This window comes from Thalassophryne amazonica, chromosome 11 (assembly GCF_902500255.1).
Source record: "Thalassophryne amazonica chromosome 11, fThaAma1.1, whole genome shotgun sequence".
NCBI classification, from domain to species: Eukaryota; Metazoa; Chordata; class Actinopteri; order Batrachoidiformes; family Batrachoididae; genus Thalassophryne; species Thalassophryne amazonica.
In genome coordinates this window covers 93776770-93848858 of record NC_047113.1, presented here as the reverse complement: position 1 = coordinate 93848858, position 72089 = coordinate 93776770, and the positions used below count along the sequence as shown (strand labels likewise).

Genomic DNA, 72089 nt, shown 5'->3' with positions numbered 1-72089 from the left:
ACCGAAGAATAACCAATAAGGGAATCGTTAAGCAAAAAAGGCTATTGATGTCGGTGTATCAAATCATTTCTTATCAGTTCTTAACAGGGATGGGGTTTTGATACCCATTCCTAGTCTGGACTGGATCTGATCACATTCTACATGGTCATCCAGGAGTCGCACATGGCTGTCCGACTGTCTGTCGCTCCTGACTGTGCCTTGAGTTTGTGTCCCACCCCATTCTGGCTGATTCTGCTTGGTTCTTGCTCATTCTTGCCATGTGTGATGGGGGTCTTAGTAACAAAATTCTGAAGGAGTGGAAAAAAATGTTTTCCACTCTATATTAGTAGTACACTTGTATGTTAGTCATATGAAAGGGAAAACACATGGGTCTTTAATCTGGACTTGAGTGTCTCTAGAAAATCAAACTATCTTACTTCAGCAATAGCCAGTGAAGGGAGGCCAAAATTGGCATAATTTGGTCAAATCAGAACTCTAACAGCAGCATTTTAAACCAGTTTGAGAATACTGATGTTGGGCTGTTAAAAGCTAGAGAACAGGACAATATGATAATCCAGTCTGGAAGTGACAAAGGCATGAATCAAAGTCTGTGTGTCAGCCATGAACAGGATATGTTGAATCTTTGCAATATAACAGAGGTAACAGAAGGCAGATGCGGGTATTTCTCTATTGTGTAGGTCCAAGGACAGTGGTTTTTCACTTTATCACTGCGGCGAATACAAAACAACAAAAAAGAACCAAAAACAAAGCCTTACTGCATGTTACAGTAGTGTTCAGAATAATAGTAGTGCGATATGACTAAAAGAGATAATCCAGGTTTTGAGTATATTTCTTATTGTTACATGGGAAACAAGGTACCAGTAGATTCAGTAGATTCTCACAAATCCAACAAGACCAAGCATTCATGATATGCACACTCTTAAGGCTATGAAATTGGGCTATTAGTAAAAAAAAACAAAAAGTAGAAAAGGGGGTGTTCAAAACTAGTATGTTCAAACTGCTTTTTTTAGCAATCCTGGGAATCACTAAACTACTATTTAGTTGTATAACCACAGTTTTTCATGATTTCTTCACATCTGCGAGGCATTAATTTTGTTGGTTTGGAACCAAGATTTTGCTAGTTTACTAGTGTGCTTGGGGTCACTGTCTTGTTGAAACACCCATTTCAATGGCATGTCCTCTTCAGCATAAGAAACATGACCTCTTCAAGTATTTTGACATATCCAAACTGATCCATGATACCTGGTATGCGATATATAGGCCCAACACCATAGTAGGAGAAACATGCCCATATCATGATGCTTGCACCACCATGCTTCACTGTCTTCACTGTGAACTGTGGCTTGAATTCAGAGTTTGGGGGTCGTCTCACAAACTGTCTGCAGCCGTTGGACCCAAAAACAACAATTTTACTCTCATCAGTCCACAAAATATTCCTCCATTTCTCTTTAGGCCAGTTGATATGTTCTTTGGCAAATTGTAACCTCTTCTGCACATGTCTTTTATTTAACAGAGGGACTTTGCGGGGGATTCTTGCAGATAAATCACAGGCATCCTCTAACTGTCACAGGACTTACAGGTAACTCTACTTGTTTTCCATTTTCTTCCATGCATCTCTGTTTTTTTTTGGTTTTTTTTTGTCCATTTTAAAGCATTGGAGCATTGTAGATGAACAGCCTATAATTTTTTGCACCTGCGTATAAGTTTTCCCCTCTCCAATCAACTTTTTAATCAAACTACGCTGTTCTTCTGAACAATGTCTTGAACGTCCCATTTTCTTCAGGCTTTCAAAGAGAAAAGCATGTGCCGTGCTGGCTTCATCCTTAAATAGGGGACACCTGATTCACACCTGTTTGTTCCACAAAACCGACGAACTCACTGACTGAATGCCACACTATTATTGTGGACACCCCCTTTTCTACTTTTTTTTACTAATAGCCCAATTTCATAGCCTTAAGAGAGTGCATATCATGAACGCTTGGTCTTGTTGGATTTGTGAGAATCTACTGAATCTACTGGTACCTTGTTTCCCATGTAGCCAGGGGCGTAGGTTTGCATATGGACCATAGGGACAAGTCACAACCAATATTTTGGGATGGCAAAATAGTCCCTACCAATATTTAGCATTTTTGTTTATATAACAAAATCATTCACTATTTTTTTGCGAACTCGATACTATAATTTTAGTCGTCATGTTTTGTGTTTTCGACGTGCCAGAGTGACAGGGTTACCCATGTTGCAATTTCATTAGCTCACGTTCTTCTCACATGGACGTAAACAAAGTGCATCTCGTGGCAGGCAGTGCTTAATTTGTAAAGTGGGAGGTCCCGGAGCAGAGAGGATGGGTGGCTCCAGTGCAGTGTTGCCAGATGTACTATAATTATCGTATTTGTATGATAGTTGTGCCCTCTGTACGATGTACGATCAATAATGGGAAAAAATCCAATATGTACGATAATTTCAGTTGGTTGGCCAAACACACATCTCTCTCTGACACCCAAGAATCATTTTGCAGGCGTTGCACTCAGTCGGCATCAAAGACACACCACACACAGGGCTGCTACTGGCTTTCGGCGACCGTCATTTGAAAGCCCGCCCCCTCTCATACAGAGTAATGAGTTCCCATCCAATCTGTGCCGTGACAGGAAGATTCCCCAACCATCTTTTTTTTTCGAAACTTTATTTCAACAAATGCAATAACAAACGAACAAAACACAAGAGCAAAGAGATATACAAGAAAAATAAAAAAAAGTTCAAGTTCCTTATGGAGGTGTCAACATTTTTTCTGTGTTCAACAAAATCTGCACAAGTGGCCATGGCATCGGATGACAACAGCGACCTCGAGGTTGAATTCGACTATTTCTAGTCTGGTAATTAACACGTTTGTGTCCCTTCACAGAAAAAAAAATGTTTCTAGTCTGGTAGTGCATTTGCATTGTTTTTGTGCCATAGTTTCCCCATTACTATAATTACTGTTTAAAAATGTGACATAAAATTCTTTGTAAATTAAAAAAAAAAAACGCTAAAATAGCTACGTTGTATGCGTTTTGTTTGTGTACGATAATTTCTCCCAAAATATGATCATTTTGAGGTTTTGGTACGATAGTTTCATATTTCATATCTGGCAACACTGCTCCGGTGCAGAAAAACAAGAAGGGCGGGGTGGGGGGCTTGCGAACAATGCTGTGCGCCACACTTACAATAAACTGCACACCCACACAAACACGCACACACACCTTCACAAATGACACTAACATCCTGCCTTTTCCTCAAAAATTACTACATTTATATTTGCTGTCTGTCTCTGTACTTTTCTGTCACTTTTGCGCTCTTTTTCATACTTTCCCTTGTTTCAAAAGTCACCGAACGCACTGTTGGAAAGAACGGGTTCTCGGCTTGCTGTCAAATTTTTCAGAGTGAGGGCTTATATGAGAACTTACGGTAATGAGAATCAGCGGCGCACTAGTTTTTTTTTTTTTTGTTTTTTTTTTCAGCGGCGCACTAGTGTGAAACTTCCGTGTTTTTCCTCTGCGTTATGACATCACAGGCTTACGTTTACCGTAATACACCATATATATAATTGGAAATCTTTTTTTTTTTTTTTTTGGCAAATTAGGTTGCCAGATACCTACAACTGCATTATTGATGAAGAGAATAGATTATACATCTTGGTTGCAAAAACTTTTTTTTTTTTTGTGTTAGCTCCACAAGTATTTTTTTGTTGTCTTGTTCTCTCAGGTGTAGGCCTATAGAATAGATTAGTGATTTTGGGTGCAATTTTGTTATTTAAGCTATTTGTTTGTTTGCCTACACACTTAATAATGTAAATAAAGTGTTAAATTATTCAGCATTATGTCGTCATATGTTATGTATTATGCTGTACTTGTGCGTCTAATGGTATGAGTGGGTTAGGGGGTGGTGGTGGTGGGCAGGGGGGCCGGGGGGGGGGGTATTATCCCTACCAAAGCTGAGACCAAACCTACGCCCTTGCATGTAGCAATAAGAAATATACTCAAAACCTGGATTAATCTTTTTAGTCACATAGCACTACTATTATTCTGAACACTACTGTACGTAGTCTCATAGTTGCATGCACAGAAGCAGTATCATAGTTCCTGATCACTTCTCTGCAACTTTTTGCCATGTAGCCTGTATGTCTTGAAGCACTGTATTGTTTGATGAATTATAATGCTGCCCAGATCGAGTTATCACTCAGTGTATTGGCATTCCTGAGCAATAGCTCACTCACTCTTTGTGCACCTCTTGTGCAAACATGCAGTTCTGTTCACAGGGCTGTTTCAACAAGCTGACGTGTTAAAATCATTGGTCCACTGGTAGTTAATTGTGATGCATTAATTTCCCTCAGTGTTGGTGGAAGTACAATGACATTATGACCAGGAGCCTCATGTACAAAGAATTGCGTGGATTTTCTACTAAAAACACGCCGCACATGTTGTCAGAGTTCACTTAGGCAGCGGTACAATGCTGTGAGCCTGAAATTAGTTAAATAAGTACCAAAATAAGGAGACGCCCTTTTGTGCTTGTTCATGCCATAATCACCCGCAATCTGTATCAGCTGCGGTGTCAGGCTTTTTATTGTAAACACACAACACACACCAGGCCTGTCAAACAATAATCACTAATGCAAACAAACAGTAAACAAAAAGACATTAGGTTTGCCCATCATAGATAAACATAAAACATTTAATAATTAAGATCATAAAGTCAACACCCCCACTTGCTCTCACATTATTACATGTAACAACAAAAATACATTAGCTATTTCCAAACATAAATTTGGCAAACCTATTTAACTTATATTTTGTTCCAGGTTTGGTCCTCAAATCTGCAACCATCTGGTCAGTAGGACAATACTCCAAGAACAATTTCCCATCATTCAAAGTGAACCGTATAAAATGGTACTATAAGTCCACGTTTACATCTCTGTCTACTGACAGGATATTTGGCTAAGGCCACAGTTAGTGCAGCAGATAACAGAATATTTACAGAGGAATCTGTCAAGTGGTGATACAAGCACCAAATTTCGCAAAAGTACACCTTAGATATTACTCTTTTGAAAAAAAAAACAAAACTGATGGGCCACTTGAATTTTCAATAGACGGCTACGTAGGGGTCAATTGAAGAATTACATAGGGGTCAAAATATAAAAATGCTCCAGTCATATTGAAAATTATACCACATTATTTGTCTGAATGTAAAGATTCCAAAAAGGTATCGTTTGAACTATATATGACTGAATTCTATAGAGTTATGGGGTAAAAACAAGAATCGTGACAAAGTTCAGTTTCAGTTTGTACAGGGGTCAAAAGTTAGAGTTGCTCCAATTTTGTTCAAAGGTGATGCAAATTATTGGTTGAGTTAATAGGGTTTCAAAAAGGAACAGTTTGCACCATGTATCATGCTTAGTTATCATGTTACGGGGTAACATATGTCACATGTCATAGAATTCAATGGACGTCAACATTATTTGACCTTTACTTTAGAGACCAAGCATTCAACACAGTCAAAATTATTCCATTTATTAATCCAAGTAGCTCAATCAATAATTTGCACTATTTTTTACTAAAATTGGAGCAACTTTAGCTTTTGACCCCTGTACAAACTGAAACTGACCTTTGTCACCATTCTTAAGGATTTTACCCCATAACTTCATAACGTTCAGTCATAGATAGTCCAAAAAATACCTTTTTGGAATCTTTATGATCAGACAAATAATGTGGTATAGTTTTCAATATGGTTGGAGCATTTTTAGATTTTAACCTCTCTGTAATTCTTCAATTGACCCCTATGTGGCCGCCTATTGAAAATTCAAGTGGGCCGTCATTTTTTTTTTTTTCCAAAAGAGCAATGTTTAAGGAGAATTTGTGCTGAATTTGGTGCTTGTATCACCATGTGAAGTATTGTTTCAGTCACTTGCTGCACTAAGTACCTTGGTTATCCTCATACACCTTAGGTAATCAAAACTGAATTTTATCCATGCCTCCTAAAAGTTCAGGTTTAAACACTCTTGGATGGTGGCACCAAGTGCAATATACTCTGACTCACAAGTGGGGAGTGCTGCGGTTGGCTGCTTTTTAGTTTTCCATGATACTAGGGGGCCTCCCTTGGTTAGGCTTATACAATAACCAGATGTACTACATCTGTCGTGAACATCAGCAGCCCAATCTGTTTCACTGTATGCTTGAATCTCCAACTTTTCATCACTTTTCCTGTAACACAACTCCTTGTTACTTGTGCCTTTGAGATACCTCAGTACATGCTTAACCATACCGCATTGCTGTTCGGTAGGTTTGGAAAAGTACTGTGACAATTTGCTTACAACAAAGCTTAAGTCAGGTCTGGTACAGACTGTCAAATAGATGAGGCTTCGCACTGCCTCCCTGTATCTTTTTACACCAACCATCACTGTTGCATTGTCTGTGTGATTTAATTTCTGTTCACAGGGTGTGGACCTGGGCTTACAGTCCTGCCTGTTGAACCGCTCCACAATCTTCTCCACATACTTTGCCTGAGTCATCATTATACAATTGTCACTCTGGTTAAAATCAATTCTGAGAAAATGTCCAAGTTTTCCTAAGTCCTTCATCTTAAACTTTGCTGTAAGCATGTTTTTCACAACATCTAATGCATCTTTATCACTTGCTGCAATGATTAAGTCATCAATCCAAATAACGAAGATCACCTTATCATATTTTGTTTCTTTTATGTAGACACAGTGGTCGGCCTGGTTCTGTACAGTTGTTCTGGATCAAATACTCATGTAAAATCTTGTTCCAATTCCTGCCTGATTGTTTAGCCCATACAGTGACTTCTCTAACCTACATACCAACTTGTCATTTGTGTGAAATTTCACCTCATACCACTCTGGCTGTTTCATATAGATCTCACAGTCTATTGGTGCATTCAGGTAGGCCGTTTTTACATCCATTTGGTGCAAAATCAAATTTTCCTGGGCTGCTTTTTGCATCAGCACTCTGATACTTGTTAGGTTGGCTGTAGGAGAAAAACTCTCTTCATAATCAACACCAATCTTCTGGCTATATCCCTTTGCTACATACCGGGCCTTATACCTCACAGATCCATTCATATCATTTTTAATAATACCCATCTACCCCCCCTCCCCACTGCTTTCTTGCCCTCAGGCAAACTGGTTAGGTTAGCCCACATCTTCTCGGTGTCCTCGTAGCTGCGTAACTTTGTTCTGAACTCAGCAAAGGACATGGTCTCATCAAGCTGTGTGACGTGGATCACAAATGGTTTATAGACTTTGGGCAGCCCTTTCATAACCATTGCCATCAATAGACCGTCACTTAATGTCTCACCGGCATTTCTCAATGCTGTGATTGCCGTCTCTGCATGAATCACATATTCTGTCACACTTTCACTGACCGACTTTTGGAGTGACGTCAGTTCTGTATACAGGCTGACGTGGCTTTCCTTTGCCTTAGCAATAGTCTCTCAAAATTGCAAGCGCTCTCCGCCCGTCATCGACTGCCTCCCGCATAAACAATGATAGACTTTTATCATCCAAGAATTGAATGAGTTCTGCGTAAGCCTCCGCATTCCTGGCATCATCAGCCAGCAGCTCCTCTGCGTCTTTCGTGTCGGGTTCTCTTATGCCGCGTTCACACCAGGCGCGACGTGAGCGTCAGCAACGACAGGTTGCCATGTAATCCCTATGGAAGGATGTGTTTTGGCGCCAAGCCACGCAGCGTGATGCGATGGACGCAAATGAAGTGATGCGAGTGAAGCGATATTGAGCAATTGTCGCATTTGTGGCGCGATATTGCCTTGTGTCACATCGCGTTGCCCTCCTCCCCAAGTTGAAAAATCTGAACTTTTTCGTCTTGTCGCGCCGCGATGACCAATCAAGGACTGAATATGTAGTGACGTGGAGATGTCTGGAGTTTGACTGAGGATGTGAACATGTCCTGTCTCTGGTAGCCAGCCTGTGAGCAGGACTTATGTCTCTTTTGTCCTTTATTTCACAATTATGAGAGTTTTTGGAGAGAGCGGCTTTAAGTAGGATGTTGTAAGCTGATTGGGAAGGGCGGATGGGGGTCACACACACACCACATTCACTCATGCACTACATACCTTCTGTCTTGCAAGAATAAATTGCATATATGCGTATTAATGTTCATAAATGGTTCTGCCAGTGTGGCATTTACCATTACTATATATGCAGACGGGGGGAAAAAAAAAAAAAAAAAAAAAAAAAACACAATTATGTTTTATGGGGAAGAGCGAGGAGCAGCCCCACAGCACGGGCAGTGGAGTTTCATTTTTTTTACGTGCGCGCGTGAGCGAATCGTCCGTGGACATTATTTTACTTGTTAACTACACAGATGTATAATAAAACAAATGGTGACTGGTTTCTAAACACAATTATGACAGAGGTTTTGGGGGAAGAGTGAGCAGCAGCCCCGCAGGGGGGGAGCGGAGTTTTTTTTTTTTTAATTGTTTACATGTGCACGCATGAATGGGACAGGAGGTCCTCAAACTGGGTCCTGCAGAGGTGGAAGGACTGCTGAAAGTGGCCATCATCCAGATGCAGCTCCTGCAACAAATGATGATACTCCCCGAACTGGGAGCTTTCCACAACAACTCACGCTGTGTGATCAAGGTCTGTCATGTTACCTTGACTGACAACCGGAGCCGGCAAGTGGAATGGAAGCTCCTCCTATTTGATGACGCACTGGGGCGAATTTTCGCAGCGAAAGCACAGCGACCCACCAGGAGATGGTGGCGCATCTGTCGCCACATGACCGAAGTGAATTTGTGGCGTCTGGTCGCGCCTGGTGTGAACGCGGCATTAGAATAGTGTCTTTTATGCCCTGTAAATGAAGGTGGCTCAAAAATTTCATCTCCCATGACTCGTAGTTCTTTTCATCCCCGTCAAACAACAGTCTGGACCAGCGGCTTGAATCTCAGAGCCGTTTACTCATGGTGCTCTGGTGTTACGCATGCCAAATGCCACGGCCCATGAAACACGCCAAACTTTCTTTGGGCTACTCTGGGCCCATAACCTGTTGTCAGAGTTCACTTAGGCAGCAGTATAATGCTGTGAGCCTGAAATTAGTTAAATAAGCACTGAAATAAGGGAAGAACGGAGACGCGCTTTTGTGCTTGTTCATGCCATAATCACCCGCAATCTGTATCATATGCAGTGTCAGGCTTTTTATTGTAAGCACGCTCATAACACACACCAGGCCTGTCAAACAGTAATCACTATGCAAACAAACAGTAAACAAAAACACATTAGGTTTGCCCATCATAAATAAAGATAAACATTTAATAATTGAGAGCATAAAGTCAACAGTATACCTGGCGTGACCAACCGGTTGATCGTGGGCTGACTTCCATTCGATCGCATGGGGGGTGGAATCTCACACGGTTCTTTGTATCTGCACATGTGCAGGGCCAAGAGGTTGTGAGGAGCTACAGTGGAGAGCAAGGTGAACGTACAATGGTGGTGGCGAAAAAATCCAAAATTGATCATTTTCATCCAGAGTGGGAGGAAGATTACTTTTTCTGTTTATTCAAATGGCAAATCCATCTGCCTTATCTGCAGTGCAGATGTGGCTTTACTGAAGAAAGGGAATTTGGAGTGGCATTTTAAGATGATCCACAAGAGCTACGATGCTAGCTTGCCGACTAAATCACCTCTTTGTGCCTGAAAAGTGCAGGAATTGAAAAGCCAGCTTGCAGCTCAACAGGCCGTTTTTACCCAGCACAAATACCACAAGTAAGGCTGCAACCACAGCTGTATTCTAGCAAAAGGAAAGAAATTGTTCAAGGATAGTGAGATTGTGAAAGAAGCATTCATGGAAGCTCCAGATGTGGTCTTTGCCGATTTTGAAGGGGAACAGAAACGCCTTTTGAGAATTTGTTTGTGCATTCCTTGGTAAAAATTAAGTGTTATTCATACACTTGTAGAATGTTTTAGCGCAGTGTAAATAAAATTATTTGAATCAAATTTGCCGCTAAATTGACATGTAAATCGCCATTGGCTGAAGTCAGTGGAGGGCACTTCCGGTTGATGTCACTGGTTGGGGTCTCCTCTGCTGGGGACGAATGCAGTTTACTGAGCTCGATCATTAAAGGCCTATTAGCCTCGTCAAGAAACAGGTGGAATACACAAATGGAGGAACAAGGGAGACAATATTTCCTTCCATAAGTAAGTGGTTTTGGTTATTCTTGTCACTTTGTCCGTGACATTTGGTTGATAAACAGGTGTATGTTTCCTGCCCGTGCCTGTGCCTGTGTCCAAGGACACGGATGACACTTAAACATACCATTCACACACAGAGATGTGCACACACACCTCTGACATCATGAATGAAACTCGGTCAATAAAGGATAATTTTGTAAAACTTATATATATATATACAGTTGTGTTCAGAATAATAGTAGTGCTATGTGACTAAAAAGATTAATCCATGTTTTGAGTATATTTCTTATTGTTACATGGGAAACAAGGTACCAGTAGATTCAGTAGATTCTCACAAATCCAACAAGACCAAGCATTCATGATATGCACACTCTTAAGGCTATGAAATTGGGCTATTAGTAAAAAAAAGTAGAAAAGGGGGTGTTCACAATAATAGTAGTGTGGCATTCAGTCCGTGAGTTCGTCAATTTTGTGGAACAAACAGGTATGAATCAGGTGTCCCCTATTTAAGGATGAAGCACCTGTTGAACATGCTTTTCTCTTTGAAAGCAACTAAAGCCGGGTTCACACGGCAGGATAATTAGGCCGATATCGGACCCGATCTTCCCCTTCAGACAATCGTAAGGACGCCCCGACAATCGTGATGACGTCAAAGATAATCTTATCAGATATTCCTGTCGTGTGTGGTGGGTTAAGAGCGCTCTGATCTGTTGGAAGGGTGTCAGGAGCACTCCGATTGCAAATCGGGGATATTCAACATGTTTTTTTTTGGCCCAATATCGCAGCGTGTGTTGTGTCCTCCGACCACAAACGAGCTCACAGCCTGCTGAACATGACGTGCAGCCAATTAGAAAGCGAGGTGACAGACGTACGGAGCGGAAAATAAAATCAAAACAGCTGTTCTGACTTACCAGAAAGTCCGGTGGTCGCGCTGTCTCCACTTCTTTAAAGAACGCCTTTCCTTTTCCTTTTTAAAATCATTTTCCCCTCTGTTTTAAATAGTCCACAAAGTACCTCCGTTTGTTTACTCTGAAGTCACGTTTAATCTCGAGAGATTTTGGCGAGATTTCCTGTCTGAACTGTAAATGTTCGTGTGTTAAATCTGTTCGTGTGTGGTGGTGTTGTTATTACCGTGTGGCTGAACACCACACACTGTACGACCAAACCTGTTAGATCCATGATTTTTTATCTTCACGTGTGTGGTCTCTCAGGTTTTGGAAACCTAAAGATAATTTTAAAATCCTGTCATGTGAACCAGGCTTAAGTACTGGTTTACTGATTCACAGGATTGCTAAAAAAGCAGTTTGAACATAATAGTTTTGAGTTTGTAGCGTCAACAGCAGATGCTACTAGTATTGTGAACACCCCATTTTCTACTTTTTTTTTACTAATAGCCCAGTTTCATAGCCTTAAGAGTGTGCATATCATGAATGCTTGGTCTTGTTGGATTTGTGAGAATCTACTGAATCTACTGGTACCTTGTTTCCCATGTAACAATAAGAAATATACTCAAAACCTGGATTAATCTTTTTAGTCACATAGCACTACTATTATTCTGAACACTACTGTATATGGGCAGCACAGTGGCTTAGTGGTTAGCACTGTTTCATCACAGTGAGAAGTTAGTGGGTTCACTTCCCGTGGCCTTTCTGTGTGGAGTTTGCATGTTCTGTGTGTGGGTTTCCTCCGGGTGCTCCGGTTTCCTCCCACATCCAAAAACATGCGGGTTAGGTGAATTGGAATCTTTAAAATTATCCTTAGGTGTGTGTGTGTGGGTGTGTCTGTGTTTGTTTGTCTGTTTGTGGCCCTGCGACAGACTGGCGTCCTGTCCTGGGTATACCCCGCCTTGCGCCTTATGACTGCTGGGATAGGATCCAGCCCCCCGTGACCCTTAATTGGACTAAGCGGTAGAAGATGAATGAATGAATGAATATATATGTATATATATATATATATATATTATATATTATATATTTTGTAATTCTTTTAGGAGCTGAAAAAATAACAGCAGCAGCAGCAGCTGCTGGTTCAGCCCAGCAGCATTTTAACACGTACTTTGCGAGTGTTTTTCTGAATGTGTTCAGTTGCAAATCCCCATTGAAAATGCATTAACATCCGGGAACTTCATCAACATTTTGCCCGGTTAGGAGACGTCATGTCGCTGTCCATGAAGAGACGCTCGTGTTTAGTGGGCAGCATTGGGAGTGCGGACTCAAGTAGTCATATATAACCTCTTTGTTGGTGCCTCTGGCAGGGAATCTCAGAATGAGGCTCATCTTCCCCCCAACCGGTGACATCACCCATCTGACCTGCATAAACGGCGGCAGCCGGTCGATGTCAAAGCATCTCAGACCATGACTAAAACGAGGTTTTCTGTAGATGTTTTATGGTCGTTAGTGTTTCTTGAACTATCAAAAGAAAACATTTTTTGTGTTTATTCATGCTATAAATAATCCATGGGCTTTTCTGTTCCCCTTTAAAAATCGAAAGGAGATTGTGTCTGCTATTCAGGATGTGCAGCCCTCAACAAATTCTGTTATATGACGATGCAAGAGAATGGAGGAGGATGTTGAATGGCAACTGAGGAATGACACCGAGGCATGTGAGTGTTTTTCTCTGCAATTCAATGAATCCACTGATGCTGTGCACGTGGCTCAACTATGTGTTTTTATTAGAATGGTTTTTGATGACATGAAAGTAAAAGAAGTGCTACTGACCATTTTACCTTTGAAAGGGCACACGAGAGACACAGATAATAAGAGCCAGCTGCCCCTCTTTAAACTCATTTCCATTACCTGTTCTCATTTTTCTCTGTTTTCCATTGAGAGGAAAATATTGATGTGGACTGTATAACATCCAAAATAGCATCACTCTTCAACCTGGATAGCTATATTGTTGAGAATGAGATCCTCACACTGAAAAATGACACTGAGGTGAAGTTCAGAGCAAACACCTGGCATAAACATCCAATTTTAGAATCTAATGCCGAAAGACAAATACCCCAACCTCAAACAAACTGCATAGAATTTGGCAGCGCTTCTTGAATCTACTTTTCTGTGTGAATCTGCCTTTTCACACATGAACATCATCAAGTCAAAATACAGATCCACCATGACGGATGACCACCTTGCAGCCTGCTTACGGCTGGCACTCAGCTCCTACTGTCCGAATTACGAGAGACTTGCTGCTTCCTCTCAGTGCCAGAAGTCCCACTAAGGTAGGGAACAACTTTTCCAACTTGAATTAAGGATTGTATTATTTGAGTTGTTTGTTGTGTTGTTACAGGCCAGTCCTTGGCCTATTTGTGCTTATTCTTTGCACCATGCACATTTCCTGCAATAATGTATTATTACTGTTAAAACTTAATATTTGTGCCAGAAAATTGTGTTATTATATTGGTGCACAATAAATTGTGGCTATGCTATGGAGTTCAATATGGCTTGGTAGATCTCGATACACTGTCAACTTTAAAAGTTGATCTTGGTTCAAAAAAGGTCGGGCACAAAAGGACACGGACAAAAATATTCAGATGTATCAAAGTGTGCGTAGGCACGGATCCACACATGTTCTGTTTGCATATCCCTCTGAACGTGGAAATGAGCGTTGAACCAAACTCCTCCCTGGCCATACCCCATTTAAATATGCAATTTCATGTAAATAGGCCCTTTGAGCAGGGAATCGCCATAACATCACATCAGACAACATGAACACAGAAAACAAATTATACTATAGATGACTGGGAATTACGTGGAGACATAGAGGGAGTTTATTTGGTACACTGTTAAACAGATTAATCATGAAAATGGAAAAATGTGTGTGGGAGGCTAACACGCAGAACAGCGCACACACACTGGTGTTAAAAAGGTGAGTTGCGCCTCCGCTGATTGCAACATTCACAATTTACACACGCGTTTATTGACAAATACGGAACACAAAAACCCTGCTAAGAAGCTCTACACCTGTTACCTGTCACCTGTTAGGGCCAAAGGTTACGGCCTGGTGTGTGGAACCCAGAGGTAGTAAGGTTTGTCCCATTAAATTAGTCCTTGGCTGTGCTGAATTAAGGACAGTGATCCATATTATCACCTTGGTAATACAGAGTGATGACAAGTCTTAGATTTCTTTGGAGTTGTGGGTGATATTCAATTTGTTTGGTACAAAGTATTGGACATATTTGTACAAATTTGCATCACCCTATCAACTGACTTTGTTTCAGCAAAATTCTTTTGTATTATCAGTGTATTATGTTGTTGCCTGTACAATTGTGATTTGTAAGTACTGTCATACACGGTCACCACAGGGGGCACTGACAAAATTGTTGCATTTCAAGAAATCTTCACAGTGGTTACATGCGTAGGGCAGCATGGTGGGTTGGTGGTTATCACTGTTGCCTCACAGCGAGAATGTTGTGGGATTGCTTCCCAACTGGGGCCTTTCTGTGTGGAGTTTGCATGTTCTCCCCATGTTTGTGAGGGGTCCCTCTAGCTGCTCCAGCTTCCTCCCATATTCCAAAGACATGCATGTTAGGTGAATTGGACACTCTATATGTGTATATGTCTGTCAATATGTGAACCTACGATAGCCCGGTGTCCGGTCCAGGGTGTTCCCTGTCTCACACCCTTTGACTGCTGGGATAAGCTACAGCCCCCCCACCAGGACCCTGAATTGTAGTACGCAGGTATACAAAATGGATGGACTACATACATAAATAATTGGGCTCAATACCTGTTGTGTTTCCAAAGGTGCACAGACATTGCAATCCTATCTCTTGTATTTTTTTTGCAAAAGACAGGATTCCAACAAACACTTTAAGATACCTTATAATATGATCACTGTTTACATTTGCCAGCAAACATACTAACATAGACACACAGGTGAAAATGTTAGTCTTTCAAGGAAGTTTAGTTCTCATATGTAGCTGTTTAGAAAAAATGCCAAAACTTTGGTTGTATTAAATTGGAAAATGTGGACTGAAATTTATATGTCCATATTTACTTTCACACATTTTTAAATGTTTCCCAAAGGCAATGCCAGTGATAATCAACAAAGTCAAGTCATGATGTGAGTTATGGGAGTGACAGTCAGCCAACAGTTATTTTCTGTTCCATCTGGAAACCAAACTTGAAGATCTCAGCACCCTGTTTGTCTCACACTATTACATATTAACAGCATTTTGCTAAATGTGATTATTCTACATGAGCCCACAAGTCAGTGAAACAAATACCTGGGCATCAGTTATTATGATTCAAAAATCATGTCAACATCAGTAGTTCTCTGAAACCAAACTTTTTGCACATGGGAAATTCTCAGAATTAGAAGCATGAAGTTGTGCTGAGTGCTTTGAGTTCTGAGGTTTATTGGATGACATTTATCACTTTTTTATTCTTATTCTTGCCTCCAGTTGGCAAAGGGACTAGGTAAATCCATTTACAGGTAAAATTGAAATGTTGGTCTAAAACTGAGGTGTCAGGTGCAGCACTAGTGTATTGATATTGTGTGGAACATGAAAGTATTTGCACCATAGACCAACAAAAAACTGATCTAAAGTTAAGTGCAATGTATGTGTGGTATTTAAATAGTGCAACACTCAGACACACCTCACATAACCAGGTTGAGGAAACATCTTACACTCTGCTTGCCACCGAAACCCATCTGAATTTTCCAAATGGTTTCCACTTGGCTGTCTCTCACACTTTCTGAAAAAATTTTGATGAAGCAAAGCGGCAGTCGATCAGCCAATTTCCTGACAATGAAAATCCGATGAGGGGGCTGGACCACTCCTCCCACAAGGCGTGCTCACAGGCGAATGTCGCAACCGACAGGCGTGAAAAAACTCATGCATACGCACGAAGGTTCAAGCTTGGCTGATGCAGTCACACGATTCAAATCCATATAGTTTTTGCAAAAAATAAAAAGGTCCGTTACTTTTCTAACAGACCTCGTATCACATAATTTGCGAGATTCTGACTTGTGTGATCACTGTGTCCATGACTCCAAGGGTTTAGTTCAAAGTACCTACCTGGACCATTCACAAAACTTGGAAGCCAGAATCAGCACATTGTGATTTGGGTTTCATTCACTACTTGTGTGAGTTATGAAAAGTGCTGATTACACTGAGCTTGTATTCCACAAAATAATTGCCTTTGGTGATTTTATGATCAGAGGGAAATGCCCTGTCAAAGCTTGTTTAAGAAGTAAAAGGGGGGAGACACTGGTACCCGCCATTGGGTTTAAAGTGTGTTGTGAGGTGTTATTGAAGGACCGCTGGGTCCTCCATCTTATGTTTTAGAGTGCTGTTGAGAGGTGTTATTGAGGGACCACTGCGTCTGACATCTTGAGAGGAGTGAGCGCATTTGAAGAAGTCAATGTTGTTAAAGTGGAAAGTTTGGGAAGAGGCGGTGCCCTTCAAACTACCCTCTGTTTGCCTTCCACAGTATGACGCGCTGATGTCACGACATGTCAGCATCAAGATGTGTTGACATCAAGTCATGCTACATCATACAATAAACATAAACAATTCCCATCTTGAATAACCCCTTCAAAAGCCTTGTGTTGAGTCAGAAGCTGTGTTGAAAATCATTAAGATTTGTTTTATTTGGTGAACCAAGCTGCCTTTCTCTGTCATTAACTGCATGTATCCTGCATGTTAATCATTCTGTTTCATTCCGTTCAATTAATTTCAGCTATTGTAGCTGTGCCCATTAGTGCTAGCATGCTAATATAGCACTAACAAACACTAGCTTCTACAGCCGTGATAATGGACTTTAACCCATATCTTGAATGCTAATCAGCTATAGGAGAGCCAGCTGCGATAGTTTGCAAAAGCCCATTAGCTGCTTTTAACCGCTGAAGCCCCAACAACAGAATTAATCCAGGCGCTATTCACCACAGCCAATGCACCTAGTTAGTTAGCCTAGCTTCCGCTAACAACCTAATAGCATGCTGCAGTAACCGGATAGCCTGCCAACTGCTGGCCGCTAGTCCACATTGCATGCAAATGATTTTTTTCATGTGACTTCCAAAAATAGTTTTCTAATACTTGAATTATAGCTAGTATTAATCAAAACATTTATTATCAAGCATTATCTTGCTTAATAACTTTTAAACAATTTAATCTATCTCTCCAATTCTAATTGGAAATATTACTCTTGTATTCTACAGTTTATTTTGAACACTAATCAAGTTAAATGCATACATTTTATTCCTAGTGGAATGAAGTTTATAATTTTGATCCGTTTTACCCTAAATTATTGTTGTCAGAACTAGCTAGTTAACGTTACCTAGTCTTAACCCTCATTAATCAGGATTAATCAATAAATCATTAAATCAAACCTTTTCACTATTTAAAGGCCCCTTCATATATAACACGATGTTGAGTGAAAGAAACAGAAACCAGAAGAAAATCTGCGAACAAAAAATTAAATGGGGAACCGCAAAACATTCCACCTGCTGTGGGGAGGGACACACAGTCAGACAGTCAATCACGATACAGCGGTGGCGGTTTTTTACACACTCATGCATGTGCACAAACACAGTGTGAGCAGCTGGAACGTGTTGCACCACATCGCACCACTGCTGTGCAAATAAATAAATAAAAACCACTCACCATAAAAACACAGCAATTTCTAATATTTTATCCCTCTTATTGAGTGGCCAATACAAGTATGAACCTTCTGTTCTTCTGTAGATGACCCACGGTCATAGACATCTAGTCATGAAATGATATGAACAAAGTAGCACTTATTATGTCCACATGTGCTAGCGTGGCCTGTCCAGCCAGCCCCGCGCGTGTTCAACACTGTGTCATGTAACAGTCAGATCACCAGCTGAGTGTACACATGATCAGATGGTCCTTTTCACATGGGACAGCCTGCCGATGTGCCTGCTGTGCGGTCGCTCCAGCCCGTGGCAAAGGCGATATATGTTTTTATGTAACTCCACGTGAGGACAACAAACACATGCATGTGCCACGCTGTGTAGAGTTGTAATGTCATGTCCTTCAAACCACGGTTTGTGTTCTCCAGCTGTGAAAAAAAAGATGCCACAATGAGGTGACCGGTTTAATTATATACACCTGCACGTGTGTGGATTCCCCCCCCCAAAAAAACAAAACTCTTACATGGCTTACAGTCATTTTGACACTGGTGAGCCAACTCATCACATTGTGTTCGTCCATTATTGTCAGCAAAATCGCTCTTTTGCGCACACGCGTTCTGCATAAATGCTCGTCCTGGGTGCAAGTGACTGTGTCAGCGTGCACACAGTGTACTTCATCTGATCCATTATAATAAGATGTTATTCTATCATAAAGATACCTTTAGGGCCCCTTCACACATAGTACGAATAATCCAATCCACTTTATTTCTATAGCACATTTTACAAACAGAATGTTACCAAAGTGCTGCACAAAATTTGAGTAAAACAGTGCTCCTACCATAAAAAAAATATTATAAATACATTAAAACCACAAATAAATAAATTACTATATCATTAGAAAAGTACAAAATCAACCATAAATAGAATCCATAATAAAATATCATAAAAGTACAAGTTAAAACACTGAAAGACAACAGAGGACCATGCAACTCACACGGAGCTAAAAGCCAAGGAATAAAAGTGGGCCTTTAGGCGAGACTTAAAACACTCCACTGTGGGAGCAGTCCACACACATATTGTGTGAGAGCTGCTGACACGCCGAGCAGCACACACTTGAAAGTCGAGCCACAATGGTGTGGCAGATGAAGGTGCAAAAATTTGAGCATCACTGGTGTAGTTGAAATAATGACACATTTGTGCACACAGTGCTCAAGATGGCTGTGAACTATTATATTGTTATTGTGTGAAAGAGGCTGTGAAAAGTACAGTGACTTTAGGCAGGAAAAAAGACTGTAAATAGTAGTAAAATAAAACTTGTCTTTAAATAATAGTAAATTAATTATTTGTAATAAATATTAATTTATAAAAAAGAACACAGACACACAAGAACAAAATTTTGGACAGCCACTCACAAACTTGTAGAATGATGTCCAGGAGCTATGTATCTCAACTTCCACTGACCTCCTCATAATCAATGTATGAGGTCTGTGAGAAAACTATCCGACCTTTTTATTTTTTTCAAAAACTATATGGATTTGAATCATGTGCGCTTGCATCAGACAAGCTTGAACCTTTGTGCGCATGCGTGAGTTTTTTCACGCCTGTCGGTTGCGTCATTCGCCTGTGGGCAGGCTTTGAGTGCGCACTGGTCCACCCCCCTCGTCGGATTTTTATTGTCAGTGAAATGGCTGAGAGGCTGCCACTTTGCTCCATGAATTCTTTTTCAGAAACTGTTAGAGACAACCAGTTGGAAACCATTCCAAACATTCAGATGGATTTCGGTGAAGATTCTGTCGGCGTCACACGGATTAAGGAGTGTTAAAACCTTTTTAAAATGGCGGAGGGCACGCGGCGCACCAAGTGGCCATCGACAGGCTGGAACGAACAGATAATTTCTAAACTGAACGCTGTGTTGATCCGGGACATCGTGTGACTACCACAGAAATGGCAAGAGAGCTGGACATAGCACTTTTGCAGCACATTCCACTGTTACAGGAGATTTTGTAATGAAAGACGTGCGGAGGATTTCGCGCGTCGGCACGGAGCCGCTCATTGCACACAACAAAAAAAAAACACCTCCGTGTTGGAAACCATTCAGAAGATTCAGACGGCTTTTGATGGCTTTTCAGTCGAGTGAGTATCCGAGAAATTGTTTAACAGCTGGGCATGTTCCAACTTGTCCTGTGAGACTTCCAACATGGAAGTGTTGCTTGTCCAGCGGCTATGAGCGGCTCCGTCCCGACGCGTGAATCCGTCCGCACGTCTTTCATTACAAAATCTCCTTTAACAGTGGAATGTGCTGATAAAGTGCTGATCCCAACCTCTCTGAAACTTCTGCTAGTCACACGATGTCCTGCATCAACAGAGCCTTAAATTTGGAAGTGATCTGCTCGTTCCAGCCTGTTGATGGCTGCTCAGGGCGCGGTGCGCCCTCCGCTGCCGTGGGCCGTTTTTAATCCAGTTTTAATGGTCCTTAATCTGTGTGATACAGACAGAATCTTCACCGAAATCCATCTGAATCTTTCGAATGGTTTCCAACTGGCTGTCTCTAACAGTTTCTGAAAAAAAAATTCATGGAGCAAAGCGGCAGCCTCTCAGCCATTTCACTGACAATAAAAATCTGACAAGGGGGGTGGACCAGTGCACACTCAAAGCCTGCCCACAGGCGAATGACACAACCGACAGACATGAAAAAACTCATGCATGCGCACAAAGGTTCAAGCTTGTCTGATGCAAGCGCACATGCTTCAAATCCATATAGTGTTTGAAAAAAATAAAAAGGTCAGATACTTTTCTCACAGACCTCGTAAAATTAAAAAAAAAAATCTGCATCGTCTCATACACATCCTTCACATAAATGTAACCCGGTGTCTCTGCATTTATCGGCGTTGACGCCATCCTGGCAGCATTAAACTCCACTGCTGTCCTCAGAAAAATAAATAAATGAATAAAAACAGAAAAAAAAAAACAGAATAAATCCTGTTCGTGCAGCTCCTCTGTGGCCAGACAGGATTCGTCTGACCCACTCACAGGCAGACTATGCATTTACCGCCAGGCCACACATGAAACTTAAATCCATTGGATGGAGCTGTTCCTCCATAGCCAAACAGGATGTATCCAGCAGGCTGATGCATGTGTCTAGCCAGACTGTGCATTCATAGCCGAGCCACACATAATTTAATTTAATTTAATTTAATTAGCTTATAATGCGCAAAATCACAGCAAAAGCCATCTCAAGGTGCCTTACATAAAACAAGTCAACATAAAATTGAATAAATAATTAAAAATGAATAAAAATTCAAATACATAAATAAAACATAAAACACATGGCACAGCTCCCCCGTGGCCACATCCAGTCCATACTGAAAACTTAGTTCAATTGGATCGCGTGGCTCCACCGTGGCTGGACAGAACGTGTCCAGCAGATTGACTGGCATGCACATCCAAACTGTGCATGGAAAGCTAGGCCATGCAATATGGCAGAGCTCCTCTGTGGCTGGACAGGATGTGTCCAGCAGGCCGATGCATGTGCACAATTGGATTGTGCGTGCATAGCTGGGCCATGTGTAAAATGTATGGCAGGGCTCCTCTGTTGCCATGTCAAGCCCGGTAACATGCATACATGGAGGGAGGGTGCCCGCCCAGCTGCAAAGCCAAATGGCTGGAGGCTGCTGGGCTTGCTTGGTTGCTTCCAGAAGCACTGTTCCTCTACAATGATATAAAAGGAAAGTATGTGTCCACCCATCACAAGTTGTTTCACATGTTGCACACATTCTAACTTGCCAAGACAAGGTGAAGAGGGGTACAATATTAATACAATATTCCTCATCAAATATGACTATTTGGAGAGGAAGTTTATCTAGCAAAGATTTTGGTCTAGTTCAAAAATAAAGTGAAAAGCAGGCACCACCCTGCGAGTCAGGAGAGGGGATGGTGAATGGTTGTGAATGTTGTGAGAAACTGTGCAAATTCCCGTGTAGATGCTGTTCGCAAGCTGTCACAGCTCAGTGACTTACGACCCGAACCTGCCTTTATTTGGAAGTAGGAGGAAGCCGACGTCCCCAGAGGAAGCCCATGGGATGAACAAACACACACACACACACACACACACACACACACACACACACACTAGGGATGTGAATTTCATCACTGACAACGATTCCATACGCATCTTGATACACTACCAGCGATACGATACGTTTTGCGAAACGACGATACTGATGATACAATTAAATGGTAAATAGACTGCATTTATATAGCACTTTTCTATCTATATCAGACGCTCAAAGCGCTTCACAAATAAGGCCTCACATTCACCCCAATGTGAGGGTGCTGCCATACAAGGCGCTCACTACACACCGGGAGCAACTAGGGGATTAAGGACTTTGCCCAAGGGTCCTTAGTGGTTTTCCGGTCAGGCTGGGATTTGAACAGAGGATCCTCTGGTCTCAAGCCCAATGCCTAACCACTCCCTATGATGCAATACGATTCACCCCTGTTCCCGATTCGATGTGATTTAATATGTATTTGATAGCAATTCAATTCCTCACAATGCAATACGATGTGATCTGGTGCGATACAATGTGATTCAACATGATACAAAGAAATTATACCAAAAATTTAAATAAAAAATAAGAAGCTGCAATTCAGTATGGTACTATGGTGTTCTTCTTCTTCTGATTCTAATAGAGGCAGAGGATTCGTTTTACTCCTTATAAGCAGCCAATTCCAGATGTAATACTAAGCAACAAGAATCATCATATGTGGAACCTGTTTGATCACACTGTCAGAACTGAAACAGTACAGTCAACAGCAAAACAACATCTCTCTCAATGAGTGACGTAATGTGAGTCATTCATTGAGAGTACTGCCTTGGCAAAAGTAATCTGAGATACTTTCTTACCAGTCTTGCCAAGTGGCACAGCAGCAGCCATGAGATTCTTTCCAAATGACCTGCATCTTGTCAAGTTTCCCATCTTTAAAAAAAAACGCCACAATATCTCCAACCACCTGATTTAAATGTTGTAGGCGCATCAAACATCTCCTGCAACTTCTTGCGCCGTTGTCGCGGGCCTCCGTTTTGAAATACAGTAGATTTGTTGCAATAGAAATGTGCTTTCAGGCTTCTGTCAAAGCAGTGATGGTGCATTCAATGTGCCTTGGAAAAACTCGATGCAAGCACGCAGCGACCGATGCATCACGATTTGAGGCGATAGTTGAATGAATCGATACACTCGCATTGCGCACTTTGTATCTAAATACCGATTCGTATTGATTAGTCTCCACATCCCTAGCACACACACAGACACACACACACACCCCCACATATATGTGGGGGGGGGGGGGGGGGGGGGTGTTTATGCTCGGATTAAAATGCACAAAAGTTGCATTAAAAAAGTACATGCATCATGCTGAACATATACAGTATCTTTGTTTGTTTTTCATCAAGTGTTCAGAAGTTGGTTATGAAACCACTGTGATAACTCAAGCAATTAGTTGACTTTGATTACCTTCTGTCATTTAAACATTTTTTTTTTCTGCCTACATTGCTATGCCTAAGTGCACCATTTACTGGTTTTATGATTCTTTTTGGAGCCATTTCTCACGTGAAGGCTTTATGTGACATTCCAATCAATAAGCTGCACTGCTGAGTTTTTGTGTTTGTAGGAAGTGAGCTGCTGGTCTGATTGGCAACCACCGCCCAGGGCAAAAACCCCACAACTCCCAGTGGATATAAGAAAAGCAATCTGGAAAATAAAGAGAGAGGTCACTAAAGGTAGTCAGCAAGCTGAGCTGTTCACCTCATCTTCCCCACGGACATTTATCCATGTGCTGAGCTGAAACACTGAGGAAATGCAACATGATATCACACTGCTGTTTTAAAACTATTTTTGTTGGTGAGCTTATACATTGTTTTGTTTTACACCTAATCACTGGTTAACCATTCAGAAGCATCAGGGTAGTTCTGTCTTGCCCAAAATTTCTGGTTGGAACCCAACCCTTTATGCTGTAAGAGTGTTCCGTGATGCATAACACAAAATGTCCTTGTAACTATCTGATCTTAACCTAGCTGCCTTTCAAAATGGCTGATGCACAAAATGTCCTTGTATTTGGTAAAACTATCAGAATCTTTTACAGCTGTCTAAGTGATAAAACCATAGTATTCATGTTTATTTGGAAAAGAATCAGCATGATGGAACACTGTTTTTATTGCATGAAACTACACTACACACATAAACACACACTATAAGATTTTTACATAACCATGAACGCACCGTGAACAGACGCCCGCCTGCTTCACTTTTGCAACCAATCACATAGCCACTGATTCACGATAGAGGACCGCCCACCCACATGGGGCTAGCCTAGGCACAGGAATAAAAGTTAGAGGACAAAGGAAGTCAGGGTTCTTTGTTCCTGGTGTTTTCATGCAGCTGGTTTAAGATCCCAGTGCTGAGATAACTCTGTATCGTTGTAACAAGTTTTTACAATACAACATCTAAACTTGGACGTCCATTTCCTGTCCAATTCTTTTTGGAGGTCTCACCGTGATAAAAGAACCTAACAATGTCTTACACATTTTGTTTGTTTTGAACTTATTGTCACATAAATTACATATTCAAAAGTAAAGGACTGTTTTGCTTAGTTGGGGAAAGTATAAGGTGACGAGGAGAGGAACTGACCATGCTACCTCATGATGCTGTGGCCCAAAATGTGCAGCTTTAACGAGTACATCCCTGAAGCTCAGCAAAATTTTAAAAAGTATAGGACTCACCCTATTACTTTTGAATATGTTATAATGTATTGATTCATTTTGCACCAACTGACAAACAAAACCTTTTAAAATTTAAAGAAATATGCTAACTTGAATTTTAGACATTCTTGGATTCAACCATGATAATATAAACACTAAAATATTTCAGGAAATAGAAGATTTTATATCAAATTGTGTTTTTCAAATTGTTTTTTTCAAAATGGTTATTTCAGAAACACCATAAACCACATCCTTGGATTAACAGTTAGACATTGCTAAACATGTAAAATCTACCCCCCGAAAGATTTATGACTTACTAAACACACTGAATATTAAATTACTGCATTTGCCACGATTTGTGCTAAATCTGAGGGTTTTTTTTTTTTTTTTTTTTTTTGGTTAATGGACTGAATCCATACCATGTTGACATTCCTTCATACATTAATTCTTTCACTTTATGTTGCTTTCCATGTCAGGTTATGCTGGCAGGACAGCAACTGTTACTTTGCATCGAAAGCAGCTAGCGGTGGTAGTTCAGGTATCTACTGACGATAGTCCATGTTCATCACCACTGGCATGTTCAAGTGGATGGGATGAGGCCTGTGGGAAGACCCAGGACATCTTGGAGGTTTATATATCCCAGCTAGCTTGGGAATGCCTTGGGATATCCCAGGGAAAATTAGAGGACTTGTCCAAGCATAGGAAAAGCGTGGACTGAGCTGCTTAGTCGAGTGGTTTGCTACACTAGAACCTGGGACTGTTGACATGAAGAAACGTAATTATAGAAAAGGACATTAAAATTAAAAGCTTTCACAGACATGACACCAAGACATGACACAGATGTGCTTTAAGTCAGAGGCCAGCTTGTGATTTTCACTCATCTTCAACCACTTACTCCATTTAAGGGTCGCGGGGGGCTGAAGCATATCCCAGCAGTCATAGAGGGTGAGGCAGGGTACACCCTGCACAGGACACCAGTCTGTCACAGGACCACATATAGACAAACAGTCACACTCGGACACACACCTACTGACAAGTTAAAGTTTCCAATCCAATCTTTGGATATGGAAGGAAGCCGGAGAGAACTCACAAAAACACACAGAGAACATGCAAACTCCACACAGAAAGGCCACAAGTAGGAATCGAACCCATGACCTTCTTGCTGTGAGGCAACAGTGCTAACCACTAATCCACTGTGCTTGTATTTTTGTTTTCTTTAACTCTGGATCATGTGGTGCAAAAATGTGCTAGGCGTATTTCCTTTGACTGATTGAAATGTGACCTTTCATGAGATGAGTCACAAAACAGTACTTCAAAAAGTCAAGCAAAAGCCAAAAACAAGAGGTGTAATTACCTCAAAACATGAGGTTCTTCCCTGAAGGGATTGCAAAGCCTGAACTACAACTTTCTCCTTGTTTTCTGAGTGTGGCCGAGAACATTTTGTTCTCTCGTCTTTAGCCATTTTGTTAAGAATCACTTTTTATAAATCATCATTATCACTACTTCAAGAGCATCTGACCCTTTCTGGGGGTACTCAGTTCCCCTTTTTCATTTGTGGAAACACATGACACCACCAATAAAACCACTGACCCCATGTGGATGCAGATGTCACTCAGAACAGAAAAAAAAAAAAAAAGACTCCAAGGGACCAATGCTGCCTCTGGTAGACAACAGGAGGAAGTGTCAGACCTGTTATGGTCAACACAGGACCTTTTGATGGGCTGGAATTGTTTTCCAAGTGGTGGAAGAATAATAATAATAATACTGGTGGAATAACACCAGGCAGCAACAACATCCAAACAACACAAATTTCAGGTAGGACTTATGACACTACATTTTTAAATTTATACAAATGCTAATTGCTATTTGTAAACTACTATAAAACTGAGTTAATACTGATGCAATCATCACAAAACTGAGGATGGTTGCCTCTTTCTCTCTCTCTCTCTCTCTCTCTCTCTGTTCCACAATTGGTGTCTTTTCCCAAATCTGACTCCTCAATGCATCTTCACACCATCTCCCACTTTATCCTCCTTCATCTGTTAACCTTCAGACTTGTCCAGTGTGGTCACTGAGGGTGTTACTTAACACGTTGGTCTTCATCTTCATAGGATAAACATGTCTGTTATCTCCAAGCTGTGGTCATTTCCTTCAGTTGATACTGTATGTGGAGTTGATATTCTGCATCATTTATTTATTTTGGTTGTATTTGTTTCAGTGATATGATGTCTCTGAATAACTATATCAAGTTTGCATGGCCAGCAGGTTCCAATCATTCTGTGTGATTTTCCACACCTGACTGCCCCTGCAAACTTAATCTCAATTCATCAAGGTGCCTATAGTGAATCTGATGTACTTTATACTGTAGCTGAAACAACCCACACCTAGCATCATCTGTAATATAAACAGGGTTACATGTAGACTATCTGGAGAGGTTTTCAAACTGATCAGGTCACTTGGATGGGTAGGGGTGGGAGTGTGTCTTGAGGACCACATTGGAGGTCTGGTTGCTATTCAGTGAACTGAATTTTTCCTATCTGAATGAGATCCTGCATCAACATGCCAACTGACCAACGACGTTTGTATAATGTTTATGTTATCCTGCAATAAAGGAGCCTGGCATTGACACAGATATTTGACAAGACATAAAGGCCAATCACAGCATAAGTTGCCCCAAGGTGTTTCACAAGGGATTTCTGGTAGCAGAGATACTCAGTAGTAATGCAGTATACATATCTACAGTAGTGTTCAGAATAATAGTAGTGCTATGTGACTAAAAAGATTAATCCAGGTTTTGAGTATATTTCTTATTGTTACATGGGAAACAAGGTATCAGTAGATTTAGTAGATTCTCACAAATCCAACAAGATCAAGCATTCATGATATGCACACACTTAAGGCTATGAAATTGGGCTATTAGTAAAAAAAAAGTAGAAAAGGGGGTGTTCACAATAATAGTGTGGCATTCAGTCAGTGAGTTCCTCAGTTTTGTGGAACAAACAGGTGTGAATCAGGTGTCCCCTATTTAAGGATGAAGCCAGCATCTGTTGAACATGCTTTTCTCTTTGAAATCCTGAGGAAAATGGGACGTTCAAGACATTGTTCAGAAGAAGAGTGTAGTTTGATTAAAAAGTTGATTGGCGAGGGGAAAACTTATACGCAGGTGCAAAAACTTATAGCCTGTTCATCTACAATAATGTCCAATGCTTTAACATGGACAAAAAAAAAAAACAGACGCATGGAAGAAAACGGAAAACAACCATCAAAATGGATAAAAGAATAACCAGAATGGCAAAGGCTCACCCATTGATCAACTCCAGGATGATCAAAGACAGTCTGGAGTGACCTGCTGCTGGAGGTTTCTTCCTGTTAAAAGGGAGTTTTTCCTTCCCACTGTAGCCAAGTGCTTGCTCACAGGGGGTCGTTTTGACCGTTGGGGTTTTACATAATTGTTGTATGGCCTTGCCTTGCAATATAGAGCGCCTTGGGGCAGCTGTTTGTTGTGATTTGGCGCTATATAAAAAAAAATTGATTGATTGATTGATTGACCTGTAAGACGCCTGTGTGAAGCTAATTTATTTGCAAGAAACCCCCGCAAAGTCCCTCTGTTAAATAAACGACATGTGCAGAAGAGGTTATAATTTGCCAAATAACACATGAACTGGCCTAAAGAGAAATGGAGGAATATTTTGTGGACTGATGAGAGTAAAATTGTTCTTTTTGGGTCCAAGGGCCGCAGACAGTTTGTGAGACGACCCCCAAACTCTGAATTCAAGCCACAGTTCACAGTGAAGACAGTGAAGCATGGTGGTGCAAGCATCATGATAAGGGCATGTTTCTCCTACTATGGTGTTGGGCCTATATATCGCATACCAGGTGTCATGGATCAGTTTGGATATGTCAGAATACTTGAAGAGGTCATGTTGCCTTATGCTGAAGAGGACATGCCCTTGAAATGGGTGTTTCAACAAGACAGTGACCCCAAGCACAGTAGTAAACGAGCAAAATCTTGATTCCAACCCAACACAATTAATGCCTCGCAGATGTGAAGAAATCATGAAAAATTGTGGTTATCAGGGCCGGCCCAAGCCTTTATGGGGCCTTAAGCAGAATTTAATTTGGGGGCCCCCCTACCATCACCTCAGCACCACATGCCTCATTATTCCATAGGCTACACTGTTAATGTGTGTAACGTACCCACAATCATTAGCATTATTTGTAATTATGTTACATCATACAGGTGTCATTCTTGTTTCTAACCTTAAAGGGGTAGCAAACTCATAAAAATGTTTTAATTAACTTCTACATACAGAGTGATGTATAAGTATGGCTCATTAATTTAACTATTTGAAAGTAACATCTGCAGGCAGGAGACTGCATTTATAGTAAACACGTTAAATAGTTTAATTTCTTTCAGATGTGCAATGGTGTGCAAAATGTTCAATATCCAAATACAAAATAGAATCAAATGACATCCACATTATTTTACAGAAAAATAAAGTTGTAATCAAAATTAAATACTTAAATAATAAATGCAATACTTAAATAATCTCCAAAATGAACATAGAAATTCACAACATAACAGCAATGTGTGTGCATGGCAATGCACAAACTTTGCACTGGGGGCTATTGCTTTAACTTTGGCCTGCAAACCATTGAGAGCTGAGCTACTTTTACCCACCTTTTGCACCAAATTAATCTGAGGAGTTGATCTGCCCTGCTGTTTAACTCTAAGTTTTTCTTCGTAAGGAAGACTATCAAATGGCTTCGCCAAAATCCGGTCCATAACATTCAAATTGTCTGCCATTATGTGCAGCTTGCTACCTAGCTAGCTTGCTAGCTGGGACTGGCACGAGGCTGGTGTGAAGTTTGTCCGCCTGTGAGTGCTTTGTGACGGTGGAGGAGCTCAGCAGCACCGCTGCTCGGTAGGGACAGAAACTGCGATAAAAGTCAGAAAGAGTGATAGAAGTCAGTCTCCAAACACAAGCAGCTACAAAAAAAAAAACCCCAAAAAAACACCAGAAATAGAAGCTCGATTTGTCGCTAGTCGTTTTTAACAAAGAAAATGCCGCTAAGAGGATTAGGAAAGTCTCCGGTTCAACTCAGATCAGAATGAAAATGCTCCCATGGATGTTTACACCAAAAGATCGCTGATTTGCTCATTTCGCTGTCAATCAAAAATGGATTCAGCCTCAGACAGATCATCCAATCATCATGCAGAAGTTGAGCGTCCGGGCCCACCGAGGCCAGCCCACTGCCCCATAGACCCCCAGACACGCTGAGCGTCCGATGGGCGGGACAAAGCCCAGCATTTATCCAATGACTCGTATCGTTTCGCTGCATGCTTTGTGTCGCTATTGAAGTCTGTGGATGATAAAAAAAAATATATATATATAAATAAAATAAATTATTAAAAACGTGGAAGCTTCCGTATTAAATTTTAACATACATATCCTACAATGAAATGGGACGCACCAATAACAGATGACCATTTGAGATATCAAACGGGCCGTGTAAAGCTGGCCTGCAGTCTGTTCGCTGGCTCTGCAGTGCGGCAGCATGCAGCCTGCCCTCTCTCACACTTGTCTCCATTAAATGGATTGTGCTTTTGGCAGCGGAGGCCGTGTGGTTTGTTTGCCCTGGGTATAAATGATGCCTGCTCTCTGCAGCAGGTTACAGACAGCGTACACTGCTCATTAGAGGAAAGAAACTACTGCAGAAAGATTTCTTCATGCTGGTTGTTTCTGTGACCCACAAGGAACGCTTCCTCTTTGAACAATCACCTCACATACTGCAGCCACTGAGAGGTGGATGTTATCACAGAGGCTAGGAAGGTCATTTCTAAAACAAACAAACAAACAAAAAATAAGGGCTGTAACACACCAAAATAAACAATTGGGTCAGGGACATTTCTGTTGTTTGCATATTTTGACGTTTGGCAGGATTGAAAAGTTTTTCAATGACTCTTTGCAAAATGGATGCTCACCCATCAAAATTGCACAGATTATGCTAATGTCCGCTGTAGGTAACTCAACAGAACACCACAATTTACAATGGAGGACTTACACCTGCATGCAGTGGTAACACATAGGGTTGTTGTACAAGGTCTGTTAGAATAGTATCGGACCTTTTTATTTTTTGCAAAAACCTGATGGATTTGAATCACGTGTGCTTGCATGAGCCAACCTTGAACCTTCGTGCGCATGCGTGAATTTTTTCACACCTGTCGATTGCGTCATTTGCTGGTAAGCAGCCATTGTGTGAGGATGGGTGGAGTCTCTCGTCGGATTTTGAACATCAGGAGAAGTTATGGACTTATGTGGCTGTGATTGGAGAAATTGTGCACAGTGCAAGCTTTGCATTTTGCATCACTACTCTTAGCTTCATAGTGGAGTAGAGCAGAGAAGGATTTTCTTTTACCAAAACAGATCAAATCCAGGCTTGCATCTCAGATGTACCTTCTGGCAATTTGTAGCTAAACTTTCAGAGCCTCGTCCACAACTACCACAAAAGACTCCAAGCTGTCAGTGATGTTAAAGGGGCAATACACAGTATTAAGAACAGGGGTATGTAAACTTTTGATCACGTTCATCTGGGTAGTTCTCTTGTCATTTTGATTTAAAAAGAGGAAACACAGTTGTTTGATAAATGGCTTCACCCAACCACTAACCATGAGTGACAAAAAAGTTTTTGTGTTGTCATTCATATTCTCTTAAAAATGGCAAAAAAGCAAAAATTCTGCCAGGGTACGTAAACTTTTGAGCACAACTGTACGTGAAATACCAAGGTGCTGAATACTTTTGCAAGCCACTGTACCTTCTGGCAAACTGAAGCTGAACTTTCCAGTCTTCTTTTTAAGAAAACTCTCCTCGACACCACTTCATCTTGAAGCTGTATAACTGGTGATTGCTGTTTTGACGCCTGGCGAATATTTAGAGTCCACGTCGACTGCCGTAGGTTATTTTTCCTCCTCGACTGCACCCCAACTGTTTTGCACATGTGCAAAATAATTGGGGTGGCCACAGGAAGTTGGCCAACTGTTTAGACTGCTCTCAGACTGCTGTCCAACATCCTCTAATGACACCTCCACAATGTGGGTTGAATCTCCATTCAGACGGCATTTTGCTTCTAGTGTGACGGGGGTATTAGTTTTTGAGAAGGACCTACTCCAGACAGATTTACTATATAGTATTATACAGTTTGTATTTCTTAAAGACTGATGCAAATTATCTCTTGTTTCTTTGTGATTTTTCAGACCGTTTGTCTGACTTAGTGCTTAGCTCAGATAAGATAATTATAGTGGGTGATTTTAACATCCACATAGATGCTGAGAATGACAGCCTCAACACTGCATTTAATCTATTATTAGACTCAGTTGGTTTCGCTCAAAATGTAAATGAGCCCACCCACCACTTTAACCACATTTTAGATCTTGTTCTGACATATGGCATAGAAATTGAAGACTTAACAGTATTCCCTGAAAACCCGTTTTTGTCTGATCATTTCTTAATAACATTTACATTTACTTTAATGGATTACCCAGCAGTGGGGAATAAGTTTCATTACAGTAGAAGTCTTTCTGAAAGCGCTGTAACTAGGTTTAAGGATATGATTCCTTCTTTGTTATGTTCTTCAATGCCATATACGAACACAGTGCAGAGTAGCTACCTAAACTCTGTGAGTGAGATAGATTATCTCATCAATAGCTTTACATCCTCATTGAGCACAACTTTGGATGCTGTAGCTCCTCTAAAAAAGAGAGCTTTAAATCAGAAGTGCCTGACTCTGTGGTATAACCCACAAACTCACAGCTTAAAGCAGATAACCCGTAAGCTGGAGAGGAAATGGCGTCTCACTAATTTAGAAGATCTTCATTTAGCCTGGAAAAAGAGTCTGTTGCTCTTTAAAAAAAAGCCCTCCGTAAAGCTAGGACATCTTACTATTCATCACTAATTGAAGAAAATAAGAACAACCCCAGGTTTCTTTTCAGCACTGTAGCCAGGTTGACAAAGAGTCAGAGCTCTATTGAGCTGAGTATTCCTTTAACTTTAAATAGTAATGACTTCATGACTTTCTTTGCAAATAAAATTTTAACTATTAGAGAAAAAATATTCATAACCATCCCAAAGACATATCTTTATGTTCGGCTGCTTTCAGTAATGCTGGTATTTGGTTAGACTCTTTCTCTCCGATTGTTCTGTCTGAGTTATTTTCATTAGTCACTTCCTCCAAACCATCAACATGTCTAGTAGACCCCATTCTTACCAGGCCGCTCAAGGAAGCCCTACCATTAATTAATGCTTCGATCTTAAATATGATCAATCTATTTTTATTAGTTGGCTATGTACCACAGGCTTTTAAGGTGGCAGTAATTAAACCATTACTTAAAAAGCCATCACTTGACCCAGCTATCTTAGCTAATTATAGGCCAATCTCCAACCTTCCTTTTCTCTCAAACATTCTTGAAAGGGTAGTTGTAAAACAGCTAACTGATCATCTGCAGAGGAATGGTCTATTTGAAGAGTTTCCGTCAGGTTTCAGAATTCATCATAGTACAGAAACAGTATTAGTGAAGGTTACAAATGATCTTCTTATGGCCTTAGACAGTGGACTCATCTCTGTGCTCATCCTGTTAGACCTCAGTGCAGCTTTTGATACTGTTGACCATAAATTTTTATTACAGAGATTAGAGCATGCCATAGGTATTAAAGGCACTGCGCTGCAGTGGTTTGAATCATATTTATCTAATAGATTACAATTTGTTCATGTAAATGGGGAGTCTTCTTCATGGACTAAGGTTAATTATGGAGTTCCACAAGGTTCTGTGCTAGGACCAATTTTCTTCACTTTATACATGCTTCCCTTAGGCAGAATTATTAGAAAGCATTGCTTAAATTTTCATTATTACGCAGATGATACCCAGCTTTATCTATCCATGAAGCCAGAGGACACACACCAATTAGTTAAACTGCAGGAATGTCTTTCAGACATAAAGACATGGATGACCTCTAATTTCCTGCTTTTAAATTCAGATAAAACTGAAGTTATTGTACTTGGCCCCACAAATCTTAGAAACATGGTGTCTAACCAGATCCTTACTCTGGATGGCATTACCCTGACCTCCAGTAATAATGTGAGAAATCTTGGAGTCATTTTTGATCAGGATATGTCCTTCCATGCGCATATTAAGCAAATATGTAGGACTGCTTTTTTGCATTTGCGCAATATCTCTAAAATTAGAAAGGTCTTGTCTCAGAGTAATGCTGAAAAGCTAATTCATGCATTTATTTCTTCTAGGCTGGACTATTGTAATTCATTATTATCAGGTTGTCCTAAAAGTTCCCTGAAAAGCCTTCAGTTAATTCAAAATGCTGCAGATAGAGTACTGACGGGGACTAGAAGGAGAGAGCATATTTCACCCATATTGGCTTCTCTTCATTGGCTCCCTGTTAATTCCAGAATAGAATTTAAAATTCTTCTTCTTACTTATAAGGTTTTGAATAATCAGGTCCCATCTTACCTTAGGGACCTCATAGTACCATATCACCCCAATAGAATGCTTCGCTCTCAGACTGAAGGCTTACTTGTAGTTCCTAGGGTTTGTAAAGTAGAATGGGAGGCAGAGCCTTCAGCTTTCAGGCTCCTCTCCTGTGGAACCAGCTCCCAATTCGGATTAGGGAGACAGACACCCTCTCTACTTTTAAGATTAAGCTTAAAACTTTCCTTTTTGCTAAAGCTTATAGTTAGGGCTGGATCAGGTATCATTTTGCTAATTTTCCACAGCATGAAAGACAATTTACACCTCAGGGTTTAACAGTGTCACTGCTTCCCCTTGGACAGAAACCAAAGGATCAATTCAACTTCAGCAAATTAGGGCATCACACAAAGAAAAATAACAAGCTGATGTAAACTAAGCCCTACAATGGCTTTGCATTAGCAACAATGAACGCTTTGAGCTCCGCCAGCCTGTCAACGCCCCACAGTGCCTCCTTGAAAGAGAACAATCCACCCTGTTATTGCTGGAAGAGGTAATTTAACCTGCCTCCGTCTTTTTTGTTGTAGTTTCAGATAGTAATCGAGTAGGCTTTCATCATGATGAAATCCGCCATTGGTATCCACAGTTTGTGTGAATTAAATTTTTACCTCCACAGAGAGGGTGATGGTTTCAGCCCTGTCTGTGTGTCTGTCTGCCAGCAGGATATCTCAGAAACACATTGGTAGATGTTAAAAAAAGTAGACAGGGAGGCTGATTAGATTCATAATTGTGAGTAAATATTTTTGTAAATGATTACAAATGATTTTGATATTATTTGTATTTTTGTCAAATAACATCATGACTTGCATTCCAATTCAGTTAACAATGCCTTTACAGGTGACTACTGGCTGCAACGGGAGAATTATGCTCAATCTGAGTGTGCTTTAGATATTATGATTGGAATACATGCTGTGCTTGGAATGATGTTACATTTTAATGGTGACATCAGTGTTGCAGTCAATGCCAACACCCTCAAGGCTAAAGTCAAAGCGTTTGATCCCCAAACAAGAGGCCAAGGCATAAATGAAGGCGGAGGGGGCGATGACATTGAAAATGGATTAAATAATTACAGAGATTCATACAAAATGAGACAAAGAATTTGGACTTTTATATATGAAAAATGTGGTGGCCAAGTGGTTAGTGCGCTTGGTTTCAGTTGAGAAGGCTCCGGGTTCAAATCCCACCCCTGCCACATTTCTCCATGTAATGTGGAGTTGCGTCAGGAAGGGCATCCGGCCTAAAACTTGTGCCAATTCAACATGCAGATCCACCTTGGATTTGCTGTGGTGACCCCGAGTGCAAACAAGGGAGCAGCCGAAGGGACTTACTATATATGAAAAATGTGTGACATTTTGAAATTAATTTCAAGGACAGGAGTTGTTTCCAGTAAAAGTCTGTTCTCATTTTTTTTTTTTTTTTTTTTTTTTTTTATGGCCCAGTCACAATATGAGATTAGATCACTCTTCCACAGAATCATGACAACATTTTGTGTGGGTGCTCATCACACTCGACCAACTGTCACTGAGAAAATAGGATGTCGGCAGTGTGTGGTGTGATGAAAATTAGCTGCAGAGCATGTCCCCAGCTTTTTCACAATATGTGTGGTTGTTTCGGTGACTCGAGAGTTGTTTATTTAGATGTGCCAAAGTGGTAGCATCTCTGTGCCACAGAGGCGTGTATATCAGCAGCTGCCACAATGACACTGGAAAGAAAAAGACTGATTGTAAATAGGAGGGTGTTAAAAATAAAACAAACAGTTCTGGGACTGTCATTTCATCATTCATACAGAAACAGACATAATTAATTATTTATTTATTCATTAATTCATGGTACTTATCTGGGTCCAGGTAATGGTTGCATTAGATCAAGCAGTTAATCCCATACTTTCCTATCCTCTGGGAGTTCCCAAGGTGTTCTCACGCCACCTGGGAAATTCAATCCCTCCAGTGTGACCTGCGTCTACCCTGGGGGCATCCTCCTAGTTGGATGTGCTTTGAAGACCTCCCTAGGTTGGGGCATCCCTACCACATACCCCAAACACCCCAGCTGGGTCCTTTTGATGTGAAGAAGCTGCAGCTCTACTCCAAGTCCCTCCAGGATAGTCTTCTTCTCATCATGTCCACGCAGTGTAAGTCCAGATACCTAAAGGAGAAATCTCATTGTATTTGTGACCTTGTCCTTTCAGTCATAACCCAAAGTTTATGAGCATAGGTGAGGATAAGAGCATAATTGACTGGTAAACTGAGAACCTTGCCTTCTGGCTCAGCTCCTTCTTGACCACAGTGGTCTGATACTGTGTCCTTAAAACATCATATTCAGCCCCAAACCATCTCATGATCTTACACTCACAAACAAGACTCTGAGATATGTAAACTCCTCCACTTGGAGCACTAACTCTTCCTTGACCCAGAGGGGACAATGCACTCTTTTCCAAAACAGGTCCATTTTTCTCAGATTTGGAGATGCTGATTCTCACCCTACTTGCTTCACATTTGGCCTCAAACCTGCCTAGTATGCATTAGAGGTCACTGTCTGATGAAACCAACAGAACCACATTATCCACAACAAGCAGAGATGCAACTCTGGGGTCACCCAAAAGGACACCCTTCATTACCTGACAGTGCCTTGAAATCTTAACCATGAAAATTATGAACAGGACCGGTAACAAGGGGCAGCCCTGGCTGAGTCCAACACCCACCGGGAAGATGTCTGATGTGATGCTGAGAATGCGGCCACAACTCCTACTTTTGTTGTACAGAGACCGGATTGTGCGTTGCAGCTCTTCCAATACCCCATAATCTCATAGGGCCCATCACAGAACACCTCAAGTGGCCCAAAGGTATGCCTTCTCCAAGTATATAAAACACATGTAGACTGGTTGGTAATTCTCCCAAGACCCTTTGAACGTCCTTCTGAAGATAAAGAGCTGGTCCACTATTCCATGACCAGAACAGAACCTGCATTGCTCCTTGCTCTGAATCTGAGGTTTGACCAATAGTCTGTCTCCTTTTTAATACCCTGGCATAAGCTTTCCCAGTGAGGCTGAGAAGTATGACTCCTGTGTCATTGGAACGCACTCTCCAGTCCTCATTTTTAAAGATGGGGCCCACCACCAGTTTGCCAATCCAGAGGTACTGTCCCCATTGATAGGAATGTCAGTCATAACATCCTAACAGCATCCAAAGACTTTGGCATCTCAGGGTGAATCTTGTTTACCCCCGAAGGCTGGCCACTGTGGTCTTTTTTGACTACCTCAGTGATGTCTGCTTGGGAGAAGCCATTCAATCAACACTAGTCTTCCATCACTGCCTTTTCAAAGGAGGGCATGTCAGTAGGGTTGAAGAGATCCTTAAAGTGTTCTTTCCACTGCATGACGATATCCTGAGTCCAGGTTAACTGTTCTTCTCTCTTCCTGAACACAGCATGGGCTAAGAACTGCCTGAGAGTTTGCCAGAACTGCTCTGAGCCTGACTGAACGTCATTCTCCATGACTTCTCCAAACTTGTTAATAACCATAAGTGTATCAAATTTAGTCAGCCACTTGCAGCTATATCTTCTGCATGAACTTGCCACATTGCTCTAGCAATAAATAAATCTACTTTTTCAGACATTTAATTATTGTTCCATTAACAGTGTTTAAGCAAAGTGGTGAATACTTATGCTGCATACTGTCAGTGGAAGGCAAAGAAAGCTGTGTGCATAAATTTGTTCTCCATGTGCTTCATGCACAAAGAACAGATCATGTAAACCATGATCAACCAACACAAACTCATGAGGCAGAACGATGTGCCTGTGTGTGTGTGTGTGTGTGTGTGTGTGTGTGTGTGTGTGTGTGTGTGTGTGTGTGTGTGTGTGTGTGTGTGTGTGTGTGTGTGTGTGTTGCAGACAAAACATGACATGTGCACCACAAAACTATAATGGACCTTACATTAAAGAAACAGTTTTGTTTTGTTATTGTTTTTTTTTTTTACCAGTTTTCTTGAAAGCCTTCACTTGAAAGTGACTATAAATACACCAATGACTGTAATAATCAGTAGTTACATGAAAATTTACTGTGTGCCCAGCAACGGAAAGACCAGAACTGTTGTCCATCCTGTTATGCATGGAGACATTTGTTCAGAACAAAAGAAACAAAGTTAACCTAGCTGTAAATTTACCCAGTTTTGGACTGCGTGGACTAGTGCTGTGCATCTCTGCATTAACAACACCACAGAAACTGCTTGGGTCCTGGGTGGCAATCACACAGGCAGACAACCTGTCCATCCCCAAATCTTGAGAACAATCATGTATCTGCCACAGCCATGTGAAACATGGGCATCCTCATGGCTTTCTCTAGCCAATGGAGTCGTAAACATTCAGGTATCTACTATGTGCTGGATCACGCACAGAGAAACGTTACTCATGGCCAAAATGTCCAAGCTGACACTCCCTCACAATGCAAGTGATACACTGTATATGTGTCTACTGAATCAGAATCAGAACGAGAATAGCCCGAAGTATCTTCAAGATTACAAGGAATTTGACTTCAGTATGAACTATACTCTCTCTGTATGAGCATGTATAAATATACACTAAAGATGAAATAATTCACAGTAAAAATGTGTGAAGAAAATGTTCAAATAAATGTGCAATAAAAAGAAGAATGTGTGCAATGGAGAAACAGACAGATTGAAGTTGTACATGAGGAATATGAATTAGTGAGTTGTGTGGCAGGTTAAATTGTTCAGTGTGTGAAAAGACACTGGAACAGGTTTCTGGAACAGACACCACACCCATCTCTGGATGGAGCTGCACCTCAAACAGAGAGAAAAGAAAAAAAAAAAGAATCAAGCATCAGAAAGACAACAAATACAGTGTAATTTGTCAGCATTAAGCAACAAGAAAAACAGAAGAAATGTGATCGCCGGCCACAAGCCCTAAGCTTCACTAAAAGACCCAGAATTTACATAAAATTGAGGCCGCTGCCTGCTCAGTTTCCTAATAAAATGAATTATAACAGTACAAATAATAGTAACATACTATGTCAGTATGCTAGGAATACGAAAGGGAAAATAAGTGTGTCTCAAGTCTCAAAGTCTGGACTTGAAAGTCTCTACAGCATCTGACTGTTTTATTGATGCAGGGGGATCATTCCACAGAACAGGGGCATGATAAGAGAAACCCCTGTGACCCGCAGACTTTTATTCACTGTAGGAACACTAAGTAGTCCTGCACCTTGCAAACACAAAGCCCGGGCCGGTACGTAGGGTTTAATTAGGTCAGCTAGATAGGGAGGTGCCAGTCCACAAAGAATTTTATTGGCTAGTAGCAGAACCTTAAAATCTGATCTCACTGGGACAGGAAGCCAGTGAAGAGATGCCAAAATGGGTATAATGTGGTCAAACTTTCTGCTTCATGTCAAAACTCTGGCAGCAGCATTTTGAACCAATTGGAGAGCACTAATGCTGGACTGCGGTAAACCAGAAAATAGAATATTGCAGTAGTCCAATCTAGAAGAGTCAAACACATGAATCAGGGTCTCAGCATGAGCCATAGACAGGATGGGACAAATATTCACTATATTTTGCAGGTGGAAGAAGGCACTCCTCGTAATGTCTCTAATGTGGAGGCCAAAGGACAATGTAGGATCAAAAATTATCCCAAGGTTCCTCACTTTGACAGTGTGATGTATGACACACGAGCCTAGGCCAAGCGTTCACAGGTCAAATTGATTTCTATGTCTCACTGGACCAAGAACCATCATTTCAGGCTCAGAGTTTAAAAGTAGGAAGTTGCTAGACATCCAGCTTCTCACTGATGTAAGGCAATCGTCTAAGGATTTTATGTGGATAAGATTACCAACAGTTATCGGCATGTGTAACTGAGTATCATCAGCATAGCATTGAAAGGTAATCCAAAAGTGCCGCAATATGTGCCCAAGGGGTGCTATATAAAGGAAGAAAAGCAGGGGGCCTAACACAGATCCCTGTGGAACCCCAAATTTCATGTCAGTAAAGCATGGTTTACACATAGACGGTTTTGTCGGTGGGTAGTACGTAGACCGAAGTTTGCGGTAGTTCCGGCTGTTTTCACGGTGGAACGGGGTGGAGCATTTCGCCGGTGTTTTGACCAGCGTACTAGCCGCAAATACGCAGATAAAACGCCGCTAAATCCGCCGAATAAAGCGGCGTTTTGACACCGTAGCATCCGGCACACGTCAGGCAACGGGGGTTAATACCCAGTTCTATCCTTTACAATCGCAGGATAAGATGCACGTGAGAACGGCGGTGTTCTGCTGCCACCGATAATGCCCTGTGTACCAGGCAAATCCTGTGTTACTCCAGGAACTTTTGCATATAGGCACCGCCCCCAGAGTATAATAGGCTGAAGCAGCAGGAATACATGCCTGTCACTGCAGAGGGAGGGAGATCATGAGCCTTTTCTTCTTTTTCCTTTTCCCCTCCTCAACGTGTTGCTCCGTCTCCACCACAGGGTTACCCTCTGCTTCTGAACCAGACCTCTTGGTAAGTCCTTGCCACTGCCAATTTTTTTTTTAGGTGGCATAGTGGAGCTTCTCTGCAAAAATATCTGGAGCTGGCCGTGAGTGAGAGGCCTGCATGCATTTTTATATTGACCGCCGTCTATCGGCCGTTTGGAACGCTGTTAACCGGGAGGTGGCATTTAGAATGGCATACTGCCCGCTAGCGCCGCCGTTTTGTCTGCCTCTGTCGCCAGTTAAAACGCCCTTGAGGACGCCGATGTCGGCTCTATCGCCATTTTACATGCCATTGATTAGGGATACAATGCCGGTCGCCAATTACAGCAGTTTAAACTGCGGCACTACAGGAAGGGGCAGGATGAAATGGCGATTAAAAAGTATCAAACGTCGTTGTTTGCGTTGTCTGCGTTGTCTCCGTCGTCATGCGAATTCTCAGGGAGCGCTGCCGGAATTATTTGACATGTTGAATAATTTTTTCGATGATTCCCGGTAAAGCCTGAACTAAGCCACGCCCCCTAGTGCTGGTGTTAACAATGGCGTGTGATCCTTAAGATGGCCAAAAACTCTTCCAGGGCGCTTCCGGGAGCTCTTACCGTCTATGTGTAAACAGGGCTTTAGGTTAGAGGTAGTGTTATTGTACAAAACACAGTGAGAATGACTGGTCAGGTATGACGTCAACCAAGCAAGGGCATTCCCATTCATCCCAAAATGATTCTCCAGCCTATCGAATAGAATATGATGATCCATGGTATCAAACACAGCACTGAGATCCAAAAGCACCAGTGGTTTCTGAATCCATTGCAAGCAGAAGATCATTCACCACTTTAGTGAGAGCTGTCTCTGTTGAATACACACACAAATATCTAACACCACTCACTTGACACTTAGAAAATGTGTGGCCATTCGCTCTGTTAGCACAAAAACAGTCAGCAGACAATCACTTTCGAGCTGGTGGTGAAATTTGTCTAAGTGCCCCATGACTGTGGCTTTGCAAAACAGCAACACCAGTGAAGTGCAAGCGTGTCGGCACCCCCTGCACATACATGTGCCGTGCATGTGAATTGTGCATGTGTTGTGCTCCTTCCCCATCCGTAAACATGTAGCGTGCCAGGAGTGGGAGTGCACTTGCATGGGCTGCTGATATGGATGTACAGATGGTGTGTGCGCTGGACTGACAGGGGGCATGTCTGCCAACGGCTGCAGGTGTTGAGATCTCTGGTTCTGGACATTACAGCTGGAAAACATGTACCATGTTTGGAATTAACTGGACATGAACTAACAACTGCCCACTGTGATGCATGTGTGTCTGCTTGTTGTCCTCATATGGACATACAGAAAATCATATATTGCTGTTGCAATGGGCTGCAGCAAGTGAGCGCATGTCACGCACATTGACAGACTACCCCAGTTGAAATGGACTGTCAGATCATAACACGCAGCGGGCGATCTGAATGTCACGTCACCCACATGAGTTCTCTGAATGTCACGTCACCCACGTGAGTTCTGTTCCACATGATGCGGTGTCTGTCCTATGGCATGCCATCTACAAGATGCGCATGTCGGGCCGGACACGCGTGCAGGGCTGGCTGGAAATGCCGCCAGCAGTGCACTGCTATATTCAGGTCATTTCATGACTGTACGTCTGTGACCATGGGTCATCGACAGAGAAACAGACGGATCATACTTGTATACTATATACCTAAACGCAACACTTTTGGTTTTGCTCCCATTTTGTATGAGATGAACTCAAAGATCTAAAACTTTTTCCACATACACAATATCACAATTTCCCTCAAATATTGTTCACAAACCAGTCGAAATCTGTGATAGTGAGTGATTCTCCTTTGCTGAGATAATCCATCCCACCTCACAGGTGTGCCATATGAAGATGCTGATTAGACACCATGATTAGTGCACAGGTGTGCCTTAGACTGCCCACAATAAAAGGCCACTCTGAAAGGTGCAGTTTTGTTTTATTGGGGGGGATACCAGTCAGTATCTGGTGTGACCACCATTTGCCTCATGCAGTGCAACACATCTCCTTCGCATCATCCATGAAGAGAACACCTCTCCAACATGCCAAACGCCAGCGAATGTGAGCATTTGCCCACTCAAGTCGGTTACGACGACAAACTGGAGTCAGATCGAGACCCCGATGAGGACGGCGAGCATGCAGATGAGCTTTCCTGAGACGGTTTCTGACAGTTTGTGCAGAAATTCTTTGGTTATGCAAACCGATTGTTCCAGCAGCTGTCCGAGTGGCTGGTCTCAGACGATCTTGGAGGTGAACATGCTGGATGTGGAGGTCCTGGGCTGGTGTGGTTACACGTGGTCTGCGGTTGTGAGGCTGGTTGGATGTACTGCCAAATTCTCTGAAACGCCTTTGGAGACGGCTTATGGTAGAGAAATGAACATTCCATACACGAGCAACAGCTCTGGTAGACATTCCTGCTGTCAGCCTACCAATTACACGCTCCCTCAAATCTTGCGACATCTGTGGCATTGTGCTGTGTGATAAAACTGCACCTTTCAGAGTGGCCTTCTAATCATGGTGTCTAATCAGCATCTTGATATGGCACACCTGCGAGGTGGGATGGATTATCTCAGCAAAGGAGAAGTGCTCACTATCACAGATTTAGACTGGTTTGTGAACAATATTTTAGGGAAATGGTGATATTGTGTATGTGGAAAAAGTTTTAGATCTTTGAGTTGATCTCATACAAAATGGGAGCAAAACCAAAAGTGTTGCGTTTATATATATATATTTTTTTCCTTTTTTTTTTAAAGCAGCTGCATGATGTGGTTACACAAAACCGTTGCAGTGACAACGTTCACGCCTGGCCATCGTTTCGATGTTTGTGGTTCGCTCATATGCACTGTTCTCCCGTGATTTGCCCTGATTTGTACTTATTCATACTACTTGTGAAGGGGCCCTTATTTATTATCCTTATTGCTCTTTTCTGTAGTATGCATTGTGGCTGCAGGGTACTTTTGTAGTTGTTTCCCCATACTTCCACTCAGTAAGACAGATATGGTAAAACTAATGAACAGTAGAGTATGTGTAAGGCTTTATAATCCATTGTGTATTTTGTCCTCCCCAGAAATGCAGTGCATTTTGCCAGTTTTGATCTGACATGGCTGATTTTGCTGTGTATGATCACTCCAATAAATTTATTTTGATGTACTCTATGTGTGTATTGTTTATAATCAGGTCTACTTGAACATTCATGGATTTTTTTTCAAACATCATCTTCATTTTCTCTAAATTCAATGATAATTTATTTTTGTCAAACCATAATTTTGTTTCATACAACATAAAATTTAAATAAATAATTAAAAATGAATAAAAAAAATCTAAAATACATAAATAAAAGCAAAAGAATAAAACATAAAAAAATAAAAACTATTCATAAGAAAGAGAATAAAAATGGGTTTTCAGTCTTGACTTAAAAATGTCGATGGACTCTGACTGCCTCACAGTTGCAGGAAGACTGTTCCACAGGGTAGGTGCACAATGAGAAAAGACTCTTTGACCTGCTGACTTCTTCTTCACCCTGGAAACACAGAGAAGTCCCACATCCCGCAGCCGCAAAGCCCGGGTCAGCACGTAAAGTTCCACTAGATCAGCCAGACAAGATGGCGCCAGTCCATGAACAACTTTATAAGTCAATAACAAAACCTTAAAATCTGCTCTCACAGAGACAGGGAGCCAGTGCTAGGATGCCAAAATGGGTGTGATATGTTCAGACCTTCTGCTATGTGTCAACAATTTGGTGGCAGTGTTCTGAACCAGCTGAAGACCCCTAATGCTGGACTGCAGTAACCCTGAAAATAGAACATTACAATAATCTAGTCTAGAAGAAACAAAAGCATGAATCAGGGTCTCAGCATCAGCCATAGACGGGATGGAGAGGATCTTTGCTATATTTCACAGATGGAAAAAAGCCGTCTTAGTAACATCCCTGATGTGGAGGTCAAATGACAGTGTGGGATCAAAAATTACCCCAAGGTTCCTCTCCATGTTGTTTATGGTCTTGTCATTCTCAATAAAGTATTCCGGGAAATTTGCATTTTTTTTGTCCATTTCTTATGATACCTGTTGTGTGCTGGGGTGTTTGGCTGGCTTGGTTTTTGTTTTTCTGTTTCTCCCAGCAGGTGGTATGCATTCAGGACTGAGTGGCTGAGTATTAGGACCTCACCCTGAACACCTGAGGCTTGTTTTCACGTGCAGGTCATCAGGGCTCACAGCTGTGGTGTATTCTGTCTTGATCAGAGATTGCTGCACTTAAACCTTGAATGCACAGTGTGTGATTACCAGAGACTCGACCTTGTGAGCAGACGTGTGAGAGCGACGTCAGGAGAACAATCTCACCATTACGGACGCAGAGACCGCTCCAGGTTTGACGCCACAGTCTGTGAAGGATTGGGTGAGGTCTCACGCTCTTCAGCACACTTCCTGAGGTAATTTGGTTTTGGTGACTTTTATGAAGTAATGACAGTGGATTTGGTGTCCCTTACACCTTGTGTTATTGAGCTGTCACGTTATGCTAATTGTCTAATCAGCTTCTGCTGCAGTGGAGATTTGAACTGAGTTGTTCCGTGCCTGCAGGGTGAGAAGCTGATATATATTTAAGCCAGGAAGTGTTTGCTGATTGTGTGCACCTTTGAGCTGTGTCTCTCTGGGTGGAGAGTGTTGGACTCACCTCATGTTTTCTTTCTTCACAGACTCGGTTTGTCGCGGCCACCTGGGGGGTGTCGGTGGGGTCCCTGGGTCCGAACTGCTGTGGCTCCGGACTGTTTGCGCTGCTGAGAGCGCGTTGTGTTTTCACCTCACCAGACCGCGGACATTTTTGGTTGTTTATCACTGCACTTATTATGATTATTAAATTCTGTTATCTTTTGAACCGTGCTCTGCTTATTTCGTGCTGGGTCCTGTCAAACGCTGGGTCGGTGCTCCGACCGCGTCCGACACATAACAGTAGTCTCTGGCCATTTAACAATGGACCAGCGGAAACAGAGACGGTATTTTTGCCGGGAAGGCTGCAGCAGATGTTGGAGTTGATCCGGGATCAGTTGCGGGTGCTCTCCGCCCGGGTTGTGCGCGTTGGTGCGCGCATGGCGGAGTTTACAGCTTGGGTTGCGTCGCACCCCGCTGTTACGGCTGTAGCCCCATCTCCTCCCGTGCAGCTGGCTCCAACGCCTGTTGTAGCAGCCCCAGTGGTATTTAGTTTGCACTTTAAGCTGTTTGTTATAACCTGCTGTCGTTTACAGCAGTGTGAATTGGTTTTTACTCTGTTACCACGGGGATTTTCTTATTTGGCACTTTGGCTCCCTCTGTTGGTGACAGAGTCACATTACCGTCCAGGTTCAAAGGATGGAAAACACAATGTTTTTCCATTCTTTGCACTTGACGATGTAGGCCAATGTTAGTTTTTTTTATTGGTCTATTATCTGTTTCTTGTTTTAGTATGTGGTGTGTTTATCAGGGGTTAATTTGTTGTTTTTGTGGCTTTTAAAGCACGGTCTGTGGGCTGGAGTTGAAAATGCAGGCTGTCTGGAGCATAGTTTGACCCAGGTGACTTTATGTTTGTCTGTTGGTCTTTTTTTTTTATTATTTATTTTGGTTTCACCTCCCAGGGTTTGATGGGACGGTCCTCTGGGGGGGGGGGGTAATTGGGTTGTTTTTTCTTTTTCTCTTTTTTTTGTTTTTGTTGTTCCCTCTCTTCTCCTCTGGCTCCAGCCGTGTGGGCCGTACGTTGTCGGAGTTGCTGGAGTGGTGCAGTTTGGTTATGCTGGGCGTTTCCCAGATGATCTCTGCACCCGGGAGGGGGGGGGTTGGGGTATTTTATTTATTTTTTTATTCCCTGTCTTCTCCTCCGGCCCCAGCCGTTTGAGCCGTACGTTGTCGGCGTTGCTGGGGTGGTGCAGTTCGGTTATGCTGGGCGTTTCCCAGGTAAGCTCTGCAGCCGTGGGGAAGGGGGGGGTTTGGGGTATTTTTTATTTTTTTGAATTCCCTTTACAACCTCCAGCCTTGGCACGCCTCTGTGCTGTTTGCCATTGGTGTTGCTGGGGTGGTGCAGTTCGGTTATGCTGGGCGTTTCCCAGGTAACCTCTGCACCCGGGTTGGGGGGGTTTAGGGGTGTTTTTTGTTAATTCCCTGTTCCACCTCCGGCTTCAGTGTGCCTTTGAGCCGTACGCCATCGGCGTAGCTGAGGTTTGGGGCAGTGGAATATACCCGCAGCTGGTGGCTGGTTTAAAAGTTGGAGGTGTGGCGCTGTTTTGTGCCATACGCCATTACCGCTGTTCCACTCCTCCCGGTTGACTTTTGGGGTATAGTCATGGTTGGTGACACCATGTTGGAAAACATGAGGTGAGTCCCCTGCGCTGAGGGGGTGGGGTTGGGGTTGTTGTTGTTTGTTTGTATGTTTTTTCCCCCAGTTTCTGCCCTCAGGGTGTGACTGTGGTGTCCTCTGGGGGGGAAATGACTGTGGGACCATCTAGCCGTAGACGGCCGGGGCTGGGTCTGTTAGTCATGGCGGGGGGTGTCTCCTGGGGTTTGATGGAACGGTCCTCTGGGAGGCGCTGGGAGCCCCCGTGGGTGACTTTGGATCCCAGAGGGACCTCGGCTGTGGTTATTACTCCTGGAGCTGGCGGGATGTCCTCTGGGGGGTGTTGGTTCCTACATGTCGTCCGGGGGAGGGGGGGGTGTTAGATTTTTTTTTTTTTTTTTGCAAGCCTACGTTTGGGTTGTGTTTTGTTTTTTCTTTTCTCCTCTTCCTGGGGTTTGCTGGGACGGTCCTCTGGGGAGGGGGGGGGGGGGTTGGTATGGTTGTTTGTTTTTTTTATTTCCTCCCAGTTTGCACCCCTGGGGTTTGGTTGTGGTGTTCCCTGGGAGGGTTATTGGGGTTTTTTCTTTTTGTTTTATGACTAAGCAGACTCTAAAACATAGTTGAAAGATGGCTGAATGCACAGGTTCAAGAACTCCTGGCCAAAATTGAGCAAAGTGAACGACAGAAGCAAGAGTTGACAGAAATGAATGCAAAGATGCAGTCAGAGGTGGAGACTCTAATAGATCTGCTAAATGAAGCAGAAGGCAGGATCATCAAATTCAACAAGAGACATCTCGGCACTGGAGTGTCAGCTGCAGGATACTCAGGAGCTGCTCCAAGAGGAAATCCATGGGGCACCTTCCTTCTCCATCCGCCTAGGGCAGATGGAGGATGAGGGGAATATTTTGCGGGAGATGCTGAAAGAAGAGGAAGAGAGCAAGAAGACTGTGGAGAAGCCAGTTTCTACACTCTAGACTCAGCTGGCTGAAAGGAAGACAAAGGCAGGATAGGACGCCTTGTCAGTAGAGGGGGCTGAAGAGGGCCTCAAGTGAGTCCAATGGGAGTTTGGACGGTGTTCAGCGGCAGCTGGAGTAGAAAAGTTCAGCCTATGGACAAACTGGATAAGACAGAAATCCGTTTGCAGCAAGAGTCGGATGACCTCATGGTGGACCAGGACCACCTTCGGCAGATCGTCTGAAGAGGAAGCAAAGGAAGTTTGACCAGATGCGGGCCAAAGAGAAATGCATTGCTACTCGATATGCAGAGGAGCATTATCATGCCGAAGCAGAGGCCAGGGAGAAGGAGACAAAAGTCTTGACCCTGGCAGGGGAGTTGAAGTCTCTTATAGACCTGAAAGGTGAACTTGACCGGTTTAACAAAGTGCTCAAAACTGAGATAGATGACTTTGGAAAGAGTTCACAGTTTGGAGAGGTCCAAGCGTGCCATGGAGCAGCAACTGGAGGAGATGAAGATTCAGCTGGAGGATGAATGCAGGCAATGTTCCCAGGCCCACTCTGCCAAGAAGACATGGGAGCTGGATCTGGGAGGGCTTGAAGGCCTTCTTGAAGATGCCAATGAAAATCGCAATAATGTCTTATAGCAGCTGAAGAAACTGCAGGCCCGACTGAAAGATCAGATAAGAGGACTGGAAGAGCTGCAAATGTCCAGGGATGAAGCAGTTAATGATGCTAGAGACAGTGATAAGAAGCTTAAAGCCATGGAGGGAGACATGCTACACACCCAGGAGGAGCAGTCTACTGCAGACAGGCTCAGGGTGAGAAAAGATAAGCTCCAAGATGGGATTGATAGTCTCAACACGAAGTTCCCTGTTGGCAGAGGAGAGGAGGTGGCTGGAAGCTAGCATTATCCAGCTGAAGGAAGAACTAGAGAAGCTTAACATTGAGATGATCAATGACCACATGAAGAGATTAACATTGTAGGTTGAGCAGCTGACGACGGAGCTGACGACGGAGCTGTCTTCAGAGCGCAGTAAGGCACAGCTCCTGGAGACGGGCCTTTCCCAGCTGGATCGTCAGCACAAAGAGCTGAAGCTGCAGGAGGTGTTTTTTGCTCCCAGCCAACATTCCAGCCATGGTCCCTGGAGGGGGGTGTTTTTTCTGGCCCAGGTTCGTGTGGTCGCCAGGAGGCTTCCCGTGAGGGTGGTGTACTGTTGTGTGCTGGGGTGTTTGGCTGGCTTGGTTTTTGTTTTTCTGTTTCTCCCACCAGGTGGTATGCATTTAGGACTGAGTGGCTGAGTATTAGGACCTCACCCTGAACACCTGAGGCTTGTTTTCACGTGCAGGTCATCAGGGCTCACAGCTGTGGTGTATTCTGTCTTGATCAGAGATTGCTGCACTTAAACCTTGAATGCACAGTGTGTGATTGCCAGAGACTCGACCTTGTGAGCAGACGTGTGAGATCGACGTCAGGAGAACAATCTCACCATTACGGATGCAGAGACTGCTCCAGGTTTGACGCCACAGTCTGTGAAGGAGGATTGGGTGAGGTCTCACGCTCTTCAGCACACTTCCTGAGGTAATTTGGTTTTGGTGACTTTTATGAAGTAATGACAGTGGATTTGGTGTCCCTTACACCTTGTGTTATTGAGCTGTCACGTTATGCTAATTGTCTAATCAGCTTCTGCTGCAGTGGAGATTTGAACTGAGTTGTTCCGTGCCTGCAGGGTGAGAAGCTGATATATATTTAAGCCAGGAAGTGTTTGCTGATTGTGTGCACCCTTTTGAGCTGTGTCTCTCTGGGTGGAGAGTGTTGGACTCACCTCATGTTTTCTTTCTTCACAGACTCGGTTTGTTGCGGCCACCTGGGGGGTGTCGGCGGGGTCCCTGGGTCCGAACTGCTGTGGCTCCGGACCGTTTGCGCTGCTGAGTTTTCACCTCACCAGACCGCGGACATTTTTGGTTGTTTATCACTGCACTTATTATGATTATTAAATTCTGTTATCTTTTGAACCATGCTCTGCTTATTTTGTGCTGGGTCAGTGCTCCGACCGCGTCCGACACATAACAATACCATTTAATGCACCCCATATACCTTTCATATTATATTTATTTTTCTCCAGTATTTTATTATAACATTCTTTTTTACACATCCTCATAATATTGGTTAACTTATTTTTATAGTTTTTATACGTTACCTCTGCTTTTGCCATTTGGAGCTTTATAAACTTCCAATATAACAGTTTTCTTTTTGCAGGCCTTTTGCAACCATTTAGTGACCCACAGGCTGTTCTTGTATTTATGGTCATTATTGTATGATTTTACAGGGCAGTTTTTTTTATCATATAAAAGATTAAATACATTGAGAAATTCATCATAGGCTATACTTATATATTTTGCCTTGTGTGCTGTTGTTAGATATAATTGTGTGTTCAATTATGGTTGTCTTTGTTTTGGCATTAAGGTAGTTATTTTATTTGGGATTATACTTTTAGTTTTCACTCTTATTCTCACTTTTCTTTTGTTCTCTCTTGGTATGTCAATGTTGAACTGGATTTAACCAGTTTGTACCACTTAGGCCAAAGAGAGTTAGGTTACAATTATAAATCATGTTTCCCGTAATGCGCGGGCCTCGGGCAGGGGGATGGACCTCCCTCGAATGCCCACAGGAGGCCAAGAAGAGAAGGATTTTGCGAAATAAGGTCTGCCTCTGTCACGCATATGTAATCCTGTATAAAAATTGCTTGTATCCATTGTTCTTGGTTTTGTAAGAGAAGTTCTTGCAAGGCCCAGGCCTGATTTTTTTTTTTTTTTTTTTGCTGTGAATTTCATTAAATTTAAAAGTGCAGAATAGTTCCAAGTTTGTTTTTCATAAGGGGTGGTATTACAGAAAGAGCTGAGGGAAGAAATAACACTGTCTTCCAGTTCTGTGCAATTAAATATTTGTTTAGAGATTGCATTGCTTCCTCTGTTTTCACGCTTATATATTTATAGTTTCTTACATCTTTACTCTGCCTGGAACAATGATATATCACAAAGACAGGCAAATGGTCACTAATATCAGTTACCAAAATCCCACACTTTATGCTGTTTTCCATAATGTTTGTGAATATATTACCAATTAAGGTGGGACAATGTGAAATAATTCTGCTTGGCTTAGTAATGGTTAAACCCATGCTATACACTGAATTGATAAATTCCTCTGTAATGTTAAATTTTTTTTGTTTTTTAGGAGATTAATATTAAAATTACCACTCGGAATGGGTATTGATAAGATTTTATCAATACTGATACCATTATCGATTCCGCTTATCGATCTGATTCCTTATCAATACCTTTTGGGAATTTTCTGTGTACTAAAAGTAAGCTTTACAGGTTACAGGTAACAACATTTTATTGAGTCTTAAAGCAAATAAATATAAAATTGGTCACTGGATCCTTAAACTCTGTACATAAATAAACTCTACATGGTGGATCCTTGAGCTCTGGACATACATAGAAATAAAATCTGTCGTTTTTGTCAAAAGCATTTTCTTTCAGACATTACTGGCATGAATGTCTCTCCGTAGTTCTGAGCTGAACTCTTCCAGCTGGCTGTGCTGCACATCAGCATGTAATTCATAAAGAATGCAGGTAGGGTGGCCAGATGTTCTCCTTTTTGCAACAAACTGAGATGGTTTCCAGTGTTGTTATTAACAATCCAGCTTCAGTTTTGAAATGTGTGTTTTAAAAATGCATGCTTCAAACACTCATTTCAAAACTGAAGCCTAGCAACGCTGGAAAACATCTCAATTTGTGGCAAAAAGGAGGACAACTGGGCAAGCTAAATATAGGATGTCTTATTTTTGGAAGAAAAAATGTTTGTTGACTGTAGTTTATTGTCTGTATTACAACATTTGGAAAGAGGTGTCATTCTATTTAAAGCGGTGATTTGCTTTTAGTTATTAATTCTGACCGGACTCTGTCTTGGCAGAGAGCGGCACAGTGTTTGGAGCTCTGCCAATGGAACGGAGGACGATTCTCATGTCTTGACTACAACAAGAGTCGCAGTTAGTGACTTTAATCCACACAAAAGTGACTCATGATTGACATATTTTAATGGCTTTGAGAGGGGTTAAGAAGCGGACTTGCCACTTCTGACGAGCAGTGAATCAAAGAACCAACGGGCCAGCGGATCGAAGCACTACTTCACTGGTTCAAGCTTTAAAGTGGAGTCACACTGCAGAAGCAGTTGATTACAGAGCCACTGCAGGGTCTGTAATCAATGTAGAGAAATGATCATTTTCCCGACAAACACCCTCAAAAAAATTGCCACTCTGAAGCACCGATAAGGGAATTGTTAAGCAAAAAGCCTGCTGATGTCGGTGGATCTAATCATTTCTTAACTATACCTGAAAAGAACCGGTTCTTGATACCCAAGCCTAATCACCACATATGAACATAACTTTTTGTGTACATTTGGTGAACATACGTTCCATCTAATTTTTAAACCTTTCCATATCTGATCCTGGTGCTCTGTATACACAACTTACAAAAACATTTTTTTTGTATTGTCAAAATAAATTTTGACTGTAATACACTCCAATAGTTCATCAACAGTTACTGTCATACATTGAACAATTTTGTATCTTAGACTTTTATCCACTTATATTGCCACCCCTCCTCCATTTTTGCTCTTATCCTTCTATCTCAAAATTTGTTCCCTTCTCATTGATGCAGGTTTCTGACACAGCTATGATATTAAATGTATTATTGAAATGTCTCAGGTATTATTTTATGGTATGAAAATTGGTGTACAAACTTCTGCTATTGAAGTGTATTATTGATTCGCTGATGGAGCGAGACAAAGAACACCTCCGTTTTGGAGTGTCAGAGGACAAGTTGGGACATGCCCAACTCTCCACAATTTCTCTTATACTCACTCGACTGGTAAGCCACTGAAAGCCGAGATAGGCATGTCCCAACTTGTCCTCTGACACTCTAAAACGGAGGTGTTCTTTGTCTCGCTACATCAGCGAATCCGTCGCGACGCACGAAGCCTCCGCGCAGCTTTCCGTGACAAAATCTCTTGTTAAAAGTGAAATCTGCCGGAAAATGGCTGATGTCCAGTTCTTGTGATAACCAGAGTTATTGCACACGATGGTCCCGGATCCATACAGCCATCCGTTTAGAAATGAAATGGTCGTTTCAGCCTGTCGATCGTGGCTCAGAGCGCGGCGCCATGCGCCATTGTGGGCCATCCTTAAAGCGGTAGTAACACTCCTTAATCTCTGTGAAGCCCATAAAATTTTCAACGAAAGCCATGTGAATTTTCCGAATGGTTTCCAGCTGCCTGTCTCTAACAGTTTCTGAAAAAATTCTGATGGAACAAAGCCCAAATCATTCCACCATTTCCTCGCAATGAAAAAATGATGAGAGGGGTGGACCAGTGCTCACTCAAAGCCTGCCCACAGGCGAATGACGCAACTGACAGGCGTGAAAACACTCACGCATGCGCACGAAGGTTCAAGCTTGGCTGACGTAAAAACATATGAATCAAATCCATATATTTTTTGCATAAAATAAAAAGGTCGGATATTTTTCTCACAGACCTCGTATTTGTCCAGTTCATTAATGTCATGGATGACTATCACCCTGGCCTCTTCTGGTGTCCCATTGACTTTAATGAAGATTTTGCAATTTTGCATCCAAGTGTTTTGAATCTTCCCTTGTTTTCTGAGCAGTCAAGCCTTTCTTGAGATATCACCATTTTTTTAGTCAGATACTCATTTAAATATTCATCTGTCATGGAACAGACAAAAGTTTTATTCTGCAAAATTTCATCAGTCACAGCCACAGAATCCTGTAAATCCTTTAGATTTGTGAAGAATGTTATTGCCCAAGAAGAGAAGAGTTAAGGGGTGACACAGTCACTTTGTTGTTATGTGTCGGACGCAGCTCGGAGAACCGACCAGCGTTTGAAGGACCCAGTATGAAATAAGCAGAGCACGGTTCAAAGGCTAACTGAATTTAATACATAACAGTGATAATATAACAAAAAGGTGCGGCCTGGCGTGGTGCGCTCCCAGCAGCGCTAACGGTCCGGAGCCAGAAGCTGTTTCGGACCCAAGGACCCCGCCGACACCCCCCAGGTGGCCGCAACAACCGAGTCTGTGAAAGAAGGAACCATTATGTGAGTCCACACTCTACACACAGAACACTTAAAGGTGTACAAACAGCAAACACTTCCTGGCTTGATTACTGATCAGCTTCCCAACCTGCAGGCATGGAACCTCCCGTTCACAAAACTCCACTGCAGTGGAAGCTGATACATGGCTAACAAACAGCTCAATACAATAAGGTGTGAGGGACACCACATTTACTGACTGTATAACTGTTAGTCACAAAATCTAACGTACCTCAGGAAATGTGCTGACGAGCGTGAGACCTCACCCCCTCCTCTTTCACAGACTGTGCATCAAACCTGGACGTTCTCAGCATCCGCTGCTGATGAGATGGCTCCCGAGACGACGATCTCACCCGTCTGGTCACAAGGTCGAGTCTCTGGCAAATACACACTGTGCACTCCAGTCTTAAATGCCAACATGTTCCAATCCATCCAGATGCACTACAGCTGTGAGTCCTGACGAGTCGCAGGTGATCAGGGTGAGGTCCTGACAGCCTCAGCAACACAGCCACTCAGTCCCAAACGCACGCCACCTGGGAGGAAACCAAAAGACAAACAAACCGGCAGCCAGGCCCCCCCAGCCATATAACATTTGTCATTGATAAATGCCTCCTCCAGACTTGGAGGAGTCTTATGTATCCATACCTGACTTGACATAAGAAAACCGGTTGTAATAATAATAATTTGTATTTCAATTGGTCATAATGCCTAAATGGTTTAGAGGATGATGATGATGGTGTAGTGGTGCACAGATGAACACGAACAACAATAATAATAAAACACTGAACAAAAATATAAATGCAACACTTTTGTTTTTGCTCCCATTTTTTATGAGCTGAATTCACAAATCTAAGTTAGTGAGTTAGTGAGCACTTCTCCTTTGCGGAGATAATCCAGCCCACCTCACAGGTGTGGCATATCAAGATGCTGATCCGACAGTATGAATATTGCACGTGTGCCTGAGGCTGGCCATAATAAAAGGCCACTCAAAAAATGGATTCTCCTTTATCATTGGTGGAAAGACACATGACATAAACCAATCAAAACCACCAATTACACATGGACTGATTAGCGACCCGATGTGGGATTGTTAGTTGGGGGGGACACCATCAGTGACAAACGCTGCCTCTAATTGGGCAGCAGCAGGAATGACAGAATATTAGGTCATTCTTATGTCCAATATTATGTTCAATTCAAGTCAGAAAATCCTTGTTTTGGCCAGGAATTGTTTTTCTGAGTGTGGTAGGTTATTGCATGTAAATAGTGTTGCAAAAAAAAAAAAAAAAAGAAAGAAAAACATCTGAAGCATTTCCTGCATTTTAATGTAAATAGATGTATATAACTTTGATTTTGCTACATTTTTACACATTTTTCAAAATTACAATTTATATTTGCATTCTAAGTTATAAAAATGGTGGTTTTCATAGTAAAAAAAACAACAAAAGACAACCATCTTTTCCTATTTTAATTGTATGTTTTTTTGTGTGAATTTAGGGTCACTGTGTTAATAGAGAATGTCAGAATTAAAAAACCAAAAAAAACTGTAAAGTCACACAGGTGAGGTTGTGTTGGAAAATGACACCAAACAACGTAAACAGTTTTCAAGGTAAATTACGAAATTAAAACCAAACGTAGTCAAAAATGCACAATTATACCCTGGACTCCAGAAAGTTAAGGCTGTTTCACACCATTTTATCTTACTTTTCATCTCTTTAGTTGACAGATACACAGAGAATTGTGGAGAAGGTGGGATGAGCAAACGATTCCCTCTGCATGCACAGCCTGATGCTTCAGGGTTTGACTTTGACAGTATACTTTTTCAAGCGGCATTTTATTATTAAAAGTAAAATATGCTGACGTGTCCAAGCTTTGTCTAAAGCAACATCAGCATGTGAATCCAGGCAAGAAGAAGAAGGTTGTGTGGTCCAAAACCAATGAATTAGAGCATTATCCCTCTTTTCCTCTCTCACTGGTGTTCACATGCTCTGTACTACAAACAATTTCAGTCAACCACCGTCATCTTTTTGCATCTCTTGGGCCCATTTAGCGGCTAAGAGCCCAGGCTCCAGTCTAAATCTTAATTAGGGCCCACTTAGGTTTTAACACCAAAGAGAGAGACAGAAAATAACAATGTGCTGACTCACAGCTGCAGCCATTTAATGATATTAAACAAGAAATTGCTCCCAGTCTGATGCAAGAATGAAAACACAGACTTTAAAGGAAAATAAGCTCTTTGATTGTTTTAGAGTTGTGCTGTGAGGTGAATGGAATTTTAATCTGCATGCTGACTTTGCAGTTTTACTGGACAAACTTAGCCACAGTTTGCTCCAAAGTGGTTTATTTGTGGAATGAAGAATTCATCATTCTCACCTTCTTTCATGGTGAGTGCAGTGTGATGATGTGACTTTTTAGGGTTAAAAAAACATTCTGAAACTAACACAGACAAGAGAATCACTACAGTGACAGTATCTTTGCACACCATTTGTGCAAGTGCCCTCTGTCACTGCTAGCCAATGAGGGGAGCACTTCCGGACCGTGTGTGCAGTAAATGCCCAGGAGTCCAATGTTGCTCATTGCTATAAAAATGAGGTCATCCCATGCCCCACCACAATAGAGAAATGGAGTCTGATTGAGGATGTCTTCGAGAACAGGTGGTACATCTCACATGCAATGGGTGCCATAAACGGGAAGCAAGTGGCCATCAGGAAGCCACCCAGAAGCGGTTCCTTGTACCACAATTATAAGTGGTTATTCATGGTTGCACTGATAGCCCTCATAATGGGGACTGCAAATTCCACTGGGTGGAGATTGGGGCATGTGGCACTATGTCAGATGCCCAAATCTTCAAATAGAGCTGAAGCAGTGCCTGGAAAATGGGACGGTGGGCTCCCCTAGCCTTTCCCCTTACCCCACAATGACATGGCCATGCCACACTTCAACCTGGGTGATGATGTCTTCAGGATCAGGACCTACCTGAAGAAGCCGTTTGGCCACAGGAACCTCCAGAGTGATGAACGCACCTTTAACTATCGGATCTCCAGGGGCCGATGTGTGGTGCAGAACACCTTTGGAATCATGGCCCAGAGATAGCAGGCCATCCTCACCACCCTGCAGCCAGGGCCATCTGTTGTCCAGGACATCACTGAGTGTTGTGTGTTCCTGCACCTCACAAGGATGCGGTACCCTGGCCTCCACATCAGCATGGTGGAAGAGGAGGATGAGGTGCACAACCTTGTGCCAAGGGACTGGAGGGAGCATGCCCAGCTTGCCAACATGCAGCATGGGGCAGGTGGACACCATGACACCAAGAATGGGGAGAGGCAGCACAAAATCCTCAAACACTATCTCAACAGCCTGGCTGGAGCCACACCCTAGCAGGACCGTGTGGTGGATGGTTGAAAGATGCACATGCCACATCCACAGCTGTGCAAAAGCAGTGACTCATACACCTCCCCCCTCCCCTACCTACAACCATGACCACTGCATTTCTTTGTCCCCTCCACTGTCACCACCAATCACCCTCCATACCCACCCCCAACCCACATGCTGTGGCCCCCACATGGTGTGATAATGCACCCCAACATGTACACCACCCCATCAACATGGCCCGTCACCGACCAATATGTGGCTGCACATCACGTACTGAAAACACGAACTGCAGTGGGAGCGGGTCAGATGATATGACACATATACACCAAATTAGTGGCTTGTGTGACCTATTATGTGATGATACAATGATGTAACGCTGTCAGTATGACACACCCAACATGTCAGATGCAGATCACACACTGGATGGGATATGACCAATGGTTACTTAAGCCCAGTTTACACATAGACAGTAAGAGCTCCCGGAAGCGTCCCAGAAGAGTTTTTGGCCGTCTTAAGGATCAAACGCCGTTGTCAACGCCTGCACTAGGGGGCATGGCTTAGTTCCGGCTTTACCGGGAATCGTCGAAAAAATTATTCAACATGTCGAATAATTCCAGGAGCGCTCCCGGAGAATTTGCGTGATGACAGAGACAACGTGAACAACGGCGTTTGATACTTTTTAATCACCGTGTCATCCTGCTCCTTCCTGTAGTGCCGCAGTTTACACCGCCGTAATTGGCGGCCAGTGTTGTATCCCTAATCAATGGCGTGTAAAACGGCGATAGAGCCCACATCAGCGTCCTCAAAGGCGTTTTAACCGGCGACAGAGGCAGACAAAATGGCGGCGCTAGCGGACAGTACTCCGTTCTAAACGCCACCTCCTGGTTAACGGCGTTCCAAATGGCCAATAGGCGGTGGTCAGTATAAAAATGCTAGCGTGCTGCATGCAGGCCTCTCACTCGCGGCCAGCTCCAGATATTTTTGCAGAGAAGCTCCAGTATGCCTCCTAAAAGAAAATTGGCAGCGGCAAGGACTTACCAAGAGGTCTGGTTCAGAAGCAGAGGGTAGCCCTGTAGTGGAGACGAGCAACACGTTGAGGAGGGGAAAAAGGAGAGAAAAAGGCTGAGAGATGAGCTCCCTCCCCCTGCAGTGACAGCTGCTTCAGCCTATTATACTCTGGGGGCAGTGCCTATATGCAAAAGTTCCTGGAGTAACGCAGGATTTACCTGGATAAATCCAGCGGTACACAGGGCATTATCGGCGGCAACAGAACACCGCTGTTCTCACGTGCGTCTTAACCTGCGATTGTAAAGGATAGAACTGGGTATTAACCCCCATTGCCTGACATGTGGCGGATGCTACGGCGTCAAAACGCCGCTTTATTCGGTGGATTTAGCAGCGTTTTGTCCGCGTATTTGCGGCTAGTACGGCGCTCAAAATGCCGGCGCAATGCTCCGCCCCATTCCACCGCGAAAACAGCCGGAACTACCGCGAACTTCTGTCTACGTACTACCCACCAACAAAACCGTCTATGTGTAACCTGGACTTTACACACACACACACACACACACACACACACACACACACACACACACACACACACACACACACACACACACACACACACACACACACACACACACACACACACACACACCTGTGGCAACAGGGGGACACATCACACATATGAATATGCCAGGTCGCACAAATATGATCTATGTGTACTGCACACAGCAATGACACCCTAACATAAACAGATAAGTACATGTACATGAAGGCTACAGTTGATAGGTGTTGGTCATACAGATAGCACACCAAATAATGCGATATACCATCAATAACTATGTAGTAAACCCCAGGCAATGCAACAAGGAATGCCGAATAACATACTATGCATATAAGCATATATACATTAGCACGACCAAATATCTATATACGAGGTCTGTCAATAAAGTATAGGTCCGTTTTATTTTTTTCAAAAACTATATGGATTTCATTCATATGTTTTTACGCCAGACATGCTTGAACCCTCGTGCGCATGCGTGAGTTTTTCCACGCCTGTCGGTGACGTCATTCGCCTGTGAGCACTCCTTGTGGGAGGAGTCGTCCAGCCCCTCGTCGGAATTCCTTTGTCTGAGAAGTTGCTGAGAGACTGGCGCTTTGTTTGATCAGAATTTTTTCTAAACCTGTGAGACACATCGAAGTGGACACGGTTCGAAAAATTAAGCTGGTTTTCAGTGAAAATTTTAACGGCTGATGAGAAATTTTGAGGTGATACTGTCGCTTTAAGGACTTCCCACGGTGCGAGACGTCGTGCAGCGCTCCCAGGCGCCGTCGTCAGCCTGTTTCAAGCTGAAAACCTCCACATTTCAGGCTCTATTGATCCAGGACGTCGTGAGAGAACAGAGAAGTTTCAGAAGAAGTCGGTTTCAGCATTTTATCCGGATATTCCACTGTTAAAGGAGATTTTTTTAAAGAAAGACGTGCAGACGGATTGCAGCGTCGGCTCGCAGCCACTGCGACACTCCACCACAGGAAAAACACCTCTGTCGGAAGCCTTAAGGACAAGTTGGAACATGTCCAGCTGTTAAACAATTTCTCATATACTCACTCCACTGAAAGCCATCAAAAGCCGCCTGGATTTTACAAATGGTTATCAACACGGAGGTGTTTTTCCTGTGCCGCCGCACCGCGCCGGCTGCGTCCCGACGTGCGGACCCGTCCGCACGTCTTTCATTAAAAAAATCTCCTTTAACAGTGGAATATCCGGATAAAATGCTGAAACTGACTTCTTCTGAAACTTCTCTGTTCTCTCACGACGTCCTGGATAAATAGAGCCTGAAATGTGGAGGTTTTCAGCTTGAAACAGGCTGACGACGGCGCCTGGGACCGCTTGCGACGTCTCGCACCGTGGGAAGTCCTTAAAGCGATAGTATCACCTCAAAATCTCTCATCAGCTGTTAAAATTTTCACCGAAAACCAGCTTAATTTTTCGAACCGTGTCCACTTCGATGTGTCTAACAGGTTTAGAAAAAATTTTGATCAAACAAAGTGCCAGTCTCTCAGCAACTTCTCAGACAAAGGAATTCCGACGAGGGGCTGGACGACTCCTCCCACAAGGAGTGCTCACAGGCGAATGACGTCACCGACAGGCCTGGAAAAACTCACGCATGCGCACGAGGGTTCAAGCATGTCTGACATAAAAACATATGAATGAAATCCATATAGTTTTTGAAAAAAATAAAAAGGACCTATACTTTATTGACAGCCCTCGTATAATATATATATATATATACACACACTATCTAGGTGAACTATACACATAACTAATAATCATGAGTGAGAGTGATCCACAATTACTCATCAACCAGGTGACAATGAAATGCATGTACCAGATATATGCATAACAATGGGGTGGATTAGGTGACAAACATACATAATACCAACACATTCTGGCACAAATGTGGACAAGACGCTCAGCTGGCCCCTTATGAGTGAGATGCAGTGTACGTACTTATGTATGGTCAGGTTATTTGGAAAACATGACACGTGAACAGTTGTTTACATGTGTTGACTTTGGCGACATTTTGCTTGGATAGGGGTTGGGCCGGGGTGGCGGCCAAGAGGTTTATGTACATGGTTTCAGTGCGGGGGGTTCATGGTTTGATAATGAAGACTATAAAGAAACATTGGTATAATGTAAAATATACAGGTTTTCAGGTTATTGAGTGTGGACAGGAGAAAGATGTAAAAAGTTTTCAATTTGACATTAAAATGGATTTCTTGTCTGACTATCTGAACATTTCACAGGTCAGGACCTTTTTTTCACCTCAAAAGCTTGATGTTGAAAGCAGTCAGGCAGATGAGTGAAACAAAATGTTTCCAGAAGTGGTAGAGATGACAATGAAATACAACCCCAATTCCAATGAAGTTGGGATGTTGTGTAAAATGTAAATCAAAACAGAATACAATGATCTGCAAATCCTCTTCAACGTATATTCAATTGAATATACCACAAAGACAAGATATTTAATGTTAAAACTGATAAACTGTTTTTGTGCAAATATTTTCTCATTTTGAAATGGATGTCTGCAACACATTTCAAAAAAGCTGGGACAGTGGTATGTTTACCACTGTGTTACATCACCTTTCCTTCTAACAACACTCAATAAGCGTTTGGAAACTGAGGACACTAATTGTTGAACCTTTGTAGGTGGAGTTCTTTCCCATTCTTGCTTGATGTATGACTTCAGTTATTCAACAGTGCAGGGTAGTATTTTGCGCCACACATTTTCAGTGGGTGACAGATCTGGACTGCAGGCAGGCCATTCTAGTACCTGCACTGTTTTACTACGAAACCACACTGTTGTAACACGTGGAGAATGTGACTTGGCATTGTCTTGCTGAAATAAGCAGGGATGTCCCTGAAAAAGATGTTGCTTGGATGGCAGCATGTGTTGCTCCAAAAACTGGATGTACCTTTCAGCACTGATGGTGCCATCACAGATGTGAAAGTTGCCCATGCCATGGGCACTAACACACCCCCATACCATCACAGATGCTGGCTTTTGACCTTAGTGCTGGTAACAATCTGGATGATCTTTTTCCTCTTTTGTCCAGAGGACATGATGTCCATGATTTCCAAAAACAATTTGAAATGTGGACTCATCAGACCACAGCACACTTTTCCACTGTGCGTCTGTCCATTTCAAATGAGCTCGGGCCCAGAGAAAGCGGCGGCATTTCTGGATGTTGTTGATGTATGGCTTTCGCTGTGCATGGTAGAGTTTTAACTTTCACTTGTAGATGTAGCGACAAACTGTGTTAACTGATAATGGTAGTCTGAAGTGTTCCTGAGTCCACACGGTAAGATCCTTTACACAATGAAGTTTTTAATGCAGTGCCGCCTGAGGGATTGAAGGTCACCAGCATTCAATGTTGGTTTTTGGCCTTGATGCTTATGTGTAGAAAGTTCTCCAGATTTTCAGAATCTTCTGATAATATTATGGACTGTAGATGATGGAATCCCTAAATTCCTGGCAATTGAATGTTGAGAAACATTGTTCTTAAACTGTTGGATTATTTTTTTCATGCAGTTGTTCACAAAGTGGTGATCCTCACCCCATCTTTGCTTGTGAACGGCTGACCCTTTTGGGGATGCTCCTTTCTTACCCAACTAGAAGCACTCGGAGAGTGCAAACCTCCGCCAAGGTCTTAGGGTCACTGACGTCACATGAAATACCTTTGGCAAAGAGCCTTATTCCACGTCGTTTCACGCATCTGCCATCATGTTTCAGATTCAGGGGTCCGAGGGCATTTTTTTGGACAGTTCACTCGCCTGGCATAAATGTTTTATTATTGCTGTTAACAGCTCTCCCTGCATCCCACAATCAATTTTTATGTCTCTTTTTTCAGGACAGCCTGTACTTTCAAAATATATATGCTATAGTTGTGTTTTATAAGTGTAATAAAGGTTTACATCAGAAATAAGAAAGGAAAAAGTAAAGCAGGAAATAATTTTCCACACGCATTTATTCAAAACGCACAGCAAACTATAATAATCTAGTAACACATCACTCCTAAAAACAATCTTTGGTGTGTCACGTGAGGTGAATCTGCCCTATGATTGGATTTTGGAAAACAATGTGACGGGGAACCAATTCCGATTGCACACTCACATTGCTCACATCATCACATAGCTTCTATGAGGAGTACAAAGATGGTGGACGGTGGCTCGAAAGTCCACAGAGTTAACTTTTCAGACAAAAAAAAGTAAACCCTAAGATCTTCAGCAAATGTATTTATAAAGTGAAACTGCATGAACTACACAAGTTTTTTTTTTTTTTCTTTCTAATAACAAGTTTATTCAGTGAGGAGAAACAATGTAATGTTTGATACAAGTTACTGTCAGCAATTTAGCCCACAGTGGATCAAACCTCTAATATTTATTTTGTTCACACTGGGAAAGATGGACAGATAGAACTACAAAGAATAGCCCTGTATGCCGGAACACACACGGGCTACAACAAGTATTACACTCTGAGAGAACAGGTATCTGCAAAAGTCTATTCAAATAAATTTATATACCATGAAATTACAACATATGTCACCACAAGCCACTTGATGAGGGTGAGGTCTGACCTTGCCACACCTGCAGAAGAGCAGTTGTCATCCAAAAGTCTTGATGACTGGTAAGGGTTTTTCAAATGCAAGACCGGCTGAGCCGCATCCTCAGACAGTGCACCACTAAAAGGGTGCTCCACTCAACCACAACTATCCATGAAAGAGTCTGACGACCGCGAGTCAAATAGAGAAAGAGAGCTGAATGAGTCAGCTGGAACAAACAACTCACAGAATGGTAAAATATTAAAACAACAGCAAATTAAGAGAATAACTGATGGGATACTAATGTGATCAATGGCCCTTTGCTTCACTAATTTCTGCAAAAAAAATAGATATGATGAGACTGTGTCCTGCTCCATTACTAGTAACAAAATTAAGATGGAAAGGAAAATTCTATTAAACTACAACACTAATTTCACACGAAAGAAAGCAGATGGATCTTTAATGTGGATCTGAATGACTCCAGAGAAACAGAGTGTAGTCAGTAGCACTTTGTTGGCGTAGCATGTCTTTTCAGCACAATTTGTTGCTGTACAGTAGTGAATTATCACTACTGTACAAAAACATTATTTCATCCACTTGATCTGAACTCTTACCTGGATCCAAATTAAATCCTTCTCATTCATACGTATTAGAAATGTGACAGATTTCTTTGTTGTTCTTAAAGTTAAATGGTATATTTCCTTATAAATACAGTGCATCCAGAAAGTAATCACAGCACATCACTTTTTTCCAGATTTTATGTTACAGACTTATTCTGAAATAGAGTAAGGTATTTTTTTTTCACTCAAAATTCTACTCACGCCTCATGACAACATGAAAAACACAGTTGTGAAATTTAGCAAATTTATTAAAAATAATAATAACTAGAAGCACTCAGAGAGTGCAAACCTCCGCCAAGGCCATGGGGTCACTGACGCCATAACATCTTCACACCGTGGAATCATTGAACCTAAAAAAGTCAAACAATGATGTTTGCTCAGTACTAAAAAAAGTTTCATCTGCTGTGACTGGATAGCATGTATCCTTAGCGTTTGGCATCACAGCTTATTGCAACTTGCACCTTTCCCAGAAGCTACTGTCATCTGAGTCACTGATATTGATATTACATGTGCTTATAGACAAAAACAAATAAGAGACAAAATTCAATTTATTATTCAACTAAACTGCAAATATATGAATTTTTTAACATTTATGAAACACTTCTCTAAACAAGGTCATAATGTCACTGAACCCTAAAGAGATTCCCTCCTTGGCACAGTGATCTATTCAACAATTCAGTGTTACAACCAAAACTATGATACATACACTTTTCTTTCCTTTATATTTGACATCCTTGACCATGAAAACATACCACTACAACTTGGAATCACTTTTATGTCTTTATTAGTTCAAAAGTTACTGTATAAAAATGATTTTTTGGTAATGGAGGTTTTCTTCTGGAACTAGCTCCATGACATTTGAAGCTAAATCAAATCTGATGACACCTTACTGAATCAGTACAGATTCAGGTACAATTTGGTGTTAGTTGTGCATCTCTAGCTTCATTTGTCACCTCACACTGACACATTTTCTATTTTCCCTATATTTTTGCATATTCTGGATCACCAGATCCAGAATCCGGATCCGATCATCACCAGACTTTGTTGTTTGATAGAACATTTGACTATGTTACACCCTAATTTTTTTTCAAGCCTTTCTGCCTTGTTTTTGTGGAGTTAGAAACTAGAATGTCAAAATTCCCCCTATCCCGCAATGGTGAAGAATCCTTTAAAAAATTCCTGGATCCGGATCGTGATCCGGATCACCACTAAATTTAATTACTTGTTTCTCTTGTCATTTCCAAAATTTAATCAAAATACGTTCAAAACGTTTTGCGTTATCCTGCTGAAAAACAGACAGACAGACAAACAAACAAATGCAACTGAAAACATAACCTCCTTGGCGGAGGTAATAAAATCCTAACAAATCACATGCACATAAGTACTCACAACCTTTGCTCAACACTTTTTTTGATGCACTTTTGGCAGCAGTTATAGCCTCAAGTATTCTTGAATATGATGTTACAACCTTGGTGCACCTATTGTTTGGCACTTTAGCCCATTCCTTGTTGCAGCACCTCTCAAGCTTCATCAGGTTGGATGGGAAGCATCATTAGACAGCCATTTTGAGGTCTCTCCTGAGATTATTCAATTGGATTTAGGTCTGGGCTCTGGCTGGGCCACTCAAGGACATTCACAGACTTGTCCTGACACCAGTCTTTGATATCTTGGCTTGTGTGCTTAGGGTCAGTGTTCTGCTGAAAGATGACCCATCACCCATGTCTGAGAGCACAAGCACTCTTGAGCAGGTTTTCATCCAGAATGTCCCTCTACATTGCTGCATTTATCTTACCCTCCATCCTGACTAGTCTCCCAGTTCCTGCCACTGAAAAACATCCCTGCAGCATGATGCTGCCACCACCATGCTTCACTGTAGGGATGGTGCCTCATTTCCTCCAAACACGACACCTGGCATTCATGTTAAAGAGTTCAATCTTTTTCTCGTTAGATCCAAGAATTTTGTTTCTCATGGTTTGAGAGTCCTTCGGGTGCCTTTTGGCAAATCCAGGCGGGCTGCCATCTGTGTTTTACAAAGGATCAGTTTCTGTCTGGCTACTCCACCATACAGGCTGTCATGTGGGACTATGTTCAGGTTTTGTTTTGCTTTGTGTTTTTCTTACTGCATGCTCTTGTCTTGTGTCTGAGCTGGGTCTGGGTGTGTGTTTTTTCCCTTCTGTTTGCCACACCTCCTTCGTGATTGTTCTCTCACACCTGTTCCTAAATTCCCCTCATCACCTGTGTAATTAAAGCCCTTTGTTTTCCCTCTTGTCTTTGCCAGTTCATCGTACCTTGTGTCATGACTACCAGCCTTTACACAGTCCTTGTTTTTATTATTGCCACACCGTGTTTTCTGAACGTCTTGCCTGTTGTACAACCTCATGTTTGTGTAAGGAGGACTTTGCAAACATTGAGTTCCAGCATGAGTGAGTTGGCTAATCAACAGGACTAGATTATGTCCACCTTTGGCACCCAGGTCAGTCTCCTTGTGGGCAGGCTCTATAAGAGTACACCTATCCCAGTGACACCTTAGGCCAGGGTCACACGGCAGGATAATTAGGCCGATATCTGACCCGATCTTCCCCTTCCGACAATCTTAAGGACGCCCCCGACAATCGTGATGACGCTAAAGATAATCTTATCAGATATTCCTCCCATGTGTGGTGTGTTAAGAGCGCTCTGATCTGCTCGGATGGGCGTCAGGAGCGCTTCGATCGCAAATCGGGGATATTCAACATGTTGGATTTTTTTTGGCCCGATATCGCTGTATGTGTTGTGTCCGCCGACCAAAACAAGCATGCAGCCTGCTGAATGTGATGTGCAGCCAATCAGAAAGCGAGGTGACAGACGCACGGAGCGGAAAATAAAATCAAAACAGCTGTTCTGACTTACCAGAAGTCCGGTGGTCGCGTTGCCTCCACTCCTTTAAAGAACACCTTTTCTTTTTCTTTTTGTATCATTTTTCCCTCTGTTTTAAATAGTCCACAAAGTACCTCCTTTTGTTTACTCTGAAGTCACGTTTAATCTCAAGAGATTTTGCGAGATTTCCTGTCTGAGCTGTAAATGTTCGTGCGTGAAATCTGTTCGTGTGTGGTGTTGTTGTCCTTACCGTGTGGCTGCACACCACACACTGTACGACCAAACCTGTTAGATCCATGATTTTTTATCTTCACGTGTGTGGTCTCTCAGGTTTTGGAAACCTAAAGATAATTTTAAAATCCTGTCGTGTGAACCAGGCTTTAGGCTGCCGCGCACCCGCCACCGGAGGCATCAGTTGGAAGCCTGCCCTGAGTCACAGTCTTTGATTTTTGGAGTCAGCTTTCCCATCCAGAACATTTCTCACATCAACAATTCACCGGCACAAACTGCAGACATGGAGAAAGCATTCCCACGTCAAACAGTCGAGTAAGGACCTCAAACGGGATGGCTGCATCTCCCACCACAGGTAAGAGAAGAACATTCAAAACACCCACCTCCAGAGCTGCCTCAATGTCACCTGGGGCCTTAATCACAAAGACTTTCATGGATTTACTACTGAAACATGGCATACACTAAAACCCAGAAAGTGGCATAAACACAAATATATCCCAATATAAGTATGCATACACAAAGATCCAAGTTATCAGCATGTACAACTGAGTATCATCATCATAGCAATGGAAGTTAATCCCAAAATGCTGCAATACATGGCCAAGGGGTAATCTATATACATAAATGGCTACTTTTGTCTTTCTGTCTGTCCGGAATAGGCTCTAAAACTACAAAAGGTGAACTCCCCAAAGTTACATATTCTGAACCACCATGACATGGGCTACAACCTGGTACTATTTTCAAACAAAAAATTAATATTAAGACAACAATATTAACAATAATCTGATACATACAGTTGAACCATATGTACCTCAGTGGCAGTTGTACTCCAGCACAATCTCTCAGCTTAAATACAAGTAGCTGGCCGCTGGCCCTATGCATATATGCAGAAGCTCAGTAGCCTGCCTACTGCTATAAACAGAGCCCACACTCCTGGGCTATCTGCTGCTGGCTGCTGGCTAGCACACATAGCGTGGGTGTGCATGCCAGCTTGGTTGTATAACCAAGCAGATTCAAATATGCCCCTTGATATGAATGCATCCTTTCTCTGCACATGCTGCACGTGGGTGCTACAAACCTGTTTGACTCTCCTTGAAAAGATTTGAACAACTCTACAAACGTTAGTGTTTTCAGACCTGTTTATAGCAAAAACAAATGTGAGTATTCTGTCATTTACTGACTAATCATATACTGAACGTTTGATTGTAAGAATATAAATACACAATTCAATACAAAGTAATTTTCTTCCATGTGCTTTGTTATCCCCATACTCCCCTCTACCATTATTACACCCATGATATTGACACCATGTGTGAATGAGTAGATATGCCATCCTACTTAAAAATAGTCCTTAAATCTGGTTTAATCATTATGGCAATATGCACCCTCAAATTGAGATTTTTCTGTACCTGTACCTAATGGCCAATACTGCGTTATGTTAATCAACTTCAAAATAAATACAGGGTAAACTCTTCATAATGCTGTCCCCAGAAACAAGGATTTAGACCTGCAGATAAGGTGCCAGCTCAGAGATGTAGATGGGTTCTCCCCATGCCAGGCATTGGTGTCTGAGAGGGGTGAGGGGGGTGTCAATCCACATGAATTTTGATAAAACTTATACACAATCACTATGATATAATACTTATCAGAATACAGCCTATTCCTTCTTGGAATGAAGGTTTTCACTCTTAGCAGAGAGCTTTCAACCACAGGCTGTAAATTAAACTTTAAAAGTTTACTGGATAAAATATCAAGCTTTGTCTTTTCTTGCAATTTGTACATGTATTTCTAAACATTTGCACATTTTCTAAAATAAAGGTGTAGAGTGTACATGATGTCTATCACTTGCGTAGCGTTGATCATAATGTATCAGGCAAATGCATGTTTTCAGTATCACAATGGCACTCTGCAGATCATTTGAAAAAGTGATGTAGTTCTAACTGCTGATGGGGCAGCACCCTTTCAATCAGCCAGTAAGCGGGCATAGAGCCTGTGTTCTCCAATGGCGTGTTGTATATAGGCTGCTCATTATGATGTAAATATAAATTAAATTTTGTTATTTATCACCTCTTCACAACCTGCTGTCCTATTATAATAGTGTACTAGCTTTGAGGTTGATCTAATAGTTTTGGTATGTTGATGTTTCATGGCTCAAACTGTTTGCTGATAATGTGGCTGGCCTGAATATGGCAGAACGTTCGATCTTCCACAGTTAGGTAGTCAGATGCTCCAGAGTTGGTAACCCCAATCAGCTGTATATCCACTTCCTGACAGAAGGACAAGGAACATTGTCTACCAAGAGGCTCTTCAGAACTATTGGTCAGTAAAAGCTACATGTAAATATATATTCAACATCTCAAATCCAAAATTAACATTTGCTTAAAAGCCATTTTATTTTTGTAGCATTCTTATAAACTAGATTTGCAATGTATCAACAATTATAAAGGTCATAACATCAATTCTGATTAATGATTATGAGCATACTTGATCTGCAATATAAAGTCTGAAGAAACTTCATTGTTGTTTCTTGCATGCAGGAAAATTCAGTTTTCTCTCTTGGTTTGGGGATTCCACCTATTTTGGGTTTTTAGTTCAAACCTTTGCCTATTCGGACTACATATGTACTTATAAGATATCTACAATTATGACAAAATATAAACTTTGGAATATTTTGTAGATTATATCTTAAACAGGTTAACCTGGGCAACGCCGGGGACCCCAGCTAGTAAGTATATAAAGGTTGACAAGCAGATGGCCTAAGACGGATCCCTGTGGGACCCCATATCTCATGTCACCAAGGTTGGAGGTAGTGTTGTACAAGTCCCAGTGAGAATCACTGGGTCTTGTACCCAGTATGATGTCAACCATGCAAGGACATTCCCAGTAATCCCAAAAAGATTTAATTGCAGCTTAAATTGCTGACTGTGTTCATCACCAACTGCAATGCACACCTGGGGCCCCCATTTTTGTTCTTGGAGAGTTCAATCACTGCAAACTGGAAATTTCTCTCCCTGGCTTTGAACAATATGTTAAGTGTGCTACTCGAGATAACAAGGTTTTAGATAAGTGCTACTGAAATATTAAAAATGAGTATAGTGTTGTGAAAGTGTAGTGACCTGGACCACAACAGGGGCGCAAATGAACGGACAATAGAAGGAGTCAAATTGAACACTTTACTGTTGTGAATGCCACAACCATACACAGCAGATTATAGAATGATACAAAGTCAATGGATAAAGGTGTCCGTGTGGGCAGGCCGTCTAGAGAAGAACCGGAACCACACGATTTCCTCCGCCACCGAACCCGAAGGATACTGGAGCCGCCAGGTCCCGAGTCCCCCAGGTGCCCACACATCTCCGCGTGTTGGATCTGGTACTGCTGGCGAAGAGCAAAGACAGTCAAGTGTGGGTGTGTGTACACCCAGTAACAACAATGGCGGGAATTCCACCTCCACCTCAAATCACATCACTCGTGCCAGCTCCTGTTTAGCACCTTATCCTGGAAATAGATGTGAGAGGCGAAGACGTCGGCACTCTCACAAACCACCGAATCAGGCTGACAAGGGCTCCACAGGACAACGGCTGCTAACAGAGCACACGTAAGTTATACTTCCTTTTAGTACGGCAGAGAATATTACCACGTAGAAAGAACGATAGGCCTCGGCCGACATGGTGGCGGTGGTCATCCTGCCTTTTTATCTGGGATGAAATGTGCAGATGATTGGTGACAGCTGTCCACAGTTTGATGAGTGTACCAGCTGTCACCTCGGCTGTTCCTGTGAGGGCGGCAGCGCCCTCCTAGGTTGGGGGGGGGCTTTGAAGCCCGCACTGCCAGGCAGGGGGCGCCCTCTGGTGGTGGGCCAGCAGTACCATCCTCTTCTGGTCGGCCCCACACAACAGGAGAACCCCCCCTCAACGGGGCGCCCCCTTGCGCCCTCTATCAGGCTTGTCTGGGTGGCGACGGTAGAAATCGGCCAGGAGGGCTGGGTCCAGGATGAAGCTCCTCTTCACGCAGGAGCGTTCCTCGGGTCCATACATCTCCCAGTCCACCAAATACTGGAAACCCTGGGCCATTTGACGGACGTCCAGGAGCCGGCGCACTGTCCAAGCTGGCTCCCCGTCGATGATATGGGCAGGAGGCGGCATCGGACCGGGTGTACAGAGGGGTGAGGTGTGAAGTGGTTTCAATCTGGACACGTGAAATACTGGATGGATCCGCAGTGAGGACGGAAGTTGGAGCCTCACTGCGGCGGGACTGAGGACCTTGAGGATCTTGAAGGGCCCTATGAACCAGTCCTTCAGTTTAGGGGAATCCACCTGGAGGGGAATGTCCCTTGTGGATAGCCACACCCTGCCCGGGCCGATATGCGGGGGCCGGGGATCGTCGATGGTCTGCATGGGTCTTTGCCCTCGTCCGGGCCCTCAACAAGGCCGAACGGGCGGTGCGCCACACCCGACGGCATCTCCGCAGGTGGGCCTGGACCGAGGGCACACCGACCTCTCCCTCCACCACAGGAAACAAAGGGGGCTGATACCCCAGACACACCTCGAACGGGGAGAGGCCGGTGGCAGAAGACACCTGGCTGTTATGGGCATACTCGATCCAGGCCAGGTGTTCACTCCAAGCCGTCGGGTGTGCGGATGTGGTACATCGCAGGGCCTGCTCCAGCTTGGTTAGCCCGTTCAGCCTGTCCGTTGGTCTGAGGGTGATACCCAGACGAGAGGCTCACGGTGGCCCCCAGCTCCCGGCAGAAACTTCTCCAAACCTGCGAGGAAAACTGGGGACCATGATCTGAGACGATGTCTGTTGGTATCCCATGCAGACGTATGACATGGTGGACCAGGAGATCCGCTGTCTCCTGGGCCGAGGGAGCTTCGGGAGGGCCACAAAGTGGGCCGC

General features: G+C 42.5%; 1 pseudogene; it reads left to right on the top strand.

Annotated features, from left to right (window-relative positions):
• Positions 1 to 38390: 38390 nt before the first annotated feature.
• Positions 38391 to 48941, top strand: LOC117519717 (annotated as a pseudogene).
• The last annotated feature ends 23148 nt before the right edge of the window (positions 48942 to 72089 follow it).